The 72,089-nt window shown below is 37.7% G+C and overlaps 1 protein-coding gene and 1 long non-coding RNA gene across 3 annotated transcripts; one reads left to right on the top strand and one right to left on the bottom strand.

Annotated features, from left to right (window-relative positions):
• Nucleotides 1-32,587: 32,587 nt before the first annotated feature.
• PEX2 (peroxisomal biogenesis factor 2) lies at nucleotides 32,588-60,612 on the bottom strand. Of its 2 annotated transcripts, none has more exons than XM_083823409.1 (2): nucleotides 60,508-60,612; nucleotides 32,588-37,778 (listed from the first exon to the last, which is right to left on the bottom strand). In XM_083823409.1, exon 2 carries the CDS (start codon nucleotides 37,750-37,752, stop codon nucleotides 36,838-36,840), a length of 915 nt encoding a protein of 304 aa, XP_083679535.1. In that variant the 5' UTR covers nucleotides 37,753-37,778; nucleotides 60,508-60,612; the 3' UTR covers nucleotides 32,588-36,837. The 2 variants fall into 2 exon arrangements, with proteins under 2 accessions (XP_083679535.1, XP_083679534.1); XM_083823408.1 differs by lacking the exon at nucleotides 60,508-60,612 and adding an exon at nucleotides 60,091-60,230.
• Nucleotides 60,435-65,450, top strand: LOC310893909. Its single transcript, XR_014579406.1, has 3 exons — nucleotides 60,435-60,573; nucleotides 61,572-61,690; nucleotides 62,589-65,450. It is a non-coding gene; the product is annotated as an uncharacterized lncRNA (long non-coding RNA).
• The last annotated feature ends 6,639 nt before the right edge of the window (nucleotides 65,451-72,089 follow it).

Here is a 72,089-nt window from a genome sequence, read left to right as displayed (position 1 = left end):
AGGAAAATAAAGTGGTTTTCAGAGCTTTTAATCACCTTTGTTGCAAGCTTGTCTCTTCAAGGATCTTCTAGTGCAAAGCAAGTCATGGTCTGATTGATCATTTTTAAATGGATTCCACTGGCCACACATGTACTCAAAACATAATTTTTTATATTTCCTGCGACAAAACTAATCCTGGTTGGGTTCACAAGGTGAATATAGGAAACAAGCAAACAAAAACAACAATAACAACAAAACCAACGAAAACCAAAACGAACAAACAAACAAACAAAAAACAGAATGAGAACTTGAAGAATCTTTCATTTCCCATTCTCAGACCTAACATACACAATGATTCCCACCTTCAAGCATATGGGTATTCCTCTCCCCACAAAAATAAATTAACAAACATTTTTGCTTCTCTTAAGAGTTGTGAAACAAACTGAAGTAGAGTAAAAAATGCCAGGCAGTCCCACATAAGTGAATTCTTTTGTAAAAACAAAACAAAAAAATTTATGTGCAATCTGCATGAGCTTCCCGAAAAGAAATTTTTATATATATATATATGTATGCATTTGTTGTTTACTGCTACACTCTGTGTTTAAAATAGCAAAAAACTAGGAAGAAATTTACAGTACTTTAAACACTATGGACAGGCTTTGCTAAGCTGCAGTGCCTAGGCTACTGATAAAACAAATTAGCATCAGAGTAAGAATAGGACAAGATAGTGCTATGACAGAAATAATATAAGGAATAATAAGAACCCAGGTGTACATAATTAAGATTGTAATTCAAGCAAAGGGTTCTGGTGACATCATTTATCAATGTCACTACAAACTCTCAATGGAATTACAGCTTTGTATGCAGAATTCAGATATACGCGATTTGTTAGAATACATGAAGAATGTTTCTATTAAAAGTAGACAGACAATATGTTAACCTCAAGGAGTGGTAGTGACAGGATGAGATACAAAGAGAAGAGGTTTTTCGTATTCTAACAACGGAAGATCAAACGTTTAGAGTATTTTTAAGCTATTTGGGAATTAAATATAGTTAAAATACTGGCCAGGGATTTTTTTTCCAGGTCTTAATACACCAAAAGCAGCAGAAAAATTGTCAGTCTTGTGTTATTCAACATAGCAATAAAAAGAAATGTCTACTGCAAAGGTGAACAAAGGAACATCCAAAAGTACTAATTTGTCCATCTCATACAGCACAAAATCACATTAAAAGAAGATTGAGATAAATATTTCCATTAAAAAGATGGTGTAAAATATTTACAATTAAACACACGGTAAGGCTAGTATTAAATTATTTATTGAAAATTAACTAATTTTTTGGAAGAAAAAAGAGCGAATGCTAATGATTTTAAATACATATGCTGGAAGGAAATGATAATCATTACTCTGTGAATGTCTGATTTTGTTGTTGTTTATTCTTATAAGTAGAATACTTTTATGAAGATAAATATGAAACAGGCCCCACAGTCTGTGTGAATTTTAAGAGCCTGTGTTGAATTTAGGAGACTAATTCATGTAAAACCATATTCTTAAAGATAAATAGACTTCTAAATATAATTTCAATGCCAAACTGCTTGTCATTTAGTCAATATCTGAACTTCTCAGCCTCACTCAAATGCCCACAGTCCTTACGCAATAAATATGAATAGTGTTTCCCTGAGAAAGCAATGTTCAGTAAATAGCAATGCTGGCCAGAAATATAATGCAGAAGATGTGAGGCCTGACTACTGACTGACCAGAGAAAAAGTTCCTCATCAATGCAGTGAGAAAAAGGCTTCCTTTGACATGATAAACTTAGCTGTAAATCCCATCTAAATAAAGTGTCTGCATCTGTGGATACAAAAATCCACAGATTCAGACTCAGATTCAGTGTACTGTGTTAGTTTATCATTTTTGGTTAGTTTGTGAAGTATTCTAATTAGTTCCCATAAGTAGCATACTTTATGAAGTGTGCAATAAAACTTGCGATGGTCTTGAGTACAATCTGTGAAATGTTGTGTTCATAGATTCTGTACGGACACTGATAACATGAGATTTTTTTTTTTCCATATTTGGCATTTGAAGGCAAAAATCTGATCTCAAAATATAATATATTATTTGAAACTTTCATTAAATGCTGACCAAAATTATAAAGACTGGGGTTCTGCAAATATGAAATGCAATAGAAATGCAATACTCACAAAGATTTGAGAGCTTGTGGAATTACAGTACCTCTAGCCCAAGTTCACAAGTCTTGAAAGTATGGCTTTGTATATTTGAGAGAATAGCTTGAACAGTAGCAGTTTTGACCTTGAATAACTTAATTTGGAAAGAAAATTTAGTCAAACTAGCTCAAAGTACAAACTCTCGTCAAAGATTGATGCTTGGGATCAATATGAACTTTTTATAGCAAAGTATTTTTGAAGGAGGACAACTAAAGGTTAGAATACTTTCAAACTTGGAAAAAAAAAGCAAATTAGTATGACTTAAAGCAGGTAGTAAGGGAATGAAAATGTAAAATTCAGAGATCTTGATATCATATCATCATTTTTTAATACAATAACTGCTAAAATACAGAGAAAAGTGATTTTAAAACTATATTTTTGTATCCCTCTGCAAAACAGCCAAGTTTATAAACATTTGCCTATTTTGCCTCTCCATCTCTGAATGAAAAACACTTGTTTGCACTTAACTGACACTACTGTAACAATTTTTATAACATCTAAAAAGTTATAATTGCATATTAACATAGGTCTTTATTTCAAAGTAGAAAACCTTAATTAATTCCTCAAAAAAAATAAAAAGTGGAAAAACCAAACATAGCTGTTATTTAAGTTGCTACATACATATATCCCACTCTTTTAATTCCTCAAAAAGGGAATCAGGCCCCTTAATAGACCTGTCACTGATCCCACTTACCTCAGATTCTTTCAAAAGAATGTCCCCATTATTGCCTTCTCTCCCCTCATCTCTTCCTCCACTACAAAGCAAACTGAGATATGGCTTCTCAGCACAGCTGACGCCTGACATTTCTCTCCACTGGCATACATCAGATTTGTAAAAGCTTACTACTGACCCATATGCAGTATGTCTCCAGCAAAGTCTGTGACTTGGGGGGAAGCTCCATGTGGATGTTTGTCAGGTTCAGCAGGTAGCTCTAGCTATTTCTAGTCTTTCCAACAATCCCACCTGTGAAAGATTCCAGCGCATTTCAACCCATTTCAGAATACTGTTAAAATGTTTGCCAAAACTTTGCAGATGACACTAAATGTGTCTTAAGAAAAACTATACAAGACTTATGCAAAAGTAAAAGCCTGCCTAATCTGGTGATTTAACTCATTCTCTCAAAATGTTCTGCTTCTGATGCTTGTTAAGGTAAATTTGCAACTCATCTTCCCTTCTTAGGGCTTAGAGTCTTCGCCTCTTATCTTTGGAAGAGGAGCAGGCTAAATATGCTCCTGAAAAATGGCAAGCTATTTTTCTCAGATAAGCTATCTTACTGAGTTCTTCCTCTTCTCCTTCCATTTTTTTTTTCTCTGAGGATGAGAAAGTGGCATGAACTTCTTAATTCTCTTTATTCAGTGCAGAAATAAATGAAAAAAAAATAGAAATAGGAAAAGAAAAAGGAAAAAAGTGAAAGAAAAAGAAAAAGAGAAAGAAAGAGAGAGAGAGAGAGAGAAAGTACTTCTAAATAGTTAGTTTCTCAGCCCTGAAATTTCTGTTGTTCTTTTTTCCCCTTTTCCTCACCCATTTTTATCTTTTGTTATTTCTCCCTCTTCCATTTACAAGATGCCTGTTTCTATATCCAAATATTTGGTATTTCTGCTCTGTGGACTCTTTTCCTCCCCTTTGAAGCTGTCTCTGTGTTCACAAGATCCTTTAGAACAGGTGCTTCATTCTGTGGAGGCCTCAGGTGATGGAGAAGGATCATTTGTCCAGATCTTTCCATTCTGATTTGGAAGTTGACTAGGGTTTAGTGATCTTTTTAATAATTGCTGCTTGATACTCTGTTTCCAAACATAAGCTCTGCTTTCAACAGCAAAACGATAAAGATGTCGTGCTTAATAATGAAGAACAGGATTTTTTATTTTACAAAACAAGCCTCTCAGCTTCAGTGGTGTTATTCATGAATAACACCTTGTGCATATGCATTATGAGACAGTGCTTAATTGAATGATTGCATAATACGTTGTTCCACAGAATAAAATATGAAATATTCATTAGGCCAGAGAGAGAGAGAGTTAGAATGCCTGGTGGTTAAATCACTCACGAGGGAAATCCAGCTCCTACTTCTTGCTCCAAGTGAATATGCAAGTAGTTTATACAAAAATGTTTTAAAAGCAACTAAGAATTTTACCCCCAAATATATTATATCTTCATGGTTAGTGTAATAGCCCAACAGACAGGAGTACAGTCTTAGTAGGGCATGGGGGGACATAGTTAAGCATAGATCACCTACATCCCTTCATCTAGTTTTTGTTGTCAGATGCTTTAACCACTAGGCAGCTGGATTTAATGGAAATAAAACCTCTCTACAGATTTTTATTTTTCAGGAAATGATTGACTTGGCATAGGTGCCTCATTCAGGAAAGGGTTTCCAGATGTGACTCCAGAATAGAAGGAAGCACTTTATTGCAATCTAAATTCACATTGAGTTAAGTCCCTGTGAGGGACATGGTGTAGGCATCATGCATATATCCTTAGCGGAATTGGAGGATGGTCCACTCACTTTTAGTTGCTTTAAGTCAGCTGCTAAGAACCCAACTCCCTTGTGTCTCACACTAGGAAACTGGGGATGAAAGTAGGATACCAAAAATGTTACAATAGTCTGTATTTTAACACCCAAATCCCATTGTGGATTTAACCTTTGCCAGTCTGGGAGGTGGGAAGATCTTTGTGAAGGTGTTTTCATAAAGTGCTACCTTTTAATCTATTAAATTGACCTAATAATAGATGTATCTGTTGAAATAATGAGAAAAGTATTAAAAATATTAAAGTATTAAAATAATAGTGGAGCAGAAGCTTTAAATAGATCAAAAATAGGAAGAAATTAACACCTTTTTTAAAGTAAAATTGATTAAAAATAATTTGCATCTCAGAGAACAGATGACTGTCAAAAGATATGTATCTATTTTATGACTTTCTGGTAAATAACAATAAAAAAACGCCTTTTGATTTTGTGAAGGGTATCACAAAGAGGCATTCTCCTGGCATATTTAATTTTGCATTTATTCAGGAAAAAAAAAAAAAGGAAAGGAAGAAAGTGAGATTGGGGAAATAACACACTCAGGGGAAGCAGAATCAGTCAGAATAAATAAATATGCCCAAAACAATAACAGAAGCAAATGTGGCACCAAATATCACGGATAGACAAAGAATACATTAATTCAGTATTGCAAATTACTTTTGCTTAAGGCAGATGTACTTGGTATACCCTCTTAATTATTGCTCCTCTCATCAGTTTGCAACTCAAAGCACATTATCTCAGTAGCAATTAGGGACTTACATGATTATATGACGCTCTTGATTCTTTCAAGTGAAAACTTCTGAACCAAAAGGCTAGAGATTATTATTATTATTATTTTTTTAATTGTAGCAACTAGCTTGTGCACTGACCATCAGGACAACCCAATCTACATCCTCAGTTGCTGAGGAAACTCTCTGGGCCAGCAGAGACTTTGCCTTTCATGTATATATCTTCACAACCCACCTTCTCTATGGCCATTCAACTTTTTCTCAAACTTGGAGAAGACAGGATGAAGGTGCTGTAGCTAACTGGTGAAGCAGAAAGTTCAGCTTCTTGGGTCCTCTTCATCCAGCAAGCTGTTTCTCTGGAGGAGATCCTATACATATATACATGTATCTATCTATCTATGTCTCCATAGGTCTCTTTCTCTTGGTACCTGCCTATAATTACTATCTGGTGTTAAGAAGAAGCTACTTTGAGAAGGCAGAAACATTTGTCATGTGTTTGTCTACTTTCGAGTGTCCAAACAATTAGAGGTGTGCTGATATCTGTCATTCATACAAGCAAGATGCTGTTTGAGAGCCCATGAAGTGAGGCCTACCTTCATTTCCTCATTTCACAGAATCACAGAATCATAGAATGACCGAGGTTGGAAGGAACCTCTGAAGATCATCTAGTCCAACCCCTCTGCCGAGCATGATCACCTAGACAACATTGCACAGGATGGAAAGCTGTCTGGCGGGAGAATGTGCAACAGAAACTTTGGCTTGCCCCACATTACCATTTCCCAGGGGCCAGTAGTCTACCCATTTTTTCCCTTCTTCCCTTCCCTTCCCTTCCCTTCCCTTCCCTTCCCTTCCCTTCCCTTCCCTTCCCTTCCCTTCCCTTCCCTTCCCTTCCCTTCCCTTCCCTTCCCTTCCCTTCCCTTCCCTTCCCTTCCCTTCCCTTCCCTTCCCTTCCCTTCCCTTCCCTTCCCTTCCCTTCCCTTCCCTTCCCTTCCCTTCCCTTCCCTTCCCTTCCCTTCCCTTCCCTTCCCTTCCCTTCCCTTCCCTTCCCTTCCCTTCCCTTCCCTTCCCTTCCCTTCCCTTCCCTTCCCTTCCCTTCCCTTCCCTTCCCTTCCCTTCCCTTCCCTTCCCTTCCCTTCCCTTCCCTTCCCTTCCCTTCCCTTCCCTTCCCTTCCCTTCCCTTCCCTTCCCTTCCCTTCCCTTCCCCCCCTTATTATTATTATTATTATTATTATTATTTACCCTATGGTTCATATACTGATAAGCTAGCATGTTAGCATTAGATTTCTGTCTAATTCTACCTTTTAGTGAAAACTCCAGGATTTTTTTGCTGATCAAACCAAGGGATGTATAGGTTGTTCAGTACATTATGACCATATATTGATGTATGTGGACTGGCTGAAGTTTAAGGTCATATGAAATGAGCCACCATAGATAACTTTTATTTAGTGCAAGAGTTCATAAGAGGGCAAAAGTTTGCTACCCTCATATTCTTTTGATCAGTAGGTTTGGGATACTGCCAACAAATGAAAAATAGTAAGTCTTCCTCTCTATTCACTGTTACCTTAAGCTAGTTCAGTTGGAGATTAGATTAAATACTCACTAAAACTGTTAGTATTGTGAAAATCATTAAGATGACTGCAATATTCAAGAAGATTAACTACAGATATGGTATCTTTAATATTCTGGGAAGCTGCTTTGAAATAGACACTTTCTTATCAGCTGTGTTGCAAGTAGTGGCCAGTTCCAGAAGCAAACCAAGAAACTGAGGACTTAGTATTGGAGAGGTCATGACTTTTTTATTTTTTTGCTTTTATATATATATTTTATTTAAATTGAAGAGTAAGACTAGAATCAGCCATAACAACAATTTAAGGTAGATTGATATGTTATGGAGAAAATGAAGTTTCCCCTAAACATAAATGGCACTAATTCAATTTTCAGGAAATAGTGAAAAATAGTGAAAAGTAAATCACAGAATCACAGAATCACAGAATCACAGAACTGTAGGGGTTGGAAGGGACATCAAGAGATCATCAGGTCCAATCCCCCTACCAAAGCAAGTTCCTTAGATCAGGCTGCCCAGGTAGGCATCCAGACAGGCTTCGAATATCTCCAGAGAAGGAGATTCCACAACCTCCCTGGGCAGCCTGTTCCAGTGCTCCGTCACCCTCACCGTGAAGAAGTTCTTTCGCATGTTGGTGCGGAACTTCCTGTGCTCCATTTTGCGGCCATTACCCCTTGTCCTGTCCCCACAGACCACTGAAAAGAGGTTGGCCAAATCCCTCTGCCTCCCACACCTCAGGTATTTATACACATTGATGAGATCCCCTCTCAGCCTTCTTTTCTCCAGGCTGAATAGACCCAGGTCTCTCAACCTTTCTTCATAGGGAAGATGCTCCAGGCCCCGTATCATCTTTGTGGCCCTCCGCTGGACTCTTTCCAGGAGATCCCTGTCTTTTTTTGTACCAGGGAGCCCAGAACTGGAGACAGTACTCCAGGTGAGGCCTGACCAGGGCAGAGTAGAGGGGGAGGATCACCTCCCTTGACCTGCTGGCCACGCTGCTTTTAATGCAGGCCAGGATCCCATTGGCCCTCTTGGCCACGAGGGCACACTGCTGGCTCATGGTCAACTTGTCCTCCACCAGGACCCCTAGGTCCTTCTCCTCAGAGCTCCTCTCCAGCAGGTCGTCCCCCAGCCTGTACTGATACGTGCGGTTGTTCCTTCCCAGGTGCAGGACTCTACGCTTGCTCTTATTAAACCTCATTTGGTTTCTTCCTGCCCATCTGTCCAGCCAATCCAGGTCTCGCTGAATGGCAGCCCAGCCTTCTGGCGTGTCAGCCACTCCTCCCAGCTTTGTGTCATCGGCGTACTTGCTGAGGGCAGACACTATTCCCTCATCAAGGTCGTCGATGAAGATGTTGAACAAGACCGGACCCAGCACCTACCCCTGGGGAACACCGCTAGTCACATGTCTCCAGCCGGACTCTGCGCTGCCAATCACCACCTTAAAGTTTATGTTTTTCAAGTCAGTTGAAGAGGGAAGGAGATGGAGAATTTGCTGGTGTCCCATAGGGAGGTTATTCCAATATTAAATAGGTCTGAGGGTGGGATAGTTGCAGAGTTTCTCAAGAACAGGTAAAATACAATTCTGGTAGAGACTTGGCTTGAGTATTTACAACACAGAGAGTTGGAAAAAATAAAAAATAAAAAAATAAAAACAAGAGGAAAAACTGTCTTTGCATCTTATAGTTCCTCTTAATCTGAGAATATTATTAAAATGATGACGGCGATGAGGTAAATTTCTGTATTAGAATGTTATATGTTCTTATTCAGACTATTCAGACATGACAAAGACATAGGTCAATTGATGTTTTGCCACTGTTGCTTCCCATCAAAGGCAGTTAATTCAGAAAGAATATTTAACTTCATGTTAATATCAAAGAATATATATTACTGGCATTATAGTAAACTGGTTCTTCTTCATGTGAAATAAAAATGATAGCATCTAAAGAGGACATGGGACTGGAAACACAAAAAGCTCTGCCTGTGAGCGGTAATACTTGAAACAAAACATGAGTAGGGATGGGACAGTTTCAGTAATATTAATGTTCAGCCTATTTTTCAGAATGAAGTGTCAGACTGTAAATATATTGTCTGGCTAATCATCTGCATTTGGCTTCCATCAAGAAGCTGGCTTTTCTGGAAGTTGTTCTGTTAGCATTTGGGTGGGTATTAGCCCAACTGAAGAGACAGAGCATGGGGTCAGAAGATAGCTCTGATTCATTCAGGATGAGGGAGAGGCCATGTGAATAGATCAAGATAAATCATGATAAAACCAATGGAGAGATAAAATAATGGCAGATTTGAGATTAGAGTGAGAGGTCATAAGTACAGCCAGATCATATTACACTGAATGACTAAGATTTCAGGACACCACACCAGAAAGTTTAGGTGGTCACAGGAGCAATTTGACTGACTTATAAATTATCTGAAAAGAAAAAAATATCAGCTAATTGTTCATCTGGAGTGTGTATTAAATTTAATTGTATGTTCTGTTCAAATTTTCTGTCTTGAAAGATATTATGATGCTTGCTGCTCTAATGGAAGTAACTATTAACAATGTGAGAATCTGCTTAGGGTAGAAAATTTGGTACCTTACTACAGCAAATGTCCAATGGAGTGGAATCCATTAAGGATTACACTTTATGGTAAAGTGTAATTAGAATTGAGAAGGGAACAGAAGACTGGAGACAAGGTTGGGGCTACATTAGACTTAAGAGGCAGCCTCCTTTTTCTATTTTCAGTCTTCTTCTGGGAGAAGGAGGTCCATGGATCTCAGGAATAATGCTAAGGCCATGTTAGCAGGGTGGAGGGCTGATGGCAGTTTGCCACCACGTGGTATGGATTACTAAGGAAGTATGACCTGCACTGGACGAGTCATTGCCAGATGGTTCCCAGATGTGTTATTTATGAACTCACGGCCTAGTTAAACCACATTCCTAGTGTCTTGTCTTCTTTTCCTGCAAAGTCCAAGACACTAATGAAGGAATGTATGAGAACTAAATAGCAGACCAGTTGTCAAAAACCAAATGGCAACAGAAATCCTTTCCTGTCTCTGGATATATGTAAATATATATTAGATTAAAAAAAACAGCTTTAAACAGCTGATCCCTGAAGAGTCATAGAATTGGCTTCCGTACTGTACTGTACTACGGACAGTACTTATCTTGGCCTCATCAGTCCCTTGTGAGTTTTTACCATAAAACTTACCACATTGTTCTTGAGTCTCTTTCTTATATCTTTTCCTTCAAAAAGGCCCTCTCTCCCCTAACTTACTCAATGTAGAAAAAAAAACTTACAAATAAAATCTAGATTGTTACTTAAAATATATATACCAAACTAATCTGGATGAACCCTGTAGCATTTGAGATGATCTGACAATGTCAAATATAGTTAGTGGATTGAATGGTTGGTTGCTTGGTTGGTAGGTTTGCTTAAATTAGTCAGGTTTGGCAGCAGGCTGACATGACTGAGAGCTCATGCAAGTTTCTTACCAGAAGGTAATTTATTTGGTTTGCATAACTTATCTGAAGCAATGCAGTAACAGTTGGTGCATTGCTTTGTTAGTCTGTTTTTGTCTTTTGATAGAAATGAAAATTTCTTTTGTTGGAAATGTCTTTTGTTAGATATGTGGTTTTTTTTTTTGTGTGTGTGTGTTTTGTTTGTTTGTTTGTTTGTTTGTTTTTTCATTGCTATAGTTATGAGAAACAATTCCTGAGTCAGTTCTAAGCAGGTCGAAAAGAACACTGCAAACAAGGTAGTGCTTTGTAACATCCTAGAGACTGAGCTGTAACAATATGACCTGACATGCAGAATAACATGAGTTGGCACAACTTTTATTGATTGCAACCTATCATATGATGGATCCTCAGGTTTTAATAAATAAGCTGGAATTCTACTGGTATATGAAATAAAGGAACTGTTTAAAATAATTCAGAAATGCTTATTTTGAACGCAAGAAAGTCGTGAAAGACTTGTATGTATCATGAAAGATCTTGTATGTAACATTTTAAAGCAGATATTCAAAATAGATAGCAAATTGTTTGCTTTCTGTAGCCAAAAAACATGGGATATATATTAACATTGTTTTTCATTGGAGTGATGGAGGTTTCTATCTCAATTTAATCCCTTGATGGTCACCTTCTCTGGGTGGAAGACAGAGTAAATGAAATCAGAACACAGCCATAATATGAAATAGTCTTGAGAATATTCAGGGTCAGTGGGATTTTTCTACTCATGTAGTATAGTACTTCATAAGACAAACAAATGAAATTGTTACATACTCTTTCAGGTAAATGCAATAATTCAAAAAATAAGGAGGTGTATGGCATATTTCATTGGTGCAAACACTTTTAAAGATAAAGAGACTAATCATCTTCATTCAGACAAAACATTTTGAATCATTGATCTGACTGTCAACTATGTTAGAAGGAGAGAAAAAAGTATGGTTATAATTTTTAAAAGGCCTGGGAATCTGTTAGTTTCTTGTTAGAAAGACTAAGTTTTGTAAGTTAATACTATAAGAAATAGGGAAGGGATCTTAGATATGCAGATATCTGTGTATAAGATCGTGTATAAGATGAACATATGTGGCATTTTATGCATATATTAGATGAAGTAGAGCTTGTATATCAGGAGCTGATTGTTTGATAAAAAAGTCAGTAAGTAACTTATCAAACAAAACCAAATATATCAATAGTTTTTTTTTTACCATTGTTCAAAATCAACCTTCTTTTTCAGATAACTAAGCCAGGTTAAAATCATCTAAGAGCAATAATGACTGGCAGGTTATAGCAGGTCAGCTGTATCAATATGTACACAAGTAGAAGTGAATTGAGCAATGCATGGATATAGCATAATTATTCACGATATTTTTAGGTGTCCAGCTCTTATAAAATTTACATTTAGAAATAATGTACCAAAACAGTTTCCACCCACTTGATCTTGTTTTTCCTGATTTCCAGATAAATCTTGTTGATTCCAGATAAATAGCACAAATTCATCATTGTTGTAACTGAATAATAAATGGAATGGTTTGACCAGTCTTGGATTCATCCCAATATATTTTTAGAAGGAATGTATACAATTTCATTATTATTATTATTATTATTATTATTATTATTATTATTATTATTATTTTAATACTAAACCTAAGTTCTACTACGATTTGTTCAGAGAGGAAGTTATTTGCAACACAACTTCTGTCTGAGTGCTGTACAAATTTCACTCATGCAAGGAAGTACAATTCTTCTTACCTCAACTTTTAGTTCCTCATCCCCCAATAGCTGATGATATAAAGTTTTCTACCATACTCTACACTTCACATAGAGATAATCAACAATTATAGTGCATTTTAGAGTAATATATGCATATGTGTAAATATATATGAAGTGACAACAGCTAATGGGTTGACTGCTAAATAAGTTAGTCTTTCCATTATATCTTTCTCTGTTAAGTCTTTTCCCACTGTCCCTGTGGATAACATTACCTGTTGTTGTAGATAATCATTTTTACAGAATTTTATAGATTCTTAATTTCTGCAACCTATTTCTTGTTTCCTGGAAAATACTTAGATAATTTCTAATAAGTATGGGCAGATACTTTTCCAGTGCTCATCCTGTGAGCCATCATATTGCCTTCACAGTGAGTGTGTGGAAAATTTATTGCATATAAATCTGTCTTGTATGCAAAAAATGGCATTTTATAGCCAGCTTGCTTTAGGACAGCTCCCACCAACCCTCTACACCTCTGCCATCACTCTATATCTCTACCTTTGTTTCTCTTTGCTGCTCAGAGAGAATTCCTAGAATCACCCTTCCCTTCTACTTAGCACTGGTGAGACCACCTGGAGTTGTCAAGTTCTGGGCCCCCCAGTATAAGAGAGACATGTACATACTGGAGAGAATACAATGTAGATCCATGAAGAAACTGGAGTATCTCTCATATGAGGAAAGGCTGAGACAGCTCTTCAGCCTGGAGAAGAGGAGGCTAAGAAAGCATCTTATCAGTGTCTATACCTGAAGGTAGGGAGTGCAAAAAGGATGGAGCCAGACCTTTTCCAGTGGTGTCCAGTACCATGACAAGAGGCAATGGCCACAAACTGAAATACAGGCAGTTCTCTCTGAACATCAGGAAACACTTCTTTAGTATGAGTGTGACCAAGCACTGGAACAGGTTGCCCAGAGAGATTGTGGAGTGTCGCTCCTTGGGGAACTGTCCTTACTTCCATCCAGAAGCTGTCTGGATGTGGTCCTGGGCAACCTTCTGTAGGTGTCCCTTCTTGAGCAGAGGGCTTGGACCAGATGACCTCCAGAGGTCCCTTCAAACCTCAGCCATTCACTGATTCTGTGTTTTTGACAAAACAATTTCAGTCATTTTTCAAGCTATAAACTATATTATTATACACGAGATCAAGGAGAATTACACCAGATCAAAATCTGTCCATTTTTCAAGGTTCTGCAAAACCTGTCTTTGTAAATAGAAACACCCACTTGGAAAATAAAACATTTTGCCATTATTTATTTTAAGAAAGCATTTTTTTTTCTCTTCGGAAGATCTAAAAACATAACTATGAAAAGCCTAATACGAGTATGAACCTCCCATTATAAGATAACATATTGCTACTATTTTTTAAAATGTGGCAGAAATTCTAAAATTACAAAACTGCAACATTTACCATGTCAAAAGATTCTAAAAATCCGTACATAGAGCATCTAATTTAGATGCTTTTATCAACCTTGTTTTTCAAATGTTGTGCTGCATTATTGACAAGATAATTTGCAGAGCATTACTCATGCCATTTAGCTTAAGAGTCTTTGCTTTTTCTTATTTCGTTTTGGAAGTTTTTAAAACATACATGATTACCCAAAGAACAAGTCAGATTCTTTATCACAGTAAAAATTGCCAGTAATAGATTAACTGTACAGATATTAGGAAAGCATTATTTTATAGGTATATATACAAGAGTGTTTGTTGCTTTACATGGTGGTTTTCAAGGGTTTTATATAACTTCTGTTAATAAGGCAAGATGTTACACATTGTGCCATTTGACTGAGGAATGGAAAAAAAGGTTGAAATCTGAGATAGTATTAAAATATTTTAGAAACTTTAAAGCATTATAATAGTTATTCCTATAAAACTACTTCAAATATTTCTTCAAGAAGGAAACAATTTGGAGTTCAAGTTCAGCAGCATAATAACCGAAAATGTATAACAGTACTTTCATTCCCATCACTAAACTATAGATTAGGGTCTTTTTCAGTTGTTGCCATTATAAATCCCCGTTCCCAAGGGTACCAAGATATCATAAAAATTTGCTTTGGGCCATGCTTTGAGGTAAATTCTTCAAATAATGCATAGGGGATTGGTTTGCAACTCCCACTTGTGTTAATAGGAGCTATCACTGTAAGTCTGTCATGGATTCATGGGAGAAAATTCTCCATAGTATAAAAACTTCTGGCCTCAGGATTATTTGATTTTGATATATTTCCAGATAAAAACATGCTCTAAAATAAAACACTTTATGCTAGTGATCTCAGATATTTGCCGGGGACTGTTAACACTCATTAGACTGTGTTAAATTGAAATTCCACTGATGAAGTCTGAAACATAAATTATTTTCTAAATATTTCCATATATTATTTTATTGAAATAATTGTGTGTAAATAATACAAAATATATTAATGTTATTCACCATCAAATTCAAAGTATTGGCTGAGCATCATTCAGATACATTCTTGAGGTGTTCTTAAGAAAATGAGGTTATAGTTTGGTGTGGTTGATCTGAATGTAGGTGGCTCTACCTTCTACCTGCAGCTTTACATTTTCTACTTCGATGTAAGTTGCAATGGCAGACCAGCCCATCTTCCCTCTTCTTCTGGAAGGAAATCCTTTCCTCTAACAACTTAGTTTTCATTCAGTGCATCTGTGAATCAGGTTTTACTATAAATGAGTGTGCTGATTAAACAACTTGCCACATTTTATCCTCTAAAAATTCTGACTATGTCTCTATCTCTAGTCCCAAATCTGCTTTTCCCAAACGGCTAGGCTGCAAAATATATTGGAAACTACCATTGAGAATCATAGTTTTCAATTCTCCTAAGTTCTAGTCATTTACATTATATGTACTGGTGTCTGAATACTACAAAAAGAAGGCACTACACAGACAGGACAAATTCATCAACTCCAGTCAGCTTGGAGTATTAGCTTTATTTTATGTGTTCTGAAACATTCTTTGGATTAAGACACTCTTTGTGAGCACCACTTTTTCTTCCTACACATTCTAAATTCTTTTGTTTAGGTAAGGTATTCAAAAAGCACAAACTTATGCCAGAGGCATACTGGATCATCTCAAATTAAGTACTTTGCTAATTTATCAGAATTTTAAGCACAGCACTTGGGCTGAGGAAAGTGAGAGATTTGCACATAATAGGTGCAGTTAAACATAACCTTTGTCTTCTGTAGACAGATATATAAAGTCCTTTATGCTTCTCTACATCTTTCTGGTAAACAGCTAGCAGAAACTTCAGGTGAGATCTCACTAAACCTTCCACAGTGGTATTATTGTTTTCCTGTCAATACTTCAAATACTTTAATTGCCACATCCTGAAATCACATCTGTCATTTTGATGGCCTCTTCAGATCACTGGTTCACAAATTTGATGTGACTGGCTGATAGTACTCAGTTTTTTCTTCTTTAATATTTCCAGTCTATAACCACTGAAGTCTCACTATTAGTACTAAACTTCACACTTCCTACTGTTGTTCGTCATCCCATCTCTTTTAGTCCTATGTTCAGTTCTCCATTTTGCTCCTTCTTATAGTCTGAACCTCTTCTGTGTAATAATATATCCCAACTCAGTATCACTGTAAACAATATTGTATTTCATACTAACACTTTACCTTAGCAGTTTCCTACCTATACTGTAATAATTGTACTAGTCTCTATCTTCACTAAGTTAAAAAAAAATGGTATGGGAATTATTTTGTTATAAACCTTATGTCCAGATATATTTTAGCTACTGCATTTTCTTTGTCTGGAAAACCCGTTACTTTAGCCAAGAAATGTACAGCACTACCCTGGCGCAATCTGTTTTTGCTGAACCTACCTACAGTTTTATTTCACTTCTGATTTATATAATTAATTATACTTTGATCCAGAGTTGTTCTAAAATCTTAACGAGTTAAGATTATGATGCCTTTAATTGCTCAGATCATATTTCTCCCTTCCTTAAATATATGCAACACATTTGTTTTCTGCATCAAATGGAATACAAATCCCAGTCTGAGGGACTCCTTACTAATATGTCCTATCAGTACTTTTCTGTGAGGAAATACTGAGTTCAAATATTAAAATAAATCTTAAGCAACATTTTTTGTCATCATGTGGAAAACATTTCAATAATCACTGAAAAGTTATGAAATTGCATTTTGCTGACCTCTTTGGTTAGCAAAGGGTAGCATTTCTCTAAATACATAAATATAAGATTCATAAATATTTATAGTCCATCTGCTTTGAATACAGTCTATCAAATTTAAATGAGACAAAGGATTAAAGCTACAATTTAAAAGCTTAAAACTAGAAAGGCTTATTTTTAACCTTAGGACAGCCCAGAATTTAAATAAGACCAACTGGAACTGAGAACGAATACGAACTCTTAATTTTATTAATCTTCTTATACTGTTGTGCATTGTTCTGAGTCACCAAAATATGCTTAGTTTCTGAATAGCCTGACACACTGCTTTGCATTCCATGTTATATCTTAAGAAATACATATCATGTATCACTTGCTAATGGTTTCTGTGGGTGGAGATGAGTAATTAAGGACTTGTGAAATTGGGGCAGCATACGTTTTTATAACTGATAACTTAAACTCACAGGATGGCTGCAGTTCAAATATGGGCTTAGCTTTCACTATTCTATAAATAAGCACGGGAAATTAGATTAAAAATTTAAAATGAGATTGCAAAGATTTTCAAAAGTGACCATAGATTCCATGCGTCTTGCTTTGGGTCCCCCACTGTAAAGAACTTCCCAGAATCTTCACTTTTGGCAGTTTTTGACTCCTTTAGAAAGTCTTCTAGTTCTCCAACATAAAAATACATAATACACTAAAAAAACAAAAAACAAAAAACCAACAAAACTACTCTCTCAATTGCATATTTTGTTAGACATGACGTGTATAAATATTTTCTTTAAAAATGTGCATTATGGTCACTTAAGTCCTTCAATAATTTTTGTTTGTTTGTTTTTGTTTTGTTTTGTTTTAGTGTAAAACATTTATTTGTAATACAGATAGATACAAACAGGTTTGTTGTTCGTCTCTCTTCACTATTGCTTTGCAGTTTGTTAGAAATTTAACGAATGTTTAAGTTTCATTGGTTTTCTTTCCTAAATATTGGTAGAACATGAAACGATGCCACTTAAAGTCTTGAAGAATTTATCTGGGATTAGTAAATAATCCAGTCTTATTGCTTTGGTCTTAAATACTGAGTTTGAGGCAGAGAAAGAAGGAATGGACATGTTTTTCTCCTCTAGTACTGAAAAACACATCTGGTATCTGATATCTTGAGACAATGTAGCTGTTACAACTGAGGCACTATGGTGGGCATTTAGCTATAGCTTGTAACTACATTGTGAGATTCAGGGGTACTTCCCAAATCCTCTTGTAAATTCAAAACAAGTTCTGTTGGAATAAAACCTGGGCACTCCTCTCCACCTTAATATGGTTGGGAAACAGAAGAGGGGAGCCAAGTGAGAAGGACGATGGCAGGCAGCAAGTTTTCAAAATGCAATTTACCTTGAAGTTTAAGCCATGTTTACCATAATATATCCTTTTTTTTTTTTTTTTTTTTTTTTAGGAAAGTCTGGAAAGTGCTCTGTACACAATTTTCTTTTCTTTTCTTTTTTTTTTTTACAGAATGAGAGTTTGTAAAGATCCTGTCATGTATCTCTGTTGCTTTTTTTTTTTTTGAGAATAATGAAGTAAAAGCCAGAGAGAATGAAACTTTATTCCCCTTTTCCTAAATTATGAAATCTCTTTTCAGTAAGTACTATTTCATTGGATAAATAGTTTAAGAAAGAGGCAAAAATAATTTTGAAGATAGAAAACTTTTTAATATGTGCTACATATGATTTTGACCATAAATTAAATGTTCATGAGAAAGTAGCAGACGATGGTAAGATCAAGTAAAATAGTTGAATGTAAAGTTCAATTTTTCTTCTACTTATACTTGAACCTTTTATATTGTTCACACTTCTCCAGAGGCTTTACGCAACTTTACAGAACTTCTGTGCAATGTCTAGAAGCTTACCTAATACCTGCATTTGACTACTTTCAGTTTTGAAAGTTCTGTTGTATTGGGAAAACAGCAACATAGATAAAACATTTCATGAAAGTAATTTGAAAATCCATTTTTTCAAGAACATTGTCAACTGCATAAAATTGGAGATTGAATATACCAGTCTCTCTATTTTCTAGTCCTGATCAATTTCCATGAATTTCCAGCCCAAATCCTTAAAGAACATTTAGGACATTGCAACAAAAAAAATAATCGCTCAATTACTGCAGTTTTCTTCAGGAACAGTTTAGATGAGCTATTGGGTTAGTAGTTCTGGCTGTTCTGATGGTACAGATGGACAAAGCAAACAAAAATTTGCAAATCTGTAAGTTTTGTCTAAAGGTTTTGATTAATAGAGGTAATCCTACCTCTACTTTGATGCTGCACTTTCACTTCTAGCCCAGCAGCTGAAATCAGTCCTAGGGAAACTGACAGAATATTGTCACTAAGAATAAATTGTAGTCTGAACTGACAATCCTTATATTCCTTCTGTTTCTTTCTCTCTTCTGTTCCAGTTAGGTAGTTATATAATTACAAGTAGCAGTATCAAAGCAAATATTTAGACAGGACTTAGAATTGGTCTGTATGCCTTTATAACTGCACTCTTGTGGTGATCTGTGTAAAATTACTGATAGTACTGCATACTGTGTAAGATCATGTAGATATTCCTTGTTCCACACTTTCTGTCTCACAAGCATAAATTTATACACCTGTTTTATGTGTGAAATTCATGTAGTGTTTGGAGGATAAAATTAAACTCTGTTCAAGATAACTGTTGAACACTATCAACAGCTTTGAAGGTGAGAGGGAAATAGACAAAGCCACATTTACTTTATTATACTGTCTCACTGCACAGCTGAAATGAAGGAAATGAAGCTCTTAACTCTGTTCAGTGAGAATCTGAATGCATCTGTCGGTATTTTGATGTAAATGGAAATAAAAACTCAGAGTAAATTCATTGTGTGGAGGAAGAACTGCACAACAACAAATCTCCGTAATCGCCTACCAAATCATAAAGCCAAACTGTCTGTGTATGTATGTATACTCCAAAATTTATCTTTGGTATACATTGAACATCTTTGATATATATTTAGAATATTCGAACTTTCATAAATTATGTTTTCTGTTGTTGTTGTTTGCTTGTTCGTTTGTTTTTGGTTGGTTTGCTTTTCCCATATAATAGCTATGAAATTTAGCTTTCTGAAGATTCCTAAGAACTTTATGATTCAACAAATAATTCATTGAAGGTATAAGAAGAAAAAGAGTACACTTATTTACACAGTGCATTACAATTTCTTTTTTTTACACAAAAAAAATGAATTAATTTTGCTAATTATTGGGTGATTACTCATGTTGTACTTCTGGTGAGTTAGAATTTGTTAACTAATATAAGGATTCAAGACATGCTGTTAAATTAAATTAGAATGTAAATAAAAAATAAATTCCAGAATTATATCATGTCATATAAAGTTGACTAAATAATGATGCTATCAATGTTCAAACAAATATATTTCATCTAAGTCTATAATTTATATCAAGTAATAATAAACAGTATTTTTTTTTCTTATTCATTTTTATTTTTAGTAGGTGATAAATGTACCATTCAAGGAAGGAATCTGTAGTGCCAGTACTTTCCAATTTACCAGGAAAGGTTTCTTCAGACCAAAAGTAACAAGGGTGTTGGAACTGTTAATGGCAATTCTTTCAGCAGGAACTAAAACTAAACTTTGGAAATACAAACTTTTTCTGAGTTTGTGCTGTGTCTTTTCCTTACACAAAAACCACACTTGCTGTTCTCAGTTACTAGTTACCAAAACTTTTAAAATTTATTTTAAAAATTTTATTATTTTACTGGGTAGTGGAAAACTATCAGTTGTACAATTTGCTTTTTCAAATATGTGCCAGCTACTAAAATAACAGTAATCTATTTTGCTTTTAAGTGAAACACTATTACAGGTTATGCTCTGCGTGTGTAAGTAGCTGTCATTTTCACAGAATCACAGAATCACAGAATCACAGAATCGTCTAGGTTGGAAGAGACCTCCAAGATCACCTAGTCCAACCTCTGACCTAACACTAACAAGTCCTCCACTAAACCATATCACTAAGGGCTACATCTAAACGTCTTTTAAAGACCTCCAGGGATGGCGACTCAACCACCTCCCTGGGCAGCCCATTCCAATGCCTAACAACCGTTTCAGTAAAGAAGTTCTTCCTAACATCCAACCTAAACCTCCCCTGGTGCAACTTTAGCCCATTCCCCCTCGTCCTGTCACCAGGCACGTGGGAGAATAGACCAACCCCCACCTCTCTACAGCCTCCTTCAAGGTACCTATAGAGAGCGATGAGGTCTCCCCTGAGCCTCCTCTTCTCGAGGCCAAACAACCCCAGCTCCCCCAGCTGCTCCTCGCAAGACTTGTTCTCCAGACCCCTCACCAGCTTTGTTGCCCTTCTCTGGACTCTCTCAAGCACCTCCATGTCCTTCTTGTAGTGAGGGGTCCAAAACCGGACACAGTACTCAAGGTGCGGCCCCACCAGAGCCATTTTAGCTAACATCATCAGCAATGTATTATTCCTGCATTATAATTGCTTTAAGCATGACCATTTTCTCATTGTATGAAAATACCTTTTTTTTTTTTTAATTAGAAACAATATTTGCTTCACTTAGAGTTAAACATATGAATATAATATTTTATTAGAAATATTTAAGTTAGAATTAACTAATCATGGCTTGGTAAAAGGAAAAGTCTGGCTTTACTATTTACCAAGTAAAATCACAAAAGAAATATATTATCTCGTTGCTTTTATGATGATGATCCCACATTGGAATTGTCAGCTTAATTCAAAGCACCATTATTTCAAGAGGGTTTTGTGATTCCCGTTCTGTTAGTAAGTATGTTTTTCCCTAAAATACTTGGCAAGATCTATATCTATGATAAACTTTTTACCCAGCATGAGGAATGGTCAGAAGCCAGACATTGGACCAGTATCTCATTTCCTGTCTTCTCAGGTGTTAGCTTGTTTGAAAAAAAAAATCGTTAGTAGCATTAAAATTATTTTTGCTTGGTTTGTATGGGTCTTGTTGACTTGTTTCCTTGTCAAGACTCTAATGTGAATCACTAAGAACACAATCCATACTGTGCTGATGAGTCTGAGGTGGTAACCACAGTGAGTTTTCTATTATATATCATCTCTTACATGTAAAAGCAAGAAAGGGAGTAAATACCTTGTGGCTTTAGAGCACAGAACACTGTTGTACTTCAGATTCCAAGAACATAAGGATCATTAATCTTACATGCAAAGTATCATGCTAGAATTTTCAGTGTAAAATATCTGTTTAAATTGTCATAGCATAAATTAAATCAACAGAGCTATAGATACAATTGTTGGATTTGGTTTAAGAAATCTTAGGAGCCTTCTGTTCAGGGTTCAATATGTTGTTTTTTTTTTCATTTAGGCTGAAGTTTTCATACCATCAATTATTGCTTAGTCTTCTCTAATTTGATTATGCTGTGTATACAGCATCTTCTCCAGTATCTTACCTTTAAATCCATTCACTGTCTACAAAGTAATTGACTCATCTTACTTTCATTTCAACAAAATGCCTACATGAGACTCCTATATCTAAACCTTTCTCATTCTTTGTTTTTAGTCTTATTGGCCTTGCAAACTGGAAACATTTTCTTGTGCTTCTCAGTACTGTAGCTAGGGGTTTCTAATCAAGTACTTATGAAACCATTGTGTCCTTCAGGTCTAGCTGCACGCGTTAGTTCGCTTTACCTTGAAAATTTTCAATTCACATTGGCTTTTCAACATATAAATTAAATGTTTCACCTGAAATTTGATAGAACATAGATGCTTTCAATACCTTTACTCATTATCTGTTAAGTATGTTCATTAATCAACATTTCCTATTTTAAATAAAAATGTATTATTCTGACACGTGTGATTATGGTCTCCTAGCAACTTTCTGAAACTAGTCCTTTTAATTTCAATGGGTCTGAAACCAGAAAAGAATGAAGATAGCCTTAATTCTGTATGTGGGTTAATCCTTTTCTCCATGTGGTATAACTTTAATTTATTAAAAGAGTTGATATCTGTAATTTCATTGGACTAATGATAAAGTGTAGTATTAAGCCTCCTTTCTACATGTCAGTGCAAGCTATATCACAGAAAGAAAAATCTCTTCCCACATATTCAGTTGGAGTCTGCAGTTAGCAGGCTGATTGTTTTTCAGACAGAAAGCTCCAGCAAGGCATCTTAAAGGAAAAACTTAATTCAATAGGAGTTTTCAATACCTCAGTAAGAATCAACTTCTTTCATTTTACGTGCTGCTTTCCTCAACTCCACCGGGCTGCATGAGGTAAGTTCTCTTGTCCCCAGTTGCCAAGTGCCTTCCCTTTTTTCAAGTCATCCTTAAGCTTTTGTCTGAAATTACTTCCTCTTCTTTTTATTTCTGTTCATTTGTCTATTGCTTCTTTCTCCTGAACCATATTTTTATGTCCTGCCACAGCTCATTCTTAGAAAAATGTACAAATTCTTCTCCTTAGGTGTCTGATCTTATAATCTCTGGCACCCTGGAAGACAGCTGCACTGCTTTCAGATGAACAGGAAAGTTTATGATATTACAACAGTAGATCCTAAAAACAACAGTTAATAAACCACCTTACATGTAGGTACGCATGTATATATATATATACACTTATAAGAAGAAATCCATTCCTCATTACTGACAGTGTGCAATTTCTCAGTCTTTACCACACTAATTTAAGACTGACCAGTTCTCTTTGCTTTGGTTGGCACTTACTCCATTGCTTTATCTCAATGTATACACAAGGAATGCAGACAATGCCAACATCAATGTTCATACTTTCTATATATATCTACGCTATCAATCTGGAAGCGAGCTAACCTGAGAGGAATACAGAGACATTGTCCAAATATCAGAGATCAAGTTAAAAAAGCTAAAGCCCAGATAGAATTGAATCTGGCCAGGGATGCCAAAGGCAGAAAGAAGGGCTTTAAAAGAAGTACTGAATGCCTTCTTTGCCTCGGTCTCTACCAACAAGACTGGCCCTCAGGAATCCCCAAGCCCCAGAGACCAGACTGGAAGGCTAGAGCAAAGATGTTCCCTTGGTGGAAGAGGATCATGTTAAGAATTACTTAAGCTAACTAGACATTCACAAGTCTGTGGGCTCAGATGGGACGGACACACGAGTGCTGACAGAGCTAGCAGATGTGATTGTGAGGCCACTCTATAATCTTTGCTTGATTGTGGCAACTGGGAGAGGTGCCTGAAGACTGGAGGAAAGCAACTGTCACTCCTATTTTCAAGAAGGGCAAGAAAGAGGACCCAGGGAACTACAGGCTGGTCAGGCTCACCTTGATCCCTGGGAAGTGATGGAACAGCTAATCCTGGAAATCATTTCCAGGCACGTGAAGGATGATGGGGGAACACTGGATGTTGTCTTCCTGGACTTCAGTAACGCCTTTGGCACTGTCCTTCATAAGGTCCTAAGACCTCCCTTTAGAAGTTCTTGAAATATGGTCTAGATGAGCAGAGAGTGAGGTTGATTAAAAACTGGCTGAACGTCCAGGCCCAGAGTGTGGTGGTCTGTGGCACAAGGTCTAGCTGGAGGTCAGTAATTAGCAGAGTACCCCAGGGGTCAATACTGGGTCCCATCCTGTTTAACATCTTAATTAATGATCTGGACAATGGGGTAGAGTGTACCCTCAGTAAATCCACAGATGACAAAAAACAGACTCATCAGAGGGCCACACAGCCATCCGAAGGGACCTTGATAGGCTGGACAGGTGGGCTGGCAGGAACATAATGAAGTTCGGCAAGGGAAAGTGCGAAGTCCTGCAGCTCAGGGAGAACAACCCCAGGCACCAATACATGTTGCTGACTACCTAGCTGGAAAGCAGTTCTACAGAAAAGGACCTAGGAGTTCTGGAGGACATGAAGTTGAACATGAATCTGCAATGTGTCCTTGCTGCTAAGAAGACTAAAATTATTATTGTCTGCATTAGGCAAAATATCACCAAAAGGCCAAGGGAGGTGATCCTTAACACTGGTGAGAGCACCTGGAGTACTGTGCCTATTTCTGCCCCCCCCCCCCCCCCCCCCCCACACACAGTTTTACATAGGCATACAGGACAAATTTTTGAGCTTTCTGAAGGAGTAAGAGACTAAATATGATTACAGCTTTAGTATGTACTCAAACTTTTATTTTTATAGCCTGAAAAGGACAAATACAGGTAGCTCAAGTGCACTGTCCTCTAGAAAGTATGCCACATTTCAACAGAGAGTCAATGTCTTGATTCTGTGTGATTTGGAGCCAGAAATAAAGTTGGAAAGAAAGAACGTAGGAGCTGGTCACACTTAAGACCAGTCTAGGTCTTGAGCAGGCCAGAACTCATGTCCCTATACTAACCAGTGTTTCAGGTTGGATAGGGATGGGCAGATGATTTCTGTAGCATTGTTCTTAGCAAGTCATATGGATTTTATCTTGGAAACATGGACAACTCTTCTGCTTATTCTTACAGTCACAGGGAAGCCACACAGGCATTCTGCCTTGGAAAAAAAGTGAACAGGAGAAGCAATAAGAAAGCAGAGCATATTTTCAGTTTCTTCTGCAGGATCAGAAATGCCAAAGTTGAAGCTGATGCTCCTTTTATGGCTCCCTAAGTTCTATGGAAGTCCATTGTTATGGGGGTTAGTATAAGAAGGCAGCATGTATCATCTCTCTACTTTTATCTATTATTGAGACCAGTTACAGTGCAAAATCTGTGATCATAGTTACAATACATGTAAAGTGTATACCTTGCCAAATATATTTGAAATTACTTAAAAATGAAGGGTCTGTGGTTGTTTCTATGTATATATGTAAACTTACAATGGGGAAAAATGATGAATTAACCAGCATAGATAGTGACTGTGCCATGCCACCTGGCCACAGCAACAAAAAAATGCAAGGTCCTGGCAGGTTCAGTTTAATAGCATAGACATAGTGTAACTGTTATATCTGCTGAAATCTTAAATCTGCTCAGGTCAACAAAACTCAGCTGGATCAGTATTTTGCTGTTTTCTCAGTCTTTTGAAAATTAGATTTCTCCCTTAGGACTTTCACCAATATTTTCAATATCAAATTATATATTATTTTTGTGAATACTGATGCATGACTGGATCTTGCTCTGCAGTTAGTTCTGTGAGTCACAATGTTTGGAGAAGTGTTCTTTCATGCTGTGTTAAGAATAGTAGCTATGGAGAAAACAAAATGGGAAATAGACAGCTGTGAAGGCTTACATAATTCTGCAGAACCACCTTGAAAGCAATAATGGCTTTCACTGATGAAGACAGCCAATTAATTTATATCTGTTGTTGTTTGTTTGTTTTTCTTTCCTTTGGTAAGCACTTGATTCCATATGAAACCAAATTGGTATGAAAGACATACCAAGATCAGCAGAACAAGTGGTGGTCAACGGCTCTGTGTCTGGGCGGAGGCCAGCGACCAGTGGAGTCCCTCAGGGGTCTGTTCTGGGACAGGTACTGTTTAATAATTGATAATCTTTATCAATGACATAGGCAATGGGATTGAGTGCACCCTCAGCAAATTTTCAGATGACACCAACTTGAGCGGTGCAGTCGATACAACAAAAGAAAGGGATGCCATCCAAGGGGACCTGGACAAGCTTGAAAAGTGGGCCCACATGAACCTAATGAGGCTCAACAAGTCTAAGCACAAGGTGCTGCACCTGGGTCAGGGCAATCCCATACATGAGTATAGACTGGATGGAGAACTCATTGAATGAAGGCCTGCAGAGAAGAACTTGGGGCTTCTGGTAGACAAAAAGCTTGACGTGAGCCAGCAATGCATGTGTGCAACCCAGAAGGTCAACTACATCCTGGGCTGCATCAATAGAGGCATGGCCAGCAGGCTGAGGGAGATGATTGTCCCCCTATACTCTGCCCTTGTAAGGCTCCATTTGGAGTGCTTCATCCAGGTCTGGGACCCCCAGCACTAGAATCATGTGGATCTCTTACAACAGGTCCAGTGGAGGGCTATGAAGTTGATCAGAAGGCTGGAACACCTCTCCTATAAAGAAAGGGTGAGAGAGCTGGGGATGTTCATCCTGAAGAAGAAAAGGCTCCAGGGTGAGCTTATTGCAGCTTTTTGCTCAGGTGGACAATGACAGAACAAGGGAGAATGGTTTAAACCAAGAGGGGAGATTTAGATTGGAAGTTAGGAGAAAGTTCTTCACCCAGAGGGTGGTGAGGCACTGGAACAGGTTGCCCAGAGAAGTTATGGATACCCCAGACCTGGGGGTGTTCAAGATCAGGTTGAACAATGCCCTGATTCAACCCTTTATTGGACTTAAAGGTGAAATTCATTCTCCTTACTGGAAAATAATTATTTTTACTTCCTACTGTCCACTTGCCTGGTTTCTGTTTCAGACTTTCCCACCCCATTTTCATTTTCACCTGAATGTATTCTTTCCTTTATCTCCTTACCCTCCTCCAGCTATCAGAACTGAATTTGGTGTCAACATAATTTAATGTTATGGAAACACAGTAGGCTGGATCCTGTATGCCACACAGAATAGGATTAAATTCTGTATTGGTGCAGCCTCACCTTGAGTACTGTGGGTGATTTTGGGTACCACAGTGGCCAAGGACATAAGAAGGACATAAAACTATTACAGTGTCCCCAAAGGAGGTTTATGAAGATGTTGAAGGGTCTAGAGGGCAAGACATATAAGGAGCAGCTGAGCTTTGTTCAGCCCAGAGCAGAGCAGGCCGAGGGGAGGCCTCATGGCGGCCTGCAGCTCCCTCACGAGGGGAGCGGAGGGGCAGGCGCTGAGGCGCTGAGCTCTGCTCTCTGGGGACAGCGACAGGACCCGAGGGAACGGCATGGAGCTGGGACAGAGGAGTGAGGGTCAGGCTGGGTGTTGGGAAAATGTTCTTCACCGAGAGGGTGCTTGGGCACTGGAACAGGCTACCCAGGGCAGTGGTCACAGCACTGAGCTTGATGGAGTTCAAGAAGTGTTTGGATAATGCTCTCAGACACATGGTTTGGTTTTGGGGTGGTCCAGTACAGAGCAAGGAGCTGGACTCAGTGATCCTTGTGAGTCCCTTCCAACTCAGGATATTCTATGATTCTATGATTCTACACTGAATTGCATGTGTTTGCAAAGAGTAGTTTTCAGGGTCATCCTTTATTTCTGGGATAAACCAGAATTGAACCAGTAGATAATTAACTATTTCTGTCTTTTGAAGTACTCTGTTGCTTTATTTAATACATTACTAGTCTCCTAATTACAGGTTTAAGAAAGAAGTGAAGGAGGGAAGGACAGAGGGAGGGAGGGAGGGAGGGAGGGAGGGACGGAGGGAGGGAGGGAGGAAGGAAAGAGACAACTTTGTAAGCCAGGTACATTTTGTTTAACCTCAAAGGAAGATTTTTCGCTTCTGCAAGTTATTCACTTATGTACTTGCTATGGAATCAGCATAGTGGGTAAGTTGATAGCCTGTATAGCAATGTAAAGAATGGCAAGCTGATTACTTTATGGTTATTTCACAAAACTGATGAGACAGCAAATGATATTCAATCCTATTAAAAAGACTAAGAACAGACTTTTTCCCCCTTCTCTTCTTTTCTTTCTTTAAAAAAAAAAAAAAGAAATAAATCCTGCATTCCTTGCACTAGGATTGAATGATATGATTCTACAATTCAGGGAGTCTGGAAATTACAGAACATCTGCAATGAAATTGGTTTTCTGTGGAAAACTGATGAATCACTTACTGCCAATGACTGGAAGGAAAAGTACTTGTTTATGCCCTTATGTAATGAATTTTTATGAGGTGAAGTTTGCTGTTTATAAAAAAAATATACTTTCAGTTGCTGTAGATGTGAAATAACAGAATTCAGAATTTAGACCAACATATTACTAAAATGACAGTCACTAGCAGAATATCATCTGCTTATAAAATGCCAAAAGAGAGCTTTTACTTCTGTAAAAGAATTAATATTTCCATCCATCCTCTAAAAGACAAAATAACAGGGACTGTAATAACACTGTTGTCTCTGTTAACATACCTTTAAGTAGAATAACTTCTTCTTCTTAAGTAAAAAATTCTTCTGCTTCAAGAATTAGATCTGAAATACAGAAGAAAATTTGCTTGTGAGCAATATCTTGCTCACATTTCAAATTTCAAAACCAGGCAAGGTTTTCTGTCTTAATCATGGTCAGTCAAGTACCTGCTCTTCTTTGCATGCCCCTTCTCTTGTACTGTCTATCAGCTTACTGGGTTTGCATGTAAGATGTGTGTTGACTGTCAGAGTCTCACTTTCTTCTTTCTGTGAGTAATGTCTTGACTATGGGAGAAAATTGCAATTCTGAAGAAACTGTTCTGAGGATGATAAAAGATAAAGTACCGATCAATTCTAAAAAATAAATAACAACAAAACCAAAAATCACTAGGTCTCTTTTAAGCAAGAATTAAACTGATACCTGGGTGATTAGAACTGATCATTGTACTGACAGCAAAACTGAGACAAGACAAGAACTGACAGCAAAAAATTACTTTTTACTGTCAAATGTGTCAAGACTGTTGTATATCTACCATTAGTGGCTCTATTTTTGATAAATTAACAGACTTTTAATTATTATTTTATTTTATTTTATTTATTTTATTTTATTTTTCGATAGCTTGAAATAATTTCAGTAAAAGATGTCACTGCTTGAATGTGATTTCTTTTTTGATCCTGCCAAATATTTCCAGGAATAGCTGTAGTGATTAGAAATGTACAGATACATATTTTTAATGATGAAAACACTTTACATTTCTTTAGCAAAATCTGTATTTGCTGTACAAGTGAAAAACTTCAAGTGCTATTTTCTTTAGAATTCTTCACTTGTTTGACATCTATATTGGTTTTCAAGTATTGCTAATGTACCACACTTTCTTGGATCTATTTATATTTTTATGAAGATGAGTCTTAGTGGCACTGAGTAATGGCACAATAAGTAACCTTCATTCCTTTGTGCCTTACCTTTCAAATCATTACACAGTGCCTGCTGTTGCTGCTATCAGTGACAGGGATTGTGAAAAGGGTGCAATTGAAAAGGCATGCTGCAGGTCCATCTATGCCTTACGCTAGCAAACCTTGAGACAGCTGGCCTGAGCATGGTTTAACTGTTACTCTGTTTTCCACAGTGCATGTAATAGAAGCTTTGTCACTTGGCTAATTGCCCATCTCATCCTTGTGTTTGCAGCATTGTCTGACCATTCAAAGATTGCTTTTGTAGGAGACATATTACTCACTGCATGGGACCATTATGTATATGGAATGAACAGCAGTGACTGCAAAAGCTCGCGCATGGAAAAGGCCGTCTTTGATATCCTCATGTCATTTATCCTGAAGCCATTGTTCTATATAGCTCTGATTCCTGTGTCCAATACCCCTCACTGCCTCTAGTCTGTCCCTGTTCTGATCTTCTGGGATAATATTGAACAAATCAGAGATGGTTCATTAGCATCATGAATACTACCCTGAAGTGATGGTAATTATTGACTTTCTGAATCTATCTTTGAAAAATGCTTTGAACTAATTGACTTTATTATGTGGGACAATCCACAGGATCCAGTCTTTGGTATAAGCCTTTATCGAAGGAGCCTGGAGTTACGAATTACCAATAAATATTTTGTCCACATTACACAGGCTTTTGCTAATTACAGAGACTGTTTTGTAGATAAAACTGGCTGTGGTGGTCACTAATATAAGAAACTTACCTAATTGAGTACAGAGACTGGCAACTTTTCATCAAATCAAAAGCATTTTCATAAAAGCTTAATCAGCTTCTGTGTCTGTGTCATGAACACTGCTTCTAATGCCTTTTAAAAAAGGGTCATGGGTCTTTATTCAGATGAATGGGTCTCACATTGTATGTTCAGTCAGATGTTCAATTCCTGTTGTAAGATCGAGATCTCCAGGAACAGATTGGGTACTGACATCCAGAATGCCAACCATGTTGTTGCATCATGCACAACCATGGCTAAGAAACTTTCAAGACTTGGTATGATAGGAGAAGATTCCTTCACAGTAATTATGTAACAGGCAGTAGACCTCTTTTAATGCACAGTGTGTTCTAAAAATTTTGGCAAGTATGTAGTGCTAATACAAAGTCTAATGTCAAGAGTCAACACTGCAACAAACTCTACTGTCTTTGTCTATTGTAATGGATACCCTCCTTGTCTCCTAGCCCTCATTTGCCCTGTCTCTTGGCATAGCAACTAGAACCTTTTTGCACCCTATCTTTAGGCCCCCAACATGAGAGCTAACTACAGAGGACAGACTAGCAATCTTGTTAGGGAATCAGGCATATTTACCTGAAGACCTCTACTGAACCATTAAGCCATCACTTTTTTGTCCTTTTGGACAGTGTATTTGTGGGGAAGATCTCTGTCACACTTATTGCTGCAGAGGAATCCTTCCCAACTGCATAGACAATTTGGAGATGCTAGGTTGGGCTATTTCCTTTGCTGACTGTGTTCTGGAAAATTACTTGGGTAAGATCTCTAAACAAGTTGGCAAGTGTCTAAAAGCTACAAGATGTGACAGAACAATTTAGTTAGTTCAATCAAACTTCTCAGTTTTGCAGCCAAAGGTTAGACAAACAGCTGTAGTGAATACGGATAATGGCAGAAGAAAGGAGAAGAGTCAGTGTGTCTCCTGGACTACTCCAATGTGCTGGTTAGTTTCTGTTACAGCTCCTCCAATGCAGCATGATGCAGAGTGCAGACCAACAACCTTCTCCTTGAAATACCTCCCTGAGATATTCCGAAGTTTTCTAAGTAGACCTTGGGTCAGAGAAATATGCAAATAGGGATTTTGTACTTACTAAAAACTACCTCTAATATCTACCTAAAATTACTGCTGCAGAACAAGTTTGTCCACACCTCCTACACAGAATAGGTCTGTAATCTGAATGCAGTTGACAGACAGTTTAAGCAGAGGTACAAAAACCAAGGTGGGTTCCAGAGAATGAAACAGATCACTGCTTGGCCCTGGCAGATGCCCTCTATCACTCACTATACATGTTTGTGTACTCCTCTGGTCCTGGATTGGACTGGGATCCCCTCACAAGTATCTTTTGTTTCAATGCCATCCATTCGGTGACATTGCCAGGCTTATGCTGGATCCTGCCATGGAAATGGGCTCCCTTGGAATGAGGGAACTATGCTATTAGGACTGCAGTAAGAATTTTAAGTGAATGTTTTGGTGGTGACAACATGGAAAAACCTTTTGAAGGAAGATGGTTGTGATCTACTTAATCAATTCTACCTGGGAATGAACAAGATATTGTCATTGAAAAGACATTAAGCACCATTTTTAAACTGCTTCTTGGTATTTTGGTTGCAAGTGCTGTGCTCAGGCTACAATAATTTTATTACTAGAAGTAAGTGACCATGAGCTTTACTACCTAACATGCCAGCAAGTAAATGGCTTTATCCTGTACATGTAGCCACGCCACAGTATTTTCTTCTTAGTACAAGCCAAGACGGCTTCCTAGCAAGCACACAGTGAAGTGGAAAATACAACTAGTCTACTCAAAAGGAGAGTTGTTTAAAAAAAATCAATTAAAAAATTGATTTGCAACCTAAAATTGTAGAAACTATTTTTAAATGAACTGTAACTATAAACTATTTTCCCTCCTGGCATTTTGGTCTCATAAATGCTAAAGTATGAAATGGTGTAACAGTCAAACCATCAAATAGGGATGATAACTATCTCTCTTAAAAAAAAAAAAAAGCCAACTTGGTTTTCATAAGAATGATGCATCCCAGACAGCAACAGCAGTTATATCCTCAAATAAGGACATTCCTCAGTTTGGACCATACATTTCTTCCATCGTTTTTACTATCTTTCCACCATTTTGTCCAGATCACCCTCCTCTACATCTCATATGTATGGAAAGATAAATAGATGTTTTCAGGTAATGCAGAAATGGGATTCTATCCCTGTCATCTCTTTTACAGAATATTGAAACTCCTGATTTTAAGTCTTACATAATACTACTTATTGGAGATCTCTTTTACAGCATATGGAGTACATACAGTAGTGATTTGTGGAAGCAGGGAATCAGCATTCTCCAACTCCTTTCTTCTAAATACCTCCAAAAACATACCTTATGACAACTGGTATTTCTCATTCAAATCAAAACACATGAAGAATTTTCTAACATGTTTATTAAAGTAATTAGTCTTCTTCAAAAATGACTTTATTTATTTCTGATATATTGAAAATGTTCATGTAGCACACAAGACCTACAACAGAGCACAAATAAAACTGTTAATACAGGCTTGTAACTCATATCCAAGACTCAGTAAGCTCGGTAAGAGGTCTGGTCCTTTAGCTTTCTTAAATTCTAGGCATTGATCCTTTTCACTGTTGCGTATATAACTGTTCAGAAGTACACTCTCATAGTAGATGAACACTAAAAGCCTTTAGTTTAGAGAAGATGATTGAAAAGATTAACATTCCAAAATAAAATTTACTCTTTCTGTTACAGGAAGCATCAGTAGATTTATCTTGGTCCTTTGTTGCAGTATTTTTTTCCTGAAAATACAATGCTTATGAGGACAAATTATCCATGCAATTAGTATATAAAATTAATTATCCTTTGATTAGTCTATGAATTATTATTTTTTCCTGTCATCTCTTCAGTTAAGACTTTTCTGCAGCTTACACATCACAAGACACACAAAACAGAACTGCAGTATATAAAAAAAAAGGTTAATTTTACTATGCTATAAGGAAGTTGCTGAGTATTGACTTTGTCATCCTAAAACTCTACCCTGAAAGCAAATGATTTTTGAATATGCAACTTGAAATTTTGGTCTCAGCAACTGGAGTTTTGACTACAACAGACCAAAGGTTTCACCAAATGGTGACAGTTGGGGGCGGGGAGCAGGGCAGAAAGGAAGATGTCGGTTAAAGAACAAAAACAAAACAAAAAACAACAACAACAAACCACCAAGAACCAACAACAAAATGAACCATCCTCTTCCTAAACATTCTAATTCGGTGAGATGTGTGGTACTTGCTTACTCACATCGAAAATATAAGAACTAAAGCCACTCTGAAGTTTGGACACACACTGCCATTAATATGTATAGAATATTTGCATCTCCAAATGCAAACAAAAATACCCTACAGTGCATGACATGCACTAAATACCCTAAGTCTTTTTGAGACAGCCAACTGGCTGAACACTGGACTAATTACACATAGTTCAAAAACAGTTTAAATGGCACATTTGAAATTTACAAACGTACAATAGAAGGGAATGTGGTTGAGATAACATTCTCCTGTATCACAGCTCTCCATTTTATTCAGGTGGAAGGTTAGCTTTATTATGATTACTAATCAGTCTCTTATTTTTAAAGTAGATTTAAGTGTTCTCCTATCTTCAATAAGGATTATGAAAACAGTTGACTAAATAAATCTGTAGCTTCCACAGAATATATTAAGTTCCCATCAGTGAAATTAAAATTATTCCTCTGTAATATTCTGCACTTATGAGGTTCTGAAATGGATGCATTTGGACTAAAAGTAAGGTTCTGGATTTTGCAAGGACAGTTCTAGAGGGAGCCAAGGACTAAGTTTCTGGCAGGTATCTGTACACTAAAACCAAATCTAAAATAATCTTAAAATATGAAAAATGGAGGTAGCCTTACTAATCCCTGGAAAAGCAGCTAAGAATCTGAAAATATTTCGATAGACTTCGGGTCCTCAGGAACCAGCGCAGAAGAAGCACTTAAGAAGAATGTTGAAGATACCAAACTGGAAGTCAAATTTGTTGGCCTTGTAGGAAAAGAATTTCAGACAGTTTGCATTACCTTATCCACACCATAAGAGACAGACTACAAACGTTATCAGTGCTGCAGGCTACAAAGCTAACACGCTGATGATGAGGTACTACAGAAGTAGGCCAATGCTTTGGTATGATAATCCATCATCAGTTAATTATCAAAGGTTCCACTCCATAAGAAAAACAGGGCAGACAACAGCAGTATACCAGAGCCAGCAGTGGTATAGTTCTGTACAACAGAAGTACAAAATTTCTAGGAAAAGGTATAGTACTGATACTGTAACAGGGATGAAAAACAGACTATACATGGTACTAGGATTTGCACCTGTGTGAAGTTGCAAGAGATAAAACAAAGCTTGGGAAACTTGTACAGCTTAGTTAAGTAAGTCAAAGCGCAGAAGGGACAGAGGTAGAGCGAATAAGGAAGAAAACATTATTTGAATATTCAGGAAAAGGAAACATTACTGAATAGGAAAGAAGTCAACTCTTAACTAAGAACATAACACCTAAAGGAGTCCAATATAGAAAATCTGGGCACTTTTGACACAATACTGCACTGTGACTTCAGAAAGATTGAAGAATCCACAGAAAACAAAGGTCTGCTATGATTATAACCTGTGAACACTGGATTTTGGATGTGTATATATCTTAATTAATAAGGACAGTTGGGGGGAGAGGTAGCCAGAATACTGATAATCCTTTCTGGAGACCACCTTCAAGTCAAGGCTACTATTACATTTCTTTGGGAAGATCTACTAAGTAACGCACAGGGATAACTGATACAGAATCACTTCAGCACTAGCTAGTGACTCAAGGATATTCTCCAACAGACTTACTAGCTTTGATACTTCTAATAAGGACATACTTGTACCTCATGGTTCAAATAGCAACTGCGAATAGCAAAAATTTGGCAGGCTGCTGATACACACTGACAAATTATATATTACAGCACACGGTATCTGGAAGCGGTTGCTCTGAAGTCTCTGTTGACTCGGAGAATAGTAGCAAAATTAATGAATTTTTGGGCTGCCCAAAGATACTTATGATCCTACTAACTATATTTAATTGCATCAGATGAAAGCATTATGTGTCACTCTAAAGATCAAAAAACAGAATTTAAGATCTTCAAACAAATAGACTGGTGGGTTGTTTTAATCAGACACTGAAGAATGTAATAAACCATTTTGTAAAAGGAGATCAAAGGTACGCATCAGTTGTTTCTATACTATTTTTGGGACTGATTATTGATGATAGCCAATCAAGAACCCAGTCACCATAAAGTGATTTACTTGGTTTAACTGTGTAAGATTTTGCAAATTTGATTTAAGAGCCAGAGCAGGATAAAATGTGTTTTTGTGTTAACAAGACACTTATGGGTAAGACTTTCTGTTTAAAAAAAAAAAAAAAAAGATTGCAATTTTGAAAAAAAATAATATACCCTATAAAACCAAGTCAGAAACTAAATGGATGAAGCATTAAAGAAGGGAATAAAAACATCACAAAGCCAACAGAGAAAAACAAATAGTAATAGCCCCAAACAGAAACAATTACCACAATTACCCATTTTTTAGTACATCTACACACACATATCTGGGTTTGATCTGTTTTCTCTGTGGTAATAAGCCGTTAGTGAGGTTTGGAACCCACCATCACCACTCCAAAGAGTGGCAAGTCCCAAAGACAGCATCTTGAGAGCAAACTGTACTCTCCAAAGTATCTGACTTAGAATAATGCATGTTACCTCAGGTAGCTTCTGCATCCCAGTGAGTGATAGATTGTGTCCCTCAGCTTCATAGGGAAGCACCGGGAGGTGATCATACATACATCACTGAAGATCACAGACACACTGGTGGGTGAGAAAATGAGTTTTGTCATCTGATGAAGATCTAGAAAGTGTACTTTGACCAGGAGATGGTTATATCTCCTGCAGGCACAAGTTAACTTTTTGTCTGTTGACCATACAGATCACTTAAAAGGTTATTCTTCTCTTACAAATAGACCATATGTCCTGTTATGGTGGCTGAATCTGATGAAAACTATTAATAATCTGCTGAGATAAGACTTCGTCTTACACCTTTCCTTCTTTCAGCGGAGCATCACACTGAGAATTCAGATTTTAAATATTCAAAAATAAAACTATTCTTTAGGTGTAACTAGGACGACTTTCACATAAAATCTACTAGTTATGTTGGCAATGGAAGAAGCTTTTAAAAGGCTGAAAAAATCTACAAAGTGGCTAAAAGCTTATTCATCATCTTCTCATCTATCCCTAAGGGAAGAGTATAGCATGAAGTTAGGAAGTGGTGGGTTGCCAGACCATGGATCTAAGAAGATACTTGACAACACAGGGATACCAAACTGGGAACAAGTAGTCTGAGAGAACAGAAGAGCTGGTGAAGTCTGTTCTTTTCCTTCCTTCAGATGGGCAAATTGACACTGTTACTCAGTAAAAAAAAAAAAACATAATACCAGTAAAGACAAATGTTACAAGAAACTACAGAATCTCCAAAACTGTCTTTCAAGATGTTTATAGTCATTTCTGATTTTTTTCCATTGATCTCTACTATAGTATTTCATGTACAGTATAAAACCAAATCAACTCCCCTATCAGGCACGGAATTCTGTCATTTCAATTTTATATTTCAGTGGCTGAAGGCTGTGTACCTCTGAGCCACACTTAGGACACGTAAAATACATATCAAATAAATAGTTACTTTTAATACAATAGTAACAAAAAACATGCAAACAGCCTATGGTATGCGGCATGGTAGGCCATTCCCCACACAATGAACACTCCTTGCAGTGAACTGCTAATGTGTTTTCATTATTAGAAAGACTTGCAATAGGCAAACACCAAGAAGAAATTTTGAGTTTCAGTTTCTGTACATTAATGAGTGGTAGCAGGTAGATCAGAAACTCAGCAAAACCATGCCATAAGAGCTCCCTGTTCATGTATTCAAATCCTACCTGACGAACACTTTGTGGCTTGCAAAAAACTGACCTAATTCCTAGAATGCGTTCTGTAAGTGTTGCATATGTTCCTTTCTGAAGAAAAATCAGAAAATTTACAAGTCCACACAGTTTAAGAAGTCCAGCTCCAAAATTAAGGTAATGCTTGATTTTACAGAAGGACTGTAGTTGACGATTGCTAAATAAATCATAACATCTTTCTTCCAACCATCTTCCACCAACAGTGAAAATAAGATACCATAACTTCTGGTGTTTGCTCAGAGGCTGGTATTTTTCTGTCTGAGATAAATTATTCTTGTACTGAATATTCAGAATAGCCTGTCCCACAGTTGCATTCTTAGAATAGATAGTGAATCTCCATAGTAAAAACCAAAGAAATGCTTTTAATTCTGGTTCAATATGAGCCAGCACTCCTGGTTTAAATCCATGAAAACAGCTGGTAAACTGGGACCACACTAGTTGTTCCAAGGCTTTGTTTAGTTCAAGAGCATCGAGTTGACTTATTCTAAGCACAGGATTCACACTCTTTTCATTTCCAACGCTGGAGGCCATTTCTTCACAAAAAAACCAACAACTTTCTAGGAATAAACACAAATAGATTTTAGTGTAATAGAGCATTTCCTATGTTTATTCTTACTAGAGATAACAAAGTTGTAATATACCAGCAATAAACAATAAATAACAAATGCTTCTTTAGATATGGTTATGTTATCAGGAATTACTACAAGTCCCTTCAGCAAGCTTTACACTAACAGTATAAAATTACCTCTCAAAAGAGTTTGTATTGGACTATTTTTCAAAAATAGTAACACTTTTACTTGGTTAGATAGAAATATGTAACCTGTTTCAGATATTCACAAAATTTCACATATTTCACATTTCATTGTGTAAATTAAAAAAATAATAATAATCCTGGGCACAACTGTTACACTCAACTGGATCTTAAAATGGAAGAATCTTAAAATTAAGATGGTTTATGGAAAAATGGGGAAAATGAGCAGAAAAAAAAATCCAGAAGAGAACAGTGGGGTGGATAGAAAATACTGTTCCAATTATACTTCAGTAGCTGCAGCTGAAAGTAAAAATCTTAGCAATACAAAAAAATGTACAGATTACATACAGAAAAATATAGAAGAAAATTAAGGCAGGAATGATAAAGCCTGCTAAATAAAGGCAGTTTAGTTTAGGGAAGAATCATTATAGAAGATTAAAGAAATATTCAGCCATCAATTATCATACAGAACATCACTAAAGCCAGAATATATTTTCCAGAGTCTTAGACAGGTGCAGAATTGTACTATTTATATTCCTTATATATTAAATTTCCTAGCAAGATCCTAGCAAGACTAATGCATACTAGAAACTTCAACAAACATATACTCTTCCTGTCTGAGCGTTACAGAGAAAAACAAAAATATTTCAAAAAATTGTTTAGCTTAAATGTCATCATATCTGGAATTCTCTAACTAAGAAAATAAATGGAATAAATTGTAAGAGCAAAATATGGATAACATCTCCACAATGCAAAAACTGTGTGTTAGCTGATTTTTGGATTATTTTTTTTTTTTAAATTATTATTCAGAAAACAGACAGACAAAGGGGTTTAGGGAAAGGGGCGTATTTCAGGTAGTGTGCAACATTTTTCAACTTCTGAATCAGACTCTGTAACAGATGAGGGACAGCCTTTTGGAGAAGGTACAGAAAAAATACTTCAAATTTATAGGAGGAAAACCTGCTGTAAAACAAAATCACTTTGAATAAAAGGTGCTATATAGGACCCCATATATGAATGGTTGCTAATGATTTTAAGAATACTAAAAAAGTCCTCCAAATCAATAATGCCATCCTGAAACACTGTGCACCAAAAGTTTTCAAGCCCGGTATAAAATATTATTTATTTGTACCATTTGTACTGTTTTCTGTACCTACATAAATATGACCTGTAATTGGTCATGTCTGTAAGGAAAATACTGTGCAAAGCTCATAGGAAATATGATTTTGTTCTTAATGTATGCTAAGCAACGCTAATTTCCAATTAACCATGACTGACTACAAGGATAGGGCATGGAATAACTCCACTTTGTTTCCTTTAACTCTTCCTTCCTCATTAAGAAATAAAATATGAGTAAAGGTAGCATAAAGCCACCCCCACTGGGCAAACTGAGGTTCCCACCATCGACCCCCCACCAGCCTGACAAGCCAGTAAACAAGGGTATACCAAGCCTGTCTCACTTGCACTTCCACCTTTTCTGTAGTAAGCATTGAGGCGCAGGAAGTTTGTCTGGAAAGCACTACCCAATAACTTACCTCCTCCACTTTGTGATCACAAGATCAATATGGCCCCTACTGTATCTCCCTATATCTCTTCATTAACAGCAGCTCCAATGAATATCCATGCTCCCAGCCCTCATTTCTCACCCCACTACAATTTTAGGAACCCCAGTCTCTGCCAGCCTGCTCTGGAACCTGTCATTCCAGCCTCATGATACTCATTCGTAGCCCCTAATCTAGTTCCTTCTTCATTTCTAGTAACATCTCAGTGACTCCTACTCATTTCACTCTCACCCACCCATTTCGGTTACCCTCTCGTACGCATTCTGTACAGCCTCCAATACATATTATCTCCCTTCAAAACCCTAATTTTATTTTAATGGCCATCTCACCAAACTTCTATACCCACAGAAAAAAGTCTTAGTGGATCATCTATCAACTCGATCATTTTTTCCAGCTGTCTTCCAGCACCATCCCAGGGGCTGAGATCCTGTTCTTGTAGATTTCGTGTAAATAAGGTAAGTAGGCTAACTCTTTGCAGATTTTTTTTTCCTCCAGTATGGCTAGATTATTTAAAGAAACCTCAGCAAGTGAGATATGGGTCAACAGGAACCTCTTGAAGTTGAAGGAAAACATGTCAAATACACAGGACCAAAACGGATCACAAAATACACGAGAACTCTTGGTCACTATAGGCTGTGGACTGACTGACTGGATGACTGTGTTGCAAAAAAGGACTTGGGAATTCTGGTAGGCAGCAAGGTGAACACAAATCACCAGTGTACCATTGAAGCAATAATGCCTACTGGACTGCATTAGAATGGCACAGACCAAAAGATATGTTCATCCCCCTCTACTTGGCATTACTGGGTCTACACCAGGCATCCAGTTTTGACTTTTTACTATCACCACAAGAGAAATTTCAACAAACTGAAAAGAGTCCAGACACTAATATCATCAGGGAGCCCCAACACGTGATATATGAGGAGAGCATGAAGGAACTCAGATTGTTTAACTTGAAGATATGGTGGCTAAATGCAATCTAATTGTAATCTCCCACTTCCTAAAGGTTACAGAGAAGATTAAGTCAAACCTTTCTGCGATATGCACAATGAAAGAAAAAGTGGCAACTGGTCATGCGTTGCAACATGCGAAATTCCAACCAGACATAAGGAAAAAAAATGTCTTCATGAGAGTGGTTAAACACTGGAACAAGTTTGTCTAGAGGGACTGTGAAATCTCCATCATTGGAGATTCTTAAAACTTTGTCAAACAATGTCCTACTTTACTTGTTCTAACATTGAATTTATCCCCTGTTTTCACAGAAGGCTGGACTAGATGTCATCAAGATCTTTCCCCTGACCTTGGACCTCAACCTTCCAATAAATTTGTGCATGGCTCATCGTATAACATAACTGATTTGTGACTAGAAATACACATATATTTTTCATGTCCCTGACCCTTTATAGAACTTTATTTGAAGGAAGTAATTTCAGTGAGCCTGTCAGTGTGGGATAGAATTTTGTTTACAGAAAATGGAAACCACTTTTAAACCAATGAGTCCAACCACTGTTTGTCAAATTTCCAAAATCATCCCAAATCATGAAAACTCCTTTCTTAAAATTGAAACCAATACTATATATACTGTTTAACTGTGGCATATTTAATTTAGTATTTCTTCCTGAATTGCCAACTAACATTTTGATTCAACTTCAAAGTAAATTTTATGTCAACTATATGAAAAAGGAAGGATAAGACAGAAATGTAACCAGCTAATACAAGATATATATATTCCTCTAAAATTCCTTTAAATTATGCTTATAATATTACTATGCATGAAAAGCGTTTTTTTTTTTCCCAACAGTTAGGTAAGAATTCTCAATGTAAGCAATAAAACTGAACATTATTGCCAGGTTTTTTGATCACTGCTAAGCATACCTAAAGTTTGCCATAGGTCATGGCTGTTAACCAGACCCTGCAAGTTATTTAAATATTATAGTCATATAGCTGTGATTTTAATGTGTAAGCACATTTTAGCGTGCTTACCATTACTTACATGCTGAAGCACTCTGCTATAAACTATACTTACTTCAGAACTGATTTAAGGTTTTACTGCATTTACAGAGTAGATTTTCCACCTGAGACACACATTACCTATTTACTTCCCAAAGAAATACATTTCGAGGGAAAATTTGAAACACATACTCACCTGTGAAAAATGTCTTCAAAAGCCCTAATGGTCTAGGTAACAGCAACTTATTTGTTCAAGAGAACAGGCCTAAATTCTGAACTTTCCCTATTTTGTAGGGAATTCCCATTATATATATATTTTTTTGTCTGTGATGGCTGTTTTTTCAAGTGATAGTAAGTAAAGATTTTTTTTTTTCCTCTTTACTTCCTCCATATGAAAACCTTTCAGAACTTTATTAGATTTTTTAGTTTGTACTGCTTTCATACATAGTGGTCTTACAGTAGGAATAAGTGAGAAATCTGCTCTCTGTCCTAAAACTGAAATGTCAATACATTTCACTTCTACTTTTTTATACTAAATTTACATTCTATGTTGTGCTGAGCTTAACAGACCATAAAGAGAATGTTGTCTTACCTCCAGTTAAATGCTGTTTGTCATGTCCTTATTTCTTTTTTTTCTTTTTTAATTTGGTCTACTTTACATTATTTAAAATAAGAAGAACTTAAGAACTCAGAATTGTTGACACAATAATGAAAAAGACAAATATCAATGCTCAGTTAAGGATGCCATCACGCATAGGTTATATAATCTATGATCAGAATTGAACAGTCAAAAAAATCTGGTGAAAATAAACAATTGTGTATTGTTTATGATTTTGTGTATGATGTATGATTACATCATACCTGTGTATGATTAACTTGGTACATAAATACTCTTTAAGACAAAACTCTAAAGACCACTACATGAATGTTTTTCCTTGATTTTACAACTTCACAGATATTGCATACAAAAACTAAAAATTTGTCTGTCCGTCCCCAAAGAACTTTTCTGTCTTAAATAACCTACACTTTGTCTTTTTTTTTTTCTTCCACCTAAGCAAATCAACAATCCTACAGCACACTACACTACAACTACAAAAAATGTATATCACCAGGGAAATAGGAGTTTCTTCTGGTATATGTTAGTGCAGTTATTGAGCATTGTACAAATTATGAATGAATATATTTTATTTGGAAACATGTTATTGACAGAAATCTATCAATAGTAATGTGAGTATTGTCAACAGCCTGCCAATATTAATGTAATTATGATTAAGGGGATAACATAGATTTTAGCTATAATATGAAGTAACATCTCCTGCACTGCTGCTATCAATATAAGTATTATTATTGACCTGTTCTGGGACTATCAGTATAAGATGTATTACCATCAGGCATATTTGTCAATGCATTCTGCCTACAAAAATTCTACATTTAAATTTACAGGTCTGTAAACTTTGCCTGCAGAAATACACAAATCCAAGTAATGTCCAGAGTGCTATTTTTTCTATGGGGCTATTCCACTGTGGATGAGTAATCAAAGGGTTTCTACTGTCTCAGTGCTACTGCAATCTCATTCCCTGCTTTTCTAGCAGAAGCATTAGACTGACATATTATACACAGAAGTGTCAAAATATTTTTTAGTATGATTTGGCAAAACACTGTTTTGGAAGCCAAATAAAAAATATATTTTATTAAGTCAAAACCAAACATTACCTTGCTACACTAACATAAAACTGCATTTAGCATGCAAGAAGTAACACCCCTGTTCACCTCAATGAGTTCACGATTTAACTATTTTACATAGTCTCTTCTGCACAGATAAAACATAGTCTGACGATGGACAGACCACACGGGACCACCCAATCCTAACTCAGCATGAATGTAGGCTGAGAAATACCTAGAGAAAATTTTAACTACCAAGAAAGTAGATTCCAGAACTTCTCTAGGTAGTCTGTTACAGTGTTTTATCACAGTTAGTGTTTTAATTACACAAAAATCTGTTTCTCATACTCAATATAAATCATTCTTATTATAAATAAAGATGGTTTTCATTCCACCGGAGAAAAGAATAACAACATCAGAGAAGAATTTCTAGTTTGTCTGCATTATCTCAAGAGAAAAAAATGGTGAGGATGGTGAGAAGACCAACAGTATATAGAAGACTTGCCAAACTAGATGATATGCTATTTCCTACAACATGTTGTTATCCTCCAGAATAATTTTTTTTTTTCAGTGTCACAGTTAGTGTTTAAACTGAGGTCTACAATATCTTCAGATCCTTTTCTGTCATTTTACTGAGTAATTATTTCCTGATTTGTATTTATGTATCTGAGTTTTTCCTTTTATATGTACTGCTTCATGCTTGCATTGCATGAAATGCACTGCATTTCATCTTGTTGATTTCAGAGATATTCTCATTCATCAAGAGCGTGTTGGATTCAGACCTTATGTTTAAAAAAAAAACCAAAAAAAAAAACAAAAAACAAGCAAAGAACAACAACAAAAAAAACCACCAAAACTTTCAACCCCTTTTCAACTTAACAACATCAGTAACTTTTGTAAGCGTGTTCTCTTCAACCATCCATCTCATTAATGCCTTTGCATTTTGACAGGATACTATAGATAATTACCCTATAAAGGCAATTTCTCAACTTGATGCTGATAATATCACCACCTAATGGCGACAATATTGATATTATCTTTCACCAGCTTGCTTATGTGAGGAAAAAGACTTTATTAAAATGAAGTAGTATTGTACCTAAAGTTTCTCCCTTACTAAGCTTGCCATCCTTTCTAAGAGATGAATATTGAGATTTTTTTACAAACATGTAAAGGTCAAAACATACTGTTTTACAATTTCTCTTCTGATTACTTTAAGGTACAAATTAGTTGCTAAAATATTTGTTCCTGAATCTTAAATTGGAACTGAAACTAACAGCTTTGATAGCTCTCTTAACAAAAGAATGAAGAGACATAAACGTGAACAGACACAGACAACCTTCAGCACTTTTCTGGCTATTTCAACTCTCTAGAATGTTAAACAAATAAATAAATAAAATCAGCAGTGCCTAATTCCACAGTCATTCTAAGATGAATTTTATTAGAATTAAGAATTTGTCACTTGAGCGCATCTATATTAAGGTTCCTTAGGCTATTCTTTTTGTGCTTTAGTTCCACTCTTTTTTCCTGTCTAAAATTAATTTTATGAAGTAGCAGGTCACAGTATATCTCTTACAAAGTAAAGAATCAGTCTCTGAAAGTCGGTTACTTGTCCTCCTTTCTTATTAAATAAGAGATCTAGGTAGTGGACCTATCTCTTTATGCTGCCTCTTACTTAGATTTTTGGACTATGAGATTTTTGGTTCTATTCTTGTGCTTTGTAAATTGACACTTATTTTATTCTTTAGAGTCACTGATTTTATCATCACTTTCTTATGCTAATCCTTTACATTCATCCCTAATAATGAGCATTATTTTTGCTCAAACAACTCTCTGATTTTATGCGTTTACTTGTAGGATTTTTGTATTTACTTGTAGGATTTTCATAAGTGTTAAAAGTTTTTAAGATAAAATAGTATCTTTGCATGCAAATGAACTCTATCTTACTAAGTAGGCAAGACGGACTCTTTTCCTGTAATTCTGCTTTCCAGATTAGCTTTATAGAACAGAGAATAGTTACTTGAACCGTCTTTCTTTACTCCTCAAATTTTTGATAAAACATCTTAAATGAGGCATCAGGAGAAGGAAAAAAAAAAGTGTCCTGACCTCTTCCATATTTATACTGTGTTGGACTATCACTGATAATCTGACAGATTTTTGGAAGATGAGTACAGAACTGAAATATTAGGGTGAACAAAAGCTTAAATATCCCAGATGGTCACAGAGGTCCTCTTTCTAACGTTGTGTTAAGTCTGCCGAAAAACTTCTGCGTTGAATGGGCCTGGGACTTAAGATTCTGTGAATTCCAGGACACTGGAGAATTGCTGATACATAACGTCTCTTTAACATTTATTTTATTAGTATTAACTATCTCAACGCTAATAAAAGATTGGATACAAACACAATATAACAGACTTTATAGCCTTGACAATCTTCTTCCAAAGTTCAAATATTCTACCTAGAAGGGCTCTTCAATTGTTGAAGCTTGTTTCCTAAGCTTTTCATAGTGAATCTAACATTTTTAGTCACTTCCAAACAGAAGTCTTTTCTACTTTTAGTTTTCAAGTAACTCTTCCTTTTAAGTCAGAGCTGAACCTGAAACAGCTGCCCCCTTACAAATTTCCTCAGCCTTCTAAAATAGAAGTTTTGTCTTTTAATTCTAAAAGCCTGATAGAAGGTGTCTTACGTCATCTTTAGAATGAGCTCCAGGGCTCAAACACCTGTTGAAAACAATATTATTTCTTCCTGTGCTTCAATAATTATTTTTAAAAGCTTCATGCATATTCAATTGAGTAGGTACAATAAAGTTTCACCATATTCTTGTTTTTTCTCATTTCTACCTTTACCAAGAAACATTCAACATTATAACATCCTAATAACAAGGATGTATAATTTTGATATAAAACACAGCACAGAACTCCGTTGTTCCCTGCCTGCTCTTTTTAAGTGAGCTTAATTACACAAAACAATTGCTCCACAGTAGACATCATGAGAATACCTTTTACAAGAGAATGACTGGAAAACAAACATAAAGCCTTCTTTGCTTCAGCTAGATTCATACAACTGCTTGGGTTGGAAGGGACCAAAGATCACCTAGTTCCAACCCCCCGCCATGGGCAGGGGCACCTCCCACCAGACCAGGTTGCTCAAAGCCCCATCCAACCTGGCCCTGAACACTTCCAGGGATGGGGCATCCACAGCTTCTCTGGGCAACCTGTGCCAGTGCCTCACCGCCCTCTGAGTGAAGAATGTCCTCCTAATATCCAATCTAAATCTCCCCTCTTTTGGTTTAAAACTGTTACCCTTTATCCTATTGCTACACTTCCTGCTATCCTTCACCATTTTTCCTGTAAGCCCCCTTAAAGGGGGGGGCATCGAGAAGTACTGGAAGGCATCTCCCTGGAACCTTCTCTTCTCTAGGCTAAATAACCCCAATGCTCTCAGCCTGGGCTGAGAGAGCACTCCTATCCACCATCATAAATGATTAAGAAATAATGTAAAGAAAAATGAAAATAAGTATGCAATTAAGTACTGAAAAATGAATTGTGACAATTTTCTATCCTTCACTAAGGAATATTATATTATGACATATTAGTAAGAAAAGTTGTAGGCCCACAAATTACTCCCTGAAACAACGCAGAAAGGACTAAAACACCAAGAGGTAAGATTCTGCAAAAGCTTAGCATTCACGTAGCTCAGTCAGGAGGACATTGTAGGTAGCGAGCATACTATGAATCATAGACTTTCTGAAGAAAACATCACCAACACACAGTTCCTGTTCACTTCAGGAGCTACAGTGTACCTAGTATTACACATTCAGTGTTGTCATACTCTGTGAGAGCACGCAACCAAGCAAATAAAGTGACAATATCATTAAGACTACAGTTACAGTGAAGACACTGGACTTTCACATTTAAACCTTTGGTCTACTCTTCTTTCTTTTATGTTCACAAGATTAGGATATAAACAGATAAGTGTGAAAAAAATATGCCACCCATCACAAGAATGCTGTGATTTTTTTTAGTGCAAAGTGCTTTTTGTTTTTGTTGATGCTTAGTGAAGACATATTCTGTTTAACTGTTCTTTTCACTTATTTCAATAGTAGATGTTTTAGATGCCAATTTGAAATCAATAAATGTTAAAGACAAGAAATCAAACTATAGGTATGCATTTACTTACAAAATCTTCCTTCACATCTACTCTCATAATAAAATACAAAACCTAGACCCCAGCTGCTGAAAACCTCATGTTTTATCATTAATTCTCATCTCTTCCTTGCTTTTCAAGTGTAGAGAGAAATATTCTCAGATCAAAGACTAGTTGGAAGAACCAACTGCGTTGTCTCTTAATCACTTTAAAAATAACATCACTTCATCATTACTTAAAACGACCTTACAGAAGATTGATGTTGTATTACTGTCTGGATTTTGATATGCTTCAGCTAAACACCTATCGTTTTGTAAAGAACAAAGTGATTCTTCAACCATTTGAAATAACTACTAGCACTAAGTGAAATATCATTAATACACTGCACTCATAGAAGGTACCATTTATTTCTGATATTCCTGGGAAACAGGACTATTTTTAGAAGTTGAAAAAGCAAAGGAATACACTGAATGAATCCCACAGATGAAATCAAGATTTTTATTAAAGATGCTGAGTGAGCAACTAGTAACAAATTCCAGAATGCTACTGTACTGAGTCTGGCTGGGATGGAGTTAAGTTTCCCCACAGCAGCCCATACAGTGCTGTCTGTGCTTTGCACTTGTAGCTAGAACAGTGCTGGTATCACACTGATGTTCGGCTACTGCTGAGCAGTGCTGACACAGCTTCAAGCCTGTCTCTCCAACTCCCCTGCAAAAGCCAGTAGGCTGAAGGTAGGCAAGAGGTGGGGTGGGGACACGGCCAGGGCAGCAGACCTAGACTGACCAAAGGGATATCCCACACCGTAACATCATTGCTCAGCAACAACAGCTGGGGGAAGAAAGAGATAGATGGGGGAACACTCCTTGTGAAGGTCTTCTGGAACAACCAGCACGTATACCGAGGCCTTGCTTCCCAGGAAATGGACAAACTTCACTGGCTGATGGGAAGTTGAGAGTATTTTTTTCTCCTTCTGCTTCCATGCGTGGCCTTTTCTTCTTTTTCTTTTCTCCTTTCATTAAACTGCTTCTCTGTCATCCATCTCATATTCTCCCCTGCCCCTGTCCTGCTGAGGAGCGGGAGAGCATCTGTGTGTTGCTTAGCTGTCTACCAGTGTTAAACCACAACATTTACACTGAATGCCAGAAGACCAAACACAAGACAAAAATACATTCCAATCATAGGTTGCCTTTCCAAATTCAACTCAGCAAACCTAGATTTCATACAGTGCAATACGAGAGATTAACAACTGATGAATGCCTGGAGACAGCAAAAAAACATAACAATAGCTCATTGACTTATCTTCCATAAACAACCTGGCAAAGTCAAAATATTAGGGCTTCAAGTTACAAAATCAAAACCAGCTCACAAGAGCCAAAATTGATAAAACAGTAATGAAGAGCAGTATAAAAGTGCTGCACTGTTAGAAGTTGTTCATCCGTCATTTCTGTCAGTATTTGATGGAAACTGAAAATCCTGCATCAATGCAACACATTCTCTCGATGAATGCTAGCAACTGAGATTTTTATTGGCCAGAGTTAAAGATACACTGAGTGGTAAGAGCTCCCATTGACTTCAGAAAAATCTGTGATGAGGCAACACTCTTAAAAGACATATTATTAGATGAAATAAATAAATAAATAAATCTGAGTGTCTAATTACTGTATAACTTATATTTAAAATATTACCTTATAAACCTTGTGATGTTAAATTGAAGGGAACAAAAGCTGATTATATATTTGTATTCCCTGCAGAATAATGGGCACAGATAGCATCACCCTTCCAAGTTTCTGGATATGGCTCTAATTTTATTATAATAAATAATAAGCATGTAGTAAGTTGCATGCAATCCTTATTCTTCTTTACCTCATATCCCATTTCCTCTTCTTCCCCCATTTTATTTTCTCCTTTTCCATAGTATGTCAAATTGCAAACATCTCTACAGGGATGCACCAATTCCACACATAAGTTCCCATTCCCTGCTGTACTAAATTAAAGCTAACTGCTGTTGCTTTTAATTAAATTGAATGTTTAAAAAAAAAAAAAAGCTTGACAAAAGACATTGCATGGTAACTTCCTGAGGCTTTTCTAAAAAAAACACATCTTGAACACGAAGACGGAGAGCCAGAATATATGCCTAATAAATGATATTGACATTTTTCCTTTGAAAACAGTAGCAGGTAACAAGAATTGTCTGAAGACATACCTTGTATTTACTGTAGTTAAATCAAAATGGTGTAGGGTTTGGTTGAAGCACTCTGACAGAGTTGAGACTATGAGAGTTAAGTAGAAGAGACAACATCTTTGACTAAACCAGTATCAGAAGGTATGAGCACAAGGGATTCCTTATGCTACAAATGTAGGTCTCAACCACTGACAATCACATAAGCAGATGACAGGAAGATCCTTGCGTTTGAATAGATTTTGGTTATGAGGAGGATACCAGGTTCTGATATACGGATTGATAAGCAAAAGTCTACAATGCATTTCATGTGTAGAAGTGAAAAGGATGCAAAGCTTAGATGTGCCATCCTTTGTGCTAAGTAGGTAAAACAACACACTGTGGCAAAGGCATGCAGATCATTTTCAGAATTGTTGGAAGAACATGAATGAGTGGTTGTTCGCCCGCTGTGGGCAGTTATAGCTGTAACTACTCATTTGCTGGTTACTGTTACTTACCCAAGAAGTTGGCCTTATGTGTACTAACATGTAATATCTGTTTTTCACTGTTTTAAGGGCTCTGTATCTCACATAGCCTTATTTGTCAAGCACGGTACCAATGCTAATTTTATGCATCTGTTCTATGGCCTCCATGCCTTTCTTCCTACTACTACAAAAAAAAAGTAATCTTGCTTAAATTCCCATTTCACAGCTCTGCTGTGTTTCTGTTCTGCTTCTGTCTGATCTGTATGAATGGATCACCAGACAGTTCTGGAAATGCCAGGATTAAGACTAAGATATATAGAAGAGACTCAGAAGCAATGCCTGTTCTACATACTCAAATACAATTAAATATAATTTACCACAGATGACAGAACCCTGAAATTTTGCATTAAACATACCTTAGCTTCATCATTTGCAAACACAGCCATTGCTCAGATTTTATTCCATCTTTTTTTTTTTTTTGACACACATATGCATACCAACTGCACAGTCATGAATATTCAGTGGTATGCAAGTGCTGATTCAAGTACTACACCGCAGGAACATAATGTCCTTTAACCTTTTATTAGAAATGCTTATTAGATGAAAAAGGTAAAATCTGTCCTAAACGCATAGCCAACTCATAATTAACCTTTGTCCACACCTGTACCAAAAGAAGTACTATACATAAAACCAAACAGACTGTACGTATTTACAGCACATTAAAGCCAAGGCCCTTCATCAATACGAAGTTAAGCCTGTTCACCATCAGTTTTAAGTTTTGGTCTTGCATTATATGGTGTAATAATAATAACTGGATCTAACTATAGTCAGCAACTCTCAACTACTGCAAAGATAAAGAATGGTACTTTATATCAGCATATCTCATTTTTTAGGCTCCAGTTCTGCAGAAATATAAGCTGATGTAATTTCTGAAAGCTAGTTACTCCCTCCCATCTTAACCCAACTTGGTATTTCTCCCCCCCTCCTTTTTCTTCCTTTTAAGCAGACTAGCACCAATGCTCATTTGACTCTCTGCTGAACTGTTCTACTATGTTGAAGAACATACAATCCTGTTTCAATTGTTTCAATTTATTTTTCTCCAGATTTGGTACACAAACCAGACAGCACAGTATCATGTAAGACCCATGCAATATCGGTATGCCCCACATCAGGCCAAGAAATAAACAAGCAGTCACAAGACGGTCTGCCTTTGACATACTCTTGCATCTGCCACCAATCAACTGGCAGATAGAAAACCAAGCCTTTTATTTAATGAGTTGAACTGCTCTTTTAGTCTTCAAGCCTGATACCCTGAATGTGCAAGGATAAGACTAAAATACCATAAATCTGAATAATGGGACTTTTTTGCTGTCTTTAGAAAATGAAAAGAACAAAAAGAATTACCCGTATAAGTCAGCTGTAGGTATCAGGCAGACTTGCAGGTGAGAGGATACTCTGCTTAAATACAGAATACCATGTGATTTCCCCCAACTCTTACCTCTTTGGTATGATTGTAGTCTGAAATGTTTGGCATACAGTGACTAATAAGGATGCTTAGAAAATTAGATGTGCTCACTGTCCCCAAATCTTACACACTCTTCAACCCTGTACCTTGACTAGCATTTCAGATTGCACTAGCAGGGGTGCACACACATATTACAAGTAGCAGATTTGAAGAGGAATAGTAACTTCCTTACTATGCAACCTGAGCTGTACACCTGACAGCTTCTTAGTCCTTCTGCAATTCCAGCACGAATCCACATTCATGATTTAGTTACGCCCCACAGAGCCATAGCCCTATATTAATTTCCTTTCGAGAAAAATTTCCTTTCTTCATGCCAGCCCCCTCCTGTGATATCTCCTGCCTGCTCTTCTGCTTATAGAATTAATAACATTGGTTTTGAATAATACTGTTTTTGAACATATTTTTCAAGTTTTCTTAGAATTTGACCTTGATTTATTTTCTTTCTTTTCCAACTCCACTGCCAATATTAGCAGACACTAACTCATTGGAGATAAGCAGGTACAGAGACAGCATTTTTAGTTGTATTTTTCCCAGGCAGATACTAATACAAATTCAATGAATACGAAGAGTGATTCAACTTGCATCTAAAGGCTAAAAAACTCCATAGGTCCTTTGCTGCAGGGAAAAGAGGAAGTGCTCAGACCCAGTCAGAGTCAACCCATGAATTAAGAGTTGTTCCACTACCATTATTCCTCTCTTTTCCTGTTATATATTTGTTCTCTTTTTCCTCCTTCTCAAATTTTATTTCTCTTACTCATTTATCTCCACCCTTTCCTTCCTCTGAAATATCCAGATTTAGTTTCTTTTTCTGAATTAATTTTAGACTTTCAAATTGTCTTGCTTTTTACCTTCAAACAAACAAGCCCTACCACTGTCTCTGAGAGAGCCACATGCAAAGAGATGTACTATCTTTTTGTTCTCCCTCTCCTGAACATTTTTGCAAAGTTTAGATATGCACTGACAATGCCTGTAGACATAGTTCAAACACATGGCTGCATGAGCCATTTAAGTAACCTGAAAAGTAGTAGGACAGAGTCTTCCATTTTCCCTGTCTGACTCATGAGTCTGCAGCCTTTTAGCAGAACACTTTTTTTTTTTTTTTCCTAATTCACTGTTTTTAACTTTACTACTCAAAGAGTATTGGGAGTGCTATGGACTAGCTGGTGTTTAGAGCATACTAGTTTTAGAGATATAGTACCAGATATAGTCTTTTCTCTTCCCCCTTCACTGGTCTATGTGAAAAAAGTATCTATTCTATTATGCTAAAAAAAAAAAAAAAGAAAAACAACAGCAACACACCAAAACAAAACCAAAACAGAATAAGCAGCTTGCTTGAAAATACCATACCCCCTGCACTCCAAAATACATAACAAGTTTTGGAGGCTGTCATCATGAAGTGCAGCAGCAATACAGTGGTTTTGTCATAGAAGAGTTACCGTCATTTATGTTGAAATATTAAATTCACTCTCTATTTGTTATAAGAAAATTTGTGAACTTGGACCTTGCGCCTGAAAAGTTCACATTTGGAAACCAGCCCTTGTTGTGAGGAAATACACATTAACATGTTCTAAGGAAAGAATGATTTTAATTGGCCAAATGAATATCATCTAACAGCACACATTACTTACAAGTGCAAAAATATCCTTATCTTATGAGCTTAGCATATGCTACGCATACACATAAGGCAAATACATTTGTAGAGAGCTAAGTATACCCATAATGTGAAGGAACAACATATACTTTACGGTACTTACAGGATAGAGTTGACTGTAATTTAAAGAAAAACAGACCTCTCTTGAGGTTTGCTTAATTTTTTTTTCTTCTGTCACTAGAAAGTTGTAAAAGGGGTTTCCCTCTCTGAGTTTCTTAAAGTACAATATGCTTGCGAAATTCAACTACTGGGTTGACAAATATTGTTTGTGTATTTACTGTAAACTAACAACAAGAAGAATTCCAGATTGCTATTTCCCCCTCCTCCCTTTTTAATTTTTTAGTTTTTAATAAATGTGATAACAGGGGCAATAGAAAGGGATTAGTGTGTTTATTGTTAAGCTCATGATATCCAACTCAGCAGGGTCATCTCAAGCAGGTTGCCCAGGACTGTTTCCAAGAATATTTGAAGATCTTCAAGGAGAGACACTCCACATCCTCTCTGTGCAACCTGTTCCTATGCTCCATCACCTACACAGTAAAGGACGTTCAGAGAATACCTGCTGTGCTCCATCTTGTGCCTACTGCCTCTTGTCCTGGCTCTGGACACCATTGAAAAGAACCTGCTCTCAGCTCTCTTAGCATCCTCCCTGCAGGTATTCATATACAACCACGAGTTTCATCCTGAGCCTACTCCTCTCCATGGTTACCAGTCCTACCTCTTAGCCTTTCCTCATATGTGAGATGCTCCAATCCCTAAACTGCATGTGTAGCCCTTCACTAACCCTCCCCAGTAGCTTCATAACTGTCTTGTACTGGGGAGCCTAGAACTGGAGACAGTACTCCAAATCTGGCCTTACCAGTGCTGAGGAGAAAAGACGCTCAACTTTAACCAACTCCCTCAGCCTGCTAGCAACACTTCCCCTAATGCAGCCCAGGATATCTTTAGTCTTTGTGACAAGAATTATTTCTTCCCAGATGCAGGTTTGCACTTCATTGAACTGCATGAGGTTCCTGCCAGCTCATTTCTCCAGCATGTCAAGGTCCCTCTGGTGGTTGCCCAACCCTCCGGTGTATCCACCATGCCTCCCAGTTTTGTATCATCTGCAAAATTGCTGAACACTCTGTCCCACCACATAAATTGTTAATGAAGATGTTAAACAGGACATGATCCAGTATTGACCTCTTACTAGACTTTGCACCACTGATCACCACCCTCTGGGCCTGGCTGTTCAGTTTTTAACCCACCTCACTGTCTGCTCATCAACAGCTTCCCTATGTCTTCCCTGTGATGGGAAACAGCATCAAAAACCTTACTGAAGTCTAGGCAAATGATATCTGCTGCTATCTCCTCTTTTACAAGCCCATCATTTCATCATAGAAAGTTTTAAGGTTCATCATGCTCAACTTCTCCTTGGTGAAAACATGCTGACTACTCCTGATCACTTTCTTGACCTTTATTGCCTGAAAACAGTTTAAAGGATTAGTTGCTCCATAACCCTCTCAGAGGTCAAGGTGAAGCTGATCAACCTGTAGTTCTCTGTACTCTTCTTCTTGAAGACAGCCACCCACTAGATCAGGTTGCGCCAGGGACTCATCTAACCTGGCCTTGAGCACCTCCAGGGATGGGGCATCTACGGCTTCTCCGGGCAACCTGTTCCAGTACCTTACCATCTTCTGGGAGAAGAATTTCATCCTAATACTCAATCTAAAAATCTCCCCTCTTTCAGTTTAAAACCATTCCCCCTTGTCCTGTCATTGCCTGCCCAAGCAAAAAGTTGTTCTCCATCTTTTTTTATAAGCCCCCTTTAAATATTGAAAACAGAATAGGTTACCCTGGACCCTACTCTTCAGGCTGAACATCCCCATCTCTCCCAGACTTCCTTCATAGGAGAGATGCTCCAGCCTTATGATCAACTTCGTAGCTGCTCTCTGGACCCGCTCTAACAAATCCACATTCTTCTTGTGCTGGGGGCCCCAGACCTGGATGCAGTACTCCAAGTGTGGCCTCACAATGGCAGAGTAGAGGATGAAGTTTCTCTAGCCCTCAGACACCTCTCCCAATCACCATGATCTTTCAAATATTATTGGAAGTAGCTTCACAGTAACTTCAGTCAGATCTCTCAGCACTTATGGGCTTATCAGGCCTTACTAACTTAACGTATGTACAGTTTGCTCAAGTATTGTATGACTTGATCTTCTTCTACCAAGGGCACATCCTCCTTGCTTTAGGCTTTCCACTGGACTCAGGGATTCCTGAAAGCTGGCCTTGCTAGCAAATACTGAGGTGAAGGTCTTCATTACCTCAGCCTTTTCCATGTCACATGTCACCAGGGCTCCTGCCCCCTTCAGCAGCAGGCTCACGCTTCCCCTATTCTTCCTTTTGCCACTGAGGCAAAGAAGCCCAAATAGAAGCCCTTCTGTTACCTTTCACTTCCCTTGCCAGATTCAGCCCCAGGCAGGCTTTTTACAAATTAGTTTACACACTAATTTAATGAAGTTGCATTTATGCCTAAATATTTATCAGTGTTAGCCAATTTCTTCCTTTTTTTTTTTTTTTTTTTTTAAGATCTTCCTGATTTCTAATCCCAGTGAAAATGAATAAACAGAGATTGCAAATGCAATAGTGTTATGGGATTAAAAAAATAGTAGGCCATTATAACCAACATGGAAAAAAAGCACAGGTAATATGCTATTTATATCATAAGCTGATATTGCTGAATGATTTGTCTATGTTTAACTGACTAGGTTTTCCTTTAGACATTTGCTCATCTCCTCCCTCTTCTCCTTCCTCATATTCTCTCTGAACCTCAAAGCTTTAAAATGACTGATATTTTATAAAAGAATAGTAAAAGACATTCTTATTTTCTCCCATCTTGAATATGTGATAAAGTGTTTTATTTCTGAAATACCATGTGATGTACTATAACAAGATATATGCTAATACTGGATTCAGACATCACTCCCTCCCCCTTGATTACCTATATTTTTATTCATTTTATGTTTTTTGATATTGATTACTGTGTAGTCATATGATATTGATACTAAATAGCCATAAATTTGCTTCACTCCTTCCTTCCCAAATATTCTCTGAGTAGCAGCCTCGAGCAGTTTTCAGAACTGTCACTATAAAAGACTATAAGCTATAAAAGATTAAACACTAGAGAAGATCAAATGTCTTTCTTGACTTGCACCACAGCATTTGATGTCAAAAGCACAAATGGAGGTCCTCAGATTAGTAACAGTGTCAAAAACTATCAGAGTATAGAAATTACCTTTCCTATTCTATAAGTTGTCCAAGGAAGTCTTTATACACTATCAATACCTGTTTGCAAGTTTTAATTGAGTTTTATTTAGTCCATCACAGGAACATTTGCTTCCTACATGTCCTGAATCACAGCAACTATCAAAAGCTTTCTGTGAGTCACTGCCTTCACTAACAAAAGAAGAGATATCTGCAGTCTCAGGAAAAAAAAGGGGAAAAAAAAAAAAACTAAAAGGAGACAAACACACAGAGCTCTCAAGCAAACAAAAAAAATCCCTCCCAAACCTAAATAACACCCTCCTTGCCCAAAAGACATTCAATTTGGAATGAAAAAAGGTGCGACACTCAAAAGCAAAGTTATCTTATCAAACTAGTTGATGTTGTTCTATCTGGAGTTTTTAGAATCACTTACAGTTATTGAGCACTTTATCAAGCCAAATCATTTTACCTACACATATTTATCTTGAAGGAAGTGATTGTCCCTCTCTGCTCTGTGCTAGCATGGCCTCACCTTGAGCACAGTGTGGAGTTTTGGGTGCTACAGTATAAGAAGGACATACAACTATCAGTGTCCCCAAAGGAGGGCTATGAAGATGGTGAAGGGTCTAGGGGGCAACATGTACAAGGAGAAGCAGAGGTCCCTTGGTTTGCTCAGCCCAGAGCAGAGCAGGCTGAGGGGAGGCCTCATGGCGGCCTGCAGCTCCCTCACGAGGGGAGTGGAGGGGCAGGCGCTGAGCTCTGCTTTCTGGGGACAGCGACAGGACCCGAGGGAACGGCATGGAGCTGGGACAGGGGAGGGTCAGGCTGGATGTTAGGGAAAGGTTCTTCCCTGAGAGGCAGTCGGGCACTTGAACACGCTCCACAGGGAAGTGGTCACGGCACCAAGCCTGATGGAGTTCAAGCAGCGTTTGGACAACACTCTCAGACACATGGCCTAGTTTTTGAGAAGTCCCGTGCAGAGCCAGGAGTTGGATTTGATAATCCTTGTGGGTACCTTCCAATGTGGTATATTCTATGATTGCAATTTCTGTTACGGTTTATCAGTAAACAAAGCCAGCAATGAGTGTTTACATTTTTAAATAATTATCTGTAAATGCATTTTTCTCCTAAGATAATGAAATTAAGTTGAATCAGTTTTACTTTTTTAATAAGGGTTTGTGTCCTCAAATACATGTTTGGTGTGTCTTGCTTTATCCTTACTAATCCACCATCAAGAAATGGGTCATACCATTCAAGATACCTGACAGTTTATTAATCAGAGAATGAATTTTTAATGCATCCGAAGGTCCATTACCTAAGAGGTTAAAGTTTTCTTAAACTAAGTTCTGAGGATGTTATTTTATGTGCTTGTACTGATGTCCTAGGAGTTCTAATGACAGCTTTTGAGAGACCTTAACAGGAGCGTATTTAGAAACATATAAGTTCACCTCTGTTACTTTAGAGTTCTGCAACATTTTCAACACAAGTAAATTTAACCATTCAATGTGGTGTCTAATTTTAATTATTTACCCAATTATATCAACATTAATTTCCATTAAAACTCCAGTGAAACTCTTAATTTTCTTCATCTGGGGTCTGGAAAGGATGATCTCAACAAATAAAAACACAAGTTTAAACCCATGCAGGACTAGAAGTTAAAGGGACTTAGCTGAAATAAATTTTAGCTTGAAGTTTTGCCTCTTCTTCTGTTTTATCCCCAGATTAATGCAATTTTAGAATGTGCTGTACTCTCTCTCTATATATATACAGACACTGAATCACTACTTTAAAAACTGTAAAAATAAAATAAAAGTATACACACAATTGTTACAAAAAAATACCACACCTCTTTCACCTTCCCACAATACAACCCAGATTGGTAGACAAGAAGATATGATTGGAAGGTCCTTGCAAAACCTTCACAGATGATGTTTCTAGGCAGTGAATTGGAAAGTGAAATAATGCCTATCAGTAGGTTAACAAAATGGAAAACATAATCATCATGGTAATTAAAGTGCAAATGCATAAGCCATTAAAAATATTAAGATTCTTTAAAATAAAAATAATAATGCTGCTTTCTTAATAATATAACGCTTGCATAGATAGACACAATCTTCTAAAAATTTTTAGCAATAAAAGAAATGCATGATTTACCCAAAAGGACACAAGTTATTTTCAAAACGTTATATTAATGTATAAGATGGTAAGATGTTGAAAGGATTTTAATTCTTTTCTTTACAGAAATTGAAATTAGTTTGAATTAGCCTATTTGTGGTGTAATATCTCATGTACAACATGTATCTATGCTGACATATATGGACCAAGTGCTGAAATATTATCTCCAAAGACAGAGTATGTGGATAATATGTTTTTAATTCTAAATAAGTATTCTAATAAGAGCACTAGCGACCACAGCAGATGTTCCAATCATCTATTTCCATAGTACTAAAGTGTAAGTGTTAAATCCCTTCAACACTCTTGACATTCTGTACCCTACTGGCCTATTGCATTTCTACAAAAAAAAAAAAAAAAGAGAAAGCTTTTTAAAGAGTTAATATATATATCCTGTATGTGTGAAGTTATCTCCCCAAGTCCAGATCAAGTAACTGCAATGGATGACTTCATGCCCTGTGAACAGACTTAAACAAAAGAATTCAGAGGTGTGAATTGTTACTCCTCATTAACAGTTTCTTTCTACTGTGTCATATCCCAGCAATGATACTTTAGTTTATCTAATGAAGGGTTTGGTAAGAAAACAGGTGATAATGACACCATGCAGAAAATGAAAAACTGCTACTGAGATCAAACAGATTCTTAAAGAGAAAAAATATTTGTACAAGAAAGCATCAATAAATATCTTTTCACACAGAATAAATAAAAATAGTCTCAAAGTGAATGCTTCATCAGCAACTGCTGCTGAACTGCATGTTAATAATGGCTCTAAACAAGTCAGACAAGAATTCACTAACTTGCAAAATATTTAGCCACTTGTTTGATTGTACTGGAATTGGGTTTTACTACAAAGTGGCCATACTTATCTTTGACCTCGATTAACATTTCCTTCCCACTGGCAGTTAAAAGATGATACCAGGAACTCTGGATTTAAAGACATATGCAGTCCTCTTATTCTCATTAGTGACTGTGTCATGAAATGGAATTCACCTCTCTCCTAAAATAACTTGGCCATCAGACTCAATCTACATTTGCTTTGTGACAAACCATTAGTTTGCAAAACCGTTGCAGGCTGCACAAAACTGAGTTAACAGAAAGTGGAAAAGTGCCATCCCCTCCACAGCAAGTATCTATGAGTTGAGGTATATCACAGAATCATTAAGATTGGAAAAGACCTCCAAGATCATCTGGTCCAACCGTCCCCCTACCACCTACGTCACCCACTAAACCCTGTCCCTGAGCATCATGTCCAACCTTTCCTTAAACACCCCCAGGGATGGTGACTCCACCACCTCCCTGGGCAACCCGTTCCAATGCCTGACTGCTCTTTCTGAGAAGAAATGTCTCCTCATTTCTGACCTGAACCTCCCCTGGTGCAACTTGAGGCCATTCCCTCCTGTCCTATTGCTAGTTATCTGTGATCGTGATCTAGACCATGGTTACAGGAAAGACTTCTGGAGCTCTACAACTGTTTGACTCACTCAACTGACATCGGCCTAAGAATTCAATCGAATTCATCGCCCTGTCCTTTCTCCAGAAGACATGCTAAGGCTCCCTCCTTTCTTACCTTACGCTTTGGGCCTAGCTGGAAGCCTTGCAGCCTCCTTGCATGCTCAGGTAGGCAGGCACCGGGAGGAAGCACACCGGCGGATCTCACGACACTGCGCAGCCCGGGCAGGCCGTTAAAGGAGAACCACAAGTTCTTTTTCTCACAAGCAGGGCCCGGGACCGATGCCAGCAGGCTCACCGCCCGCCCGCCCGCCCCCGGGACCTGCCAGCGCCGGCCCTGCCCGTGTCCGGGCCCAACCCACAGGGCTGCCACGGGGGCTCGGTCTCCAGCCTCCCCGCGAAGGCCCGTGCGACCGGAGCCTCCCGTGAGGCCGGAGCCCCCCCGGCCCGGCCTCCTCCACCCCGCCGCCACCAGCCCGCGGTCACCGAGGCAGCGCCCGCAGCCCAGAGCGGCGGCGGCCGCAGCGATAGATACCCCAGGTGAGCGCCTAGAGCGGCTGCACAGGAAATGCCCGCGGATGCCGAGATGACGTGTTTGAAGGTCTCCCGAGGCGGTGTCCACGCCGGGGCATTGATTGACAGGCAGCACAGCAAATCAAGCGGCTCAGCGGGAGCTGGGGGAGCCAATGGGAGAAGGGAGGGGGCGGGGCGGGAAGGGCGGCTGCTGCTGGAGGGCCCGGGAGCAGCACGATCGGGGCGTTGGGGAACAGGAAGAAAGGAGCTGGGGTTGGGGCTGCTGGGTGGCGCGTGCAAATAAATCACTTCAGCACGTGTCCTAAAAGCAGGTCACGGGCTCTGGCCTGACCTGCTTTTCAGACAGGGGCTGACCTGAAAAAGGCGGAGGGCGTGTAGAAATGAGCTTCTGCTTTCATTTCTGTACAGAAAGCTTGAGCTTAGTGCACTTTCAGTTGAGGAAAACCCCATGGGAAAGCTGGGTGTTGCGGTTCTAGGCAGCAAATTTGAGTTAAAAACAAAGAACACTTCCTTGTGCAGGGTACAAAGAGCTGTATCAGTGCTTAAAAAACATCATGAAGTGAGACCTGGTGTGAAATGGGCATACCCCAGTAAAACAATAGAGGACCTGTAGCTCAAGGCCAATCACTGCTGCATCCTTTTGGGGCCGATTTTATTTACTGTCTCTCTCTGGGAGCCATACTTTCTAGGTGAGAGATTGTTCTCCAGCCTCTTGCCTGTGTTTTGACCTGCCACTGCAGATACAGCTGACCATCTCTGCTTGTCACACGAGGCCTCAGAACACAAGTTTGCAGTGCTGTTGTTAATGCTTGAAACAGAGACCCTGTAATAGGATACTGAATGAATCTTGCATGCAGAATAAAAGTTTTGACACCGGTTCTGGAAGACAAGTTTCAGAACAGTTCGCAAGTACAAAACCTGCAATGAAGCCACCTTTCCCCCCCCTCGAGTTCTTGAAAGAAACACTAAACAAATGGATAGTTCATGTCTGAATTTTATCCTTGTTTCTATACTCATCTGACAATTGCATTTCCTTGTGCTGTACCTTCTGCTCTGTTCATACAGAAATCATCTGGCCCCCATGCTGTTGAGAAATCTCTCTCTCCTCCAGGACTCTATGTGGATGAAGATAGCAAATTCATTTCCAATTAAATCAGTTTTATAGACTGAATGGCTGAAAACAGGTACCATTAGTTTCTTCTAAGATGGAAAAGAATGTGCTTACTTAAACTATATTATAGTGGTGGGAAAAAAAAAAAAAAGAATTTTCAGATATGCAGAATGAAAGCGGTAGCAAATTAAGATTACCTTTCTCTCTGAAAAACTTTCAGTGCTCCTTCCACCCTGCAAGTGGTGCTTGAATTGTAGTGGTTTGCGGGTGATTCAGTAATCAAAATCTTATTTGTAGTGTCTTTATAGCAGACTTCACAGATTAGGAATTTAGTCACTGCAATTAAATGTTCTTCCTGAAGCAGAAAACCACAACTAGGAGACTGAAACACAAGGAAAGTGTGGGGGATGGAAGAGAAATGAAAAGCTAGAGCATACCTTTGTCCAAGGTTTTCATTGTATCTAACCTTCTCTGTCACTTCTTTCCGTCTAATTCTTTCAGAAGATAGAAAAACATCCTCTCTCACTATAGAAAAGCACTCTCAAATTTCCATGCTACTACTTGAAACATGGTGATGCTTTTAAAGCAGACATTTTCCATGGCCTTAACTGCTCACAGGTCTGTCCTAAAACCAAAGTAGCCACTGTGCATACCTAGTAAGTACTGTTCATAAACATTTTTATAATGTTTGACCTTAAGAGTGACCTGAAGATTAATGGATATGTTGTATCAGTTTTAATGGGCCTCTTCTCCCTTGGATGCACACATGTGACTCCCATTAGCCTTAATGGGAGTTATATGTGTGCCTAGAGGTTAGACAAGACCTCTAAAGGTGCTGTTATGCTCTGTTCTATTAACGATCTCATAATTGCTGAGGTGCTGCACCTTTGCGTTGAAAGCAAACTAATTAAATCAGTCTAGTATAAGTTGATATACTAACATACTTGGTATGTATGTGTGTTTTTTCCTAGGAGTCTCTCAGTACATAGACATGGAGGCCAAATCAAATGTGGAATTTAAATTTTAACTGTGACCTGACTTTGTTTTTAAATATCTTGTTAAAATCTAAACGGTTTTCTGAATTTGATTTCTAAGGATGACTGTTTATGCTAATGCAGAGGAAGAAGATGAATGTAATGTTTTATTTTATCATTAACATGTACACTGAGAGGAACTGAATTGATTCTTATTTTTGATATTCCAAATCATGCACTTTGAAAAAGGCAGTTAGGTCTAGAGGATTAATATAAATCTTGATGTTGAATTTTAATTATAGCTCTGTTAGTCATTTCTTCTAAGTGCCTTTAGACAAAGCACTTCACCTTTCTTTGATTTCCCCATATGTAAAATACCTGCTTGCTTCATAGTGATGTAGACATAAATTAATGTCTGTTCTGTGCTTTGAAAACATAAGACTAGTCCATCCAACTGTGTTCTACTGGCATAATAATGACAGCTCAGGAGGTGAAAAAAAAAAAAAGTCTAACCAATACAGCCAGCAAAAGCCCTGGTGGAGATGTAGATCTGCTGACAGAACTAATTCTGTTCCATTGCTTTGTGATGCATAAGGCAGGGGAATTATACTGAAAATCTTTTTTTTTTTTGGGGGGGGGAGAGGTTGTATCGTAGGCAAATCATTTTATATTTTATACACATTTTTATTGATCAAAATCATGATTAGAATTTGACTGTTACTATTAAAGTTTGTGTGCTGTCTTCTGTCACTATTTACATAAGTTTGAAAATTAAGTATGATGGAGTTGTCTTTGAAGGTATAAATCTAGTGAAAGAATGAATCTTAATATTTACTTTCTGGAGGAAAAGATTGTGTGGTAACCTCCACAGTTTAGGTTTTTTTTTTTTTTTTCTTGTGTTGTGAGAGGGAGTTAGGAGAATCTTATCAAGTAGAGATAGAGCGCTGACAGCATTAAACTAGGATGCTACTTAGTGTCTTTGCTAACTATGGTGCATTGTGCAAATTAACTAAAGCAAGAAGCCTTGGGCCCCCTACCAAGGTCAGTCTCCTAATAAGAGTGTGAGCCTATCTTTAGAAACTGGTCCTGCAGATGGACAAGAGCCAAGGAGCAACTGAGTCTGCGCAAAGACAAGAGGTCAACTAGCGGTGACGAGGAAGAGTCATCAGTCTTCATCCCCACGACCCCCGACAACCACCACCAGAATACACTGTGCAAGCGCAGATGGGAGGAGTTTATGGGAATGACTCCTTGGAACTAATTCTAATACGAAGCGGGGACAGGTTATGAATATGTATAGGTGTATTGTGAAACTTCATGCATATGTAACTCTTTACTGCATATAACCAAAGCAAGTTGCCGCACGACTTTGGTCAGGTGCGCACGACTGTCATCAGGTGCGCACGACTTTGACAGGACTATCCCCCGTGCTGCACAGCACTGAATAAACATACCTACTTAACAATCTTACTGTTTGTGGAGTCCGTTTTCCTCAAGTCAGTGTCAGGTGAAGGTACTTTATATAAGCTCAATGTTGTGAATCAGTTCTGCTGTTTATGAAGTAACATAAAGATCTTGCATCTATTCTGATTGATTAATTTTATTTTGCCTTTACATGGCTCATAGTCTTTATTAGAAAGCAACAAATTTCAACTGGTATTGATGGTATTGTCTTTTGTCTCAATATCTTGAAATACATGGAAAAATCTTGTGAATGGTTTTCTAAGTATACTTTCAGATTTTGACTCCAATGTATAAAATGTATGATATAGTTTTATCAAAGTTTATTTCATCATGTGAATTTCAAAGATTAATTTCAATATATATCTATATCAAATAACCTGAGTTTATTTCTCCATTACTCTTTTCTTTTAACGAAGAAATAGTTATTCCTCTCAGTGTTATATTAAGTGTACTTAGAATGTTGTTAAAGTTGAAAATGAAAGTTGAATCTAGCTCACTTCATTTTTAGTACATATGCTTATCCAGAAAAAAAGAAGGAACACGTCTGTTTTATAACCCTTGCAAACAACGTACCTACCTCCCCCCAAGATTTTAGGTGTGCTTCTGTATACTTGAGGTTCTTTCTCTTAAGTTTTTCTTTGATGGCATGCTGAGATAGGGATTGTGTCCTATGTATTTTTATTGTCAAGCACTAGACCTCTCATGAAGGAAGCTTCTATTGGGGAAATATATATATATCTATTTTGGATACTATTTATAGACCAGTTTTCTAAAGAGAATAATCAACATCTTCAAAAACGAATTAGCTGTTTTTTCTCTTTCTCTAGTATAACAATGCTTATATTATTTTTGCCAGTATAATGGTTGTCATGAAGTGAGTGTTTTATTATATTCCCTGTAATTTAAGTGTGATTGAACACCAGAGCAGGTTGCCCAGGCAGGTTTTAGGGTGTCCATCCCTAGAGATACTCAGGACTTGACTGGACACATACCTGAGCAACCTCCTCGAGTTTACCTTGCTTTGAGCAGGCTTTGGACAAGAGGTCCCTTCCAACCTCAACCATTCTGTGATTCTGTAATTTGCATATTTTGTGAAGACTTTTTCATTGTATATATCAATTCAAATATTTAAAATGGTAGTTGAGGCTGAGTAGCCCTATTTTATCCCTGTCTTTAATTTAAAAGCATGTAAGCAGAAGTAGTTAGCATAACATGATTGGTCATGTGGAATGTTATAAGGCTAAACAATAGAATATATACAATGCACTGTACTGAATAAATTAGTTTTCTCAGAATGGAAAGACTGTACAAGGAATTGATATGCAAGCTTTTCATGCAAGCTGCTTTATATTTTAGCCTCAGTTGACATACTACTAAATAAATATTGCAATAAATGCTATTTGCATTAATTACCTATGTTTAATTTTCATGCATGAACTCCCAATTGCCTTAAAAATGATTTTATATTAAGTATAATGATTTTATATTGCAGTTTTAACAAGAAGGAATGAAGTAGACGTTTTTAAAGTTTTTTTTTTTTTTGAGATATAATAGTTAAATTTTAACTAAGTCAGAAATATGAGGTAGTTTAATAGGAAGGTAAAATGTTGAAGTTGAGAACAAAAGCAGGATACTGGGATTTGTTTGAGTTATAGTCTGATTTTGAATCGACTACAGTTGTGTATATAACTTCTAATTCTGGTTCACTAAGATTATGATGTTACTGTATCCAGTCGCTTACCCCAGTTCTGTAGAAAGCTAGCTGAGTTGGTAAACTAAAGTCTGAGTCTTCATTTTAGCCTTTTTGTTTCATAGTCCTATGCCTTTGTTAACAGTTTCGAGCTTTAGGGGTCTGAAAACTGGCATAGGTACTCTTGACTTTTGACTGTAGGTGTTACTAAAACAGTGCGAGTGGAAAATGGATCTGTGATACCATTTCAGTAACAATTCATTTGAACTTGCCCCAAGAGCTCTTGAGGATTTTTAGAATCCTGTCAATCATTAGGAAGTATTCCATAAAGTTGTTGTGTATGCCAACTGCTTTAAAAGGCACCAAAGGAAAAAGGTGTGCTGTGCTGCATGTGCCTAAATAATTGTGAGGGTAATAATAAATTACCCTAGACTAATGATTCCTGTACAAACTTAATAAATAATAATAATTTTTTTTTAAAAAAAAAAGACATGAAAGTCTAATAATGCTTTTGGTAACCTGTACATTTATTACGTCTACTTGCACACTTCAAAGATGGAACAAAATGTATGGTTTCATTTGTTAGTGGTTGTTGGAGAGATTGATTTGATATGCTTTCTCTACTTGTGTTGATCCAAGGTACAAAAATCAGTACATTAGTACAAAAATTGCAGACATTATGCATGGGAATAGGCTAAAGAGGGCAAGAACCTTTCTTGATTTATTCTTTTCTATTCTTCTTTTATAATCAAATTGGAATTATTTCTGTCCCTTTTATTTTTGTTTGGTTTTTCAGTGGGATTACAGAGTCCAACTTTGTATTCTTTTGTAAGTGAATAGTTTGTTCCATTCAGTTCATTGTGCAACTAATGTCACAGAAAAATCCTATAGGAATTCAGTGCTGTTTAACTCAATTTTCATAAGCCACTGTTGCTCATAACTGGCTTAAATGGGCTAGTGTTATTCTGAATGGACATATGTAATGGATAAACAGGAGTATTTGCTGTTTTTTCTAGGGTGTTAATAAAAAACTAGGGTACTATGGTAATAATGTTTTCATCAAATGGATAGAATTTTCACATTATGGATTATTTCAAGTTAGAGGAGATTATCAGTAAGCATGTTCTTTGCGATGTAATGGAAGAAAAAAACAACACCTGAATATTCATGTAATTATACATGCAAAATCAACTAAGTTATGCAGATACCTAAAAGGAGGAGGAGAATTGGATTTTAGAGGAAACCTCTGTCGTGTTCTGATATCAACAGCAACTTAGATCACGTTGGTATCACATCAGAATAATGTTTTACAGCCTCTGCCAATTTAAAAATCAAATGGATGTTAGATTTGTATAGAACAACACATTTGACTGACAGAAAAGGCTGTTATAGATGGATGTGATGTTCTATCCTTGTATAACAAGGGTTTTGACTGACAGTCTAACAATAGTACACTTTCTATCCCATATATTCTAAATGATTATTATTACAGTACAAAACATTTTTGCACTTGCTGTATATAGATAACGTACACTTTTTGTGTAATAACATTCAAGAAGAGAGGGTTTCTTTTATGTCTTAGAAATGATGACAATTAATGAAGGTTCTGTCTGACACTTATAACCAATGTCAAGGATTGCTATTGTGGTGCATGGTAATGTAAAAACTATTGGGTACTTAGCTCCCAGTGAAGGATCAGCATAACTCTTGACACATGCTATATGGTGGATGAAATAAATCTCCTTGGAGAGCAATAGAAATATTTCTTAAAATGAAGAGCACCCTTTCTGTCTTATAATCCTTCTTTTCAGCTTTGTAGTTCTTTGCATATCTGTAAAATGCAGTTTTAATCTGAAAAGTTACTGTTTGAAATGGTACCTATTAATGCAACAAATTTGCTTTCTGTGCTTTGCAGTCAACATTGCTCTGATATGAGGCTGAAGATGATTCTTCAGAGCAGTGGCTAGAGATAAGGAAGGTATGCTTTGTCTCGTTTGTAGGTATGTGTCTCATTTTCTTTTGGGGAAGCACCTTCTTTTTGTAGTATCTTTCTCATTTTAAGATTGACACTTTAGGTTCTTGGCATTTTTTGTCCTTTAGATCTTTGCAGAATTATGTACACTAACTTGATTCTCAGACCATGGGTGTCTCTTACTTTGTATAGATTTTAATGAAAGCAGGTATACTACAGTGTTACATTATATTTGATGATTATACAAAGGTCAACATTAAAATCCAAACTTCTTTGTAAACTTCACTTTAACATTGCATGCAGCTAATGAAGAAAGCATACTATTCTATAACCCTCACAATGAAATATGCCAAAAAAGATTTAAATGAATAAAAAATGGGGCCATGCATGTTTATCAAGACAAGTCTTGCTTTTATCTGTCTGATTATCTAGACAGGGAAAACTTGGTAAATACAAAGATTGCTTTTGCTGTATTGATTTTATAAATTGGCTTACTGTGAAGGATATTTTTCTTAAATGACTTTGAATTTGGTAAGGGAATTAAATAGTTTGATTTAATAATTTTAATAAAAATTGTAGTTTTATCAATATGAATTGCTAAGTTTTTAACTGAAGCCAACTAAAACAAAAACAAAACAAAAAACAAAACAAAACAGTTTTCATCATGTGGAGTTATATTGATTTTCACATAGTTCATTGTGATCTGCTACTTAGTTTGAGAGAGTACTAATGACAGTCATCTATATTTGCGCTGACTTCTACAGGTTGTTAAAGCATGTGCTTTGCTGACCACTGAAAACTGAGAATTATAGACTCAGATTGTGTTCAAGTTTCTGAGCAGGATACATCCTGCTCCTATGTTATATAGGTACAGAATTGTCCTTTACTTCCTCTCAGCTGACCACATCTGTCTGTGTCCCTCTTGTTTAACATCTTTACCTGGCATCTTTTTTCTTCTTGCTATCATTGCTTTACTGTCTATTCTGACTTTGCTCATTGTCCTTCATGAGTAAATATCTGTCTGAAGCTGTCTCATCTTAGTTCCTCCCTAGTTTCTTGTGCTGTTTTTTTCTGACCTTTTACAACACTGTTTTACTAGCAGTTGTCTATCTAATCTACCTAATTGTCTTTGGTCTTTCTTCCTTCTGTTATGCTTCCGTCATATGTGAACTCTCAGTGCTCAATTAGTGAAGGAACAAAATGCACAGAAGATGTTCCCTTGCTGTCTTTTCTTGTCTTTGGCTTTGTTACAGCCTGGAACAGAGACAACAAAGGGATGGATTAGCTCCTTCATCTCCAAGTTGTAGAACACTTAGTAGGGATAGTTTTTTTTTTTTTTAAAAGAGACTTTTTCTTTTGGAATGAAGTTTCTGCTGAACATACACAAAATATAATTTGCAGAGATTCACAACTTGCTCAAAGGTGAGAAATGGTGCAAGGTTTGGGAAAACACAATATTGAGATAGTTCATCACATATGCCTTATTTCAAACTCTTGCATTAAATAATGAGTGTGATTTTCCTTTTAAAACATTTCCTGACTTTTAATAAAGACAAAACATTTCCTATGTACTTTGTTTTTTAAGTACCAGCTTAGTTACATTTTTTCACTTGGGGAGCTGAAATGTTAGATTTTTTTTAACTGGGCAAAGTCTGACATCTTTGAAGCATTTGCTGTACAAAGAACACCACTTATAAATGACTGTAAGGGAAATACACAGACACTTGTAAAGTTGTATACTGTCTTTATGTGGCAAGGTTTTAATAGTGAGGGGGACAGCCTCTGTGACAAGAGTCCAGAATGTGAGACAGCCCTGCAGCCCCCAAGGTAAGTGCAGCAGGAGGTCAGGAGGTGCTCCAGGCACGCAGCAGAAGTTGCCCTACAGCCTGTGAAGAGGCCCCTGGTGGAGCAGGCTGTCCCCCTGCAGCCCATGGGTCCCACACGGAGCAGATCTCCACGCTGCAGCCCGTGGAGGAGCCCCCGGTGGAGCAGGTGGATGTGGCCTGGAGGAGGCTGCGGCCCATGGAGAGCCCCCGCAGGAGCAGGCCCCGGGGCTGGAGCTGCAGCCCATGGAGAGGAGCCCATGCAGGAGCAGGGGGTCTGGGGGGGAGCTGCTGCCTGTGGATAGCTGTCTGTTCCTGTGGTATAGACCTGTATTGGAGCAGTTCTTGAAGAGCTGCTGCATGGGAGGGATCCCACGCTGGAGCAGGGGAAGAGAGTGACTGTGAAGGAATGGCAGAGACTCTGGCGGTTTTACTCAGGTGGCAGCCAAGCTCCACCATAATCACTCTCTCACTCCCCCTCCTCAAAGATAAAGGGGGAGAAAATACAATGCAAAGGGCTCAAGGGTTGAGATAAGGACAGGGAGATCGCTTAACAATTATCATCATAGGCAAAACAGACTCAGAGTAGGGAGACTAGTAAGGTTTATTGCCTTTTACTAACAAGCTAGAGAAGTCAGAAACAGGAAAGAAACCAAAAACACCTTCCCCCTATCCAACCTCTTGCACCACCTCCTCCTGAGTGGTGCAGGGTAATGGGGGAATGGGCTCTGCGGTCAGTCCCTAACACTTCATCTCTGCCGTTCCTTCATGGTCACTCTCTGCCCCTGCTCCATGTGGGGTTCCTCCCACGGGGATGCCGTCCTTCCTGAACTGATCCTGCGTGGGCTTCTCACAGGCAGCAGCTCTTGAAGAGAGTTCTTGAAGAACTGCTCCAAATGTGGGTCCGTACCACGGGGTCCATCCATCAGGAGCAAACTGCTCCAACATGGTTCCCCCACAGGCAGCAGCTCCTGCCAGGTCAGCCTGTTCCTGTGTGGTCCCATCTTCATGGGCTACAGGTCCGGCCTGGAATCTGCTCCACTGGGGGTTCTCCACAGGCCGCAGCCTCCTTCAGTGCAGGTCCACCTGCTCAACTGTGGTCTCCTCCATGGAGATCACCACCGTGGTACCTCATGGGCTGCAGAGGGACATGTTGATCTGTTAGAGTGGGTCCAGAGGAGGGCTACAAAGATGATCAAGGGGTTGGAGTGCCTCTCCTACGAAGAAAGGCTGAGCGAGCTGGGGCTGTTCAACCTACAGAAGAGAAGGCTCTGGGGTGACCTCATTGCAACCTTTCAGTACTTGGAGGGGACTTAAAAAAGATGGGGAGCAACACTTTGCTCAATCAGATAATGACAGGACAAGGGGGAATGGTTTTAAACTAAAAGAGGGGAGAATTAGATGAGGTGTTAGGAGGAAATTCTTCACTATGAGGGTGGTGAGGCACTGGAGCAGGTTGCCCAGAGAAGCTTTGGACGCCCCATCCCTAGAGGTGTTCAACGCCAGGTTGGATGGGACCCTGGGCAAAGTGATCTAGTGGGTGGCGTCCCTGCAGCGGGGTTGGAACTAGATGATCTTTGAGGTCTCTTCCAACCCAAGCCATTCTATGATTCTATGGCAGGCAGGGGGGATGAGGGGGATGCATCACTGTCTATGTCAGTCAGCAGCTGGAGGGCATGGAGCTCTGCCTGGGGATGAAAGAGGAGCTGAGAGCTTATGGGTCAGGATTAAAGTGAGGGCAGGGATAGGTGACATTATAGTGGGGGTCTGCTACAGGCCACCTGATCAGGAAGACCAAGCAGATGAGGTCCTCTATAAACAGCCTGCTCCACCATGGCCATCTCCACAAGCCACAGAGGAACTTCATCTCCAGCGCCTGGAGCGCCTTCTCCCCCTCTTTCTGAACTGACCATGATGTCTGCAAGGCTGTTTCTCACTCCTCACTCTCCCAGCTGCTGTTGTGTTGTGCAGCAGGTTTTTTTTTCTTTTTTTTTCTTTTTTTTTTTTTTTTTTTTCCCCTTTCTAAAATCTGTTCTCACAGGTGCGCAAACAACATCAGTTATTGGCTCAGCTCTGGACAGCGGCGGGTCCTTTTGGAGCCTGCTGAAACTGGCTCTTATCTAACATGGAGCAGGTTCAGGATTCTTCTCACAGAAGGCACCCCTGCTGCCCACCACTACCAAAACCTTGCCACATAAACCCACTACAGAAACAAAGCGTTATGGACTGACTGCAGCCCCCATTCCTCTGCGCTGCTCAGGGGTAGGAGGTAGAAGAGGGTGGATGGAAGGGCAGGTGTTTTTAGTTTGCTTTCAGTTTTCTCACTGCTCTAGTCTAGTAGTAATAGGCAATAAATTACATTAATTTCCCTATGCTGAATCTATTTTGCCTGTGGTGAGTGGTCTCCTTGTCCTTATCTCAGCCCTTGAATCATTTTTCATCATCTTTTCTCTCTGCCTGCCTTTGAGGAGGGGCAGTGAGAGAGTGGTTGTGGTGGAGTTTAGCTGCCCATCAGGGTGAAACCACCACAAGTTATATTATTTTCTTTC

The sequence above is a fragment of the Anser anser genome (assembly GCF_964211835.1).
Source record: "Anser anser genome assembly, chromosome: 2".
NCBI lineage: Eukaryota > Metazoa > Chordata > Aves > Anseriformes > Anatidae > Anser > Anser anser.
Note: the sequence above shows the minus strand (reverse complement) of the source record. Positions and strands in the feature narration are given on the sequence as shown.

What these genes read in the sequence shown, in the direction of transcription:
- PEX2 (XM_083823409.1), bottom strand. Translation starts at nt 37,752, where the DNA reads ATGGCCTCCAGCGTTGGAAATGAAAAGAGTGTGAATCCTGTGCTTAGA.